This window comes from Hibiscus syriacus, unplaced genomic scaffold, assembly GCF_006381635.1.
Source record: "Hibiscus syriacus cultivar Baekdansim isolate YM2019G1 unplaced genomic scaffold, ASM638163v2 tig00009023_pilon, whole genome shotgun sequence".
In the NCBI taxonomy this organism is placed as follows: Eukaryota; Viridiplantae; Streptophyta; class Magnoliopsida; order Malvales; family Malvaceae; genus Hibiscus; species Hibiscus syriacus.
Genome location: NW_024062184.1, coordinates 422,021 through 494,109, shown reverse-complemented (window position 1 = coordinate 494,109; position 72,089 = coordinate 422,021). Strand labels below are relative to the sequence as shown.

Below are 72,089 nucleotides of genomic sequence, written 5' to 3'. Positions count from 1 at the left end.
AGCCAAGATGTCAGCAGCTTTATTTTCTTGTCGTCTAATGAAGGAGAGGTTGAGGTTGACATTCCATCGCCTTCGGAGAAGCATGCGCACTCTACTGATTAAAGAAGCCTCGTGCATATAGGGAACGACCTTCAGGATATCCACGACCTCCTTATTATCGAGTTCCACCTATAAATCTTAGATGCCTCTATTCCAGGAAATCGTTAAGCCATCATATAAGGCACATATCTCAGCTTGAAATGCAGAACACCGACCAATATTACGGTGAAAGCCGGTTATCCAATGCCCATTGCAATTTCTAAGAATACCGCCTCCTTTAGCCTCCATTGTGCGTGGATCAGCAGCTCCATCAGTGTTGAGTTTAGTTACTCCATCTTTGGGAGGACACCACCGCTTCCTCATGTTCTGAACAGCACCATTAGTGCGATTAGCTCCTCGGTTGAATTTGATAGTTTGAGCCCAAGTCTTCGCAGATCGACCAATCTCCATTGACAATCACACCTAACCATCAAAAACAAAGTCAATACGTTGTTTCCATAGACGCCAAATAATTATCCTAAACAAATGTCTCCAAATATACGTCTCTTGATCAAGTCCTGTAGAATTGTAAAGATTAGTATGGATCCAGTCAAATAAAGGTAATGAAAAAAAGCTATGTAAAACGTTGTTTGGAATAAATAGCTTCCAAACCATTCTCACCGTTGGGCACTCGCGAAGAACATGGGATATGAACTCCCCATTTCAGTACACAGGGCAAGGTGGATCCGTCGAAATGACTCGTCTCACTCTCTTGGTGTTGTTCATTAACCGATTACGAAGAACAAGCCAAAGAAAATATTTCCCTCGTTGCGGCCCATCGAAATCCAATGCATAACTCCAAATCTTATCATTTAAATTCCAATCGCCGCTCTTCAATTCATGAAAAGCCGAACTAACAGTTCAAACACCCTTATGGGTCCACCTCCACATAGGGTGATCCTCCCCTATATCATCTTTAGGGGTTGGGATAGAAGTGACCTGCCTCACTGTATCATCATCAAGATACTTGAACATCAAATTAATGTTCCATTCACCTATACCATCAACAAAATCACGAACAGCAGCGTTGGATCAATAGAGGCAGTGTGGCTTTTGACTTGGGTAAGTTGTTCAATACCCGGAACCCAAATATCAAGCCAAAATTTCATTCTTTTTCCGTCACCAATGGACCAACACACATTTACCCGGATAAACTCCCACATCTGAGTGAGAGAACTCCAAATGAAAGAGTAATTTTTAGAGTCGATATTAATGGGAAGCGGCACACTTATCTTCTATTTGGACCGGATTACTTTAACCCACAAAACTTTCAGCCTCAAAAGTAAGTTATATCCCAATTTCTCAATGAAAGCCTCATTTTGTGAATGAGCGGTCTAATCCCGAGGCCACCATGAGCAATAGGTTGGTAACAAATTTTCCAATTAACGAGAGACATTTTAGGTTTGTCCTTGGTCCCATAGACGAAGCGGCAAACAATCTGCTCAATTTGATCAGAGATGCCTTAAGGGATAACCACCGTTTGCATGAAATAATTTGGAACGACCAGAAGAGTAGCTTTAACAAGGGTAACCCTCCCAGCTAAAGAAAAATTGGAAGCCACCCAGTTATTCAACTTATTTTGGACTTTATCGATGATAAACTAAAATGTACTTTTGGTCACCCTTTTATGAAAAAGAGGCATACCCAAATAATGCCTAGATCCGAAGAACGTTGACACCCGAACAAAGAGCACACTTTGTTTGCCAGGTCATTGTAACACCCCCAACCAGTATCTGATCCGAATACAAATTTGAGGTATCACATTGGCTTTTCAAATCATTGACTTCTAAAAGCAGTTGAAAAATTAAACATTTAGTTGTATGAAAATGGTGGAACCCTTAAATGAAAGTAAATATTGAACATTTAAACTCAAACTGAAAATAAATATTTAATAATTTAAATAAATACAATAAAATATGTTTACAAAAACTGATCAGAGTATATGCGATTTAAACATTTAATTACATGCCAACAAAATTTAGTATAACAAAATGACATACTACTCAAATCGTTTATGATCTGATCCTCAGTATATATATGTTGCCCTGACCTGACCTAGCTTTGTTCTCTTGGATTCTTTGAATCTACGTGTGAAAACACTCACACGCTAAGTCTTTGACTTAGTGAGGTATAATGTGCATAATAAAACATTATCATGCACTGTTCATTCATGTCATTTCTTTTAATAGCACATGGTATATCACTGAGAACTTAAGGTATACGAGTACATTGAGGTTTTACACTAGGTTGCAGTCGAAACTGCCACATAGAATTGCACCGAAGTGCTGCGTAGAATATGCACCGAAGTGCCGCATAGAAATGTTCCAAAGGACCACGTAGAAATGTCCCGAAGGACCGTGTAGAATTTGTCTCGAATGACCACATAGAATTGTCCCGAAGGACCGCGTAGAACCCTTGACTCTTGGCATGCCAATTATACATCTAGCTCTCATATCACATACTTTTGGGTTTTTATCATTTATACGTTTCCCATAGCTTATATCACATATTCATATAATCATATAGATTAATAACACATAGTATAAAATCCAAACAGTGCATATATGCGTAGTAATAGAATCAAACCATGCTTATATTCATGTAACATGTATTCATAATATTAATAAACATTCAATATCTACACAATAATATGATCAAGATGTATCAAAGTTCATATTACTATTAATCAATCATCAATAATTTAAACTAAAAGAAACACCTAATTCACAATTTCAGGCTGAATAGTATCGATACTCTATGCCTATTACCGATACTTCCTCACTATGGTATCGATACTATCCTTCAGTATCGATACCCAACCTGTATTCTGAAATTTGTCTTCAAAATGGTATCAATACTTGTCCATTAATATCGATACCCTTAGTATCGATGCTACTCATTCGGTATCGATATTGTTTTATTGATTCATATAATTTAACTAATTTTTACTTTGAAGTATCGGTACTGTTTATCCAGTACCGATACCCTTGCCCATAAATTACCCATTTCAACTAAAAAATTGACCGAAACTTACCTAAATCTCCCACTTTTATCTCCTTTTATGCCTTTAAACTCAACTACACTTATCAAAGCCAACTTATATCACTTTAACATTTCTAAACATCTAAAATCCCACTAAAATACTTGAAACTAAAAATCACACCCATTATTCAACATATCCCAAATCCTTTTCCAACACCTTAAACTTCTTATTCTAGCTTATGACAAGTCAAATATAACTTCAAAATCCATTTACTAACCATTTCTTATCAATTCTCTCAAAAACCCTCTTTACTTAATTACCAATAACTTATCAATTTTTAAATTTCTACCTCTTTTTAAGCTTTCTCAAGCTTCCCTAATACCCCAAGAATCAAAACCAATAAAAAAATTACAAGAAATAACTATCTTAAAGATTCTTTACCTTAGTTATGAAGCTCACGGTGAAAAAGAGGAAGAGAGAATTCTAGACTTTATTTTTCTTCTTTCTTTTCTCCACATACTTTATTTCCTTTAAAATGAATATTAAATTCCTTTCTTTTAAAAAAACTATAATGCCCTTTCAAATCTTCAATCTTTGATTTAAGTCCTATACACAAAATTCTAGAACCAGTCATTGAACTATTCAATTTATCAAAATAAATAACAAAATTTAAAATCTTACACTTTAGTCACTAGTCCAATGTTTGGGGTGTTACAAATCTCCCCCTTAAGAAAATTTGTCCTCGAATTTTCACTACACAAAGAGGTGGGGAAATTCTCTACTCCTATCATCCTCACGCTCCCATGTTGCTTATTCTACTTTGTGATTCCACCACAAAACTTTGACTAATGAAATTTTCTTGTTCCTAAGTTCCTTAACTCCATGACCTAAAATTTTCACCGGTTCTCCTTCATAAGTCAAATCTAGTTGAATTTCAATCTCTTCCGGCGTGATGATATGAGAAGGATTATATCGATATCTTCTAAGCATTGAAACATGAAAAACATTATGAATCTTCTCCATTTTCGGTGGCAAAGCTAACTGATATGCCATTGGTCCCACTCTCTTAAAATCTTATATGGGACAATGAATCTAGGGCTAAGTTTTCCTTTCCGACAAAACGTAACACTTTATTCCAATGAGAGGCTTTAAAAAATAGTTTATCCCTAACTTCAAACTCAATCTCTTTTCTTTTTAAATCAACATATGATTTTTCTCTATCGGCTGCCACTTTGAGATTATGTTGAATCACTTGAATTTTCTCTTTTACCTAATTGATCAAGTAAGGACCAAGAACGTCCCGATCCTTAAGTTCGTACCAATTCAATGGTGTACGACACTTTCTCCCATATAAAGCTTAATAGGGAGTTATCTTAATGCTTGACTAGTAGCTGTTGTTATAAGAAAATTTGCAAGAGGCAAATACTTCTCCCAGGATCCTTTGAATTCGATAACACATGCCCTTAACATAACTTCTAGAATCTGGATAGTCCGCTTAGATAGTCCATCCTTCTGAGGGTAAAAAACTATACTAAAGTTCAATAGAGTCCCTAAAGCTCCATGAAATGCTTTCCAAAATCTTGAAGTGATCATGGATCTTGGTCAGAAACTATCAAAGCAGACACACCATGAATTCAAACAATCTCTTTGATGTACAATTCAACATACTTATCCATAGAGAAATCAACTCGTACGGGAATGAAATGTGCTGACTTGGTAATCGGTCAATTATCACCCAAATTGAGTCTCTTTTGTTCGGAGTCAAGGGTAACCCCGTTATGAAATCTATCATAATCTTCTCCCATTTCCACTGAGGAATAGAAATTGGTTGCAGCAATCCTGAAGGAACCTGATGTTTAACTTTTACTTGCTGACACATCAAACACTTGGACATAAATTCGTGATCATTCTTTTCATTCATGGCCATCAATAACGACTTTTAAGATCCACTTACATCTTGCTTCCGTCTGGGTGCATAGACAATAGACTATAATGAGCTTCTGAAAACAAGTCATTCTTTAACTCCTCATCATCTGGAATAACAAGCCTCCCATGATAATACAGATTTCCATCGAGCTTAACTTCAAAATCCCTACTCTCTACATTTTTCACTTTCTCTATTCTTTTCAAACACTTATCATCTTTACCTTGTAAATTTTTAATTTGATCCAGTAACGTCGATTTAAGCTTTAACTCTGAAAGTAATATACCATCTCCACTTAATGGCAATTTCACATCTAAGGGTTGCAAAGCTGAGAACATCTTTCGACTCAAAGCATCAGCTACCACATTTGGTTTTTCAGGGTGAAAATGAATTACTACATCATAATGTTTGAGAAGATTAATCAATCTTCACTGTCTTAAGTTTATATCTTTTTGAGTCATCAGAAATTTCAAACTCTTATGATATGTGTAGATGTAGCAACACTCACCATATAAGTAGTGACACCATATCTTCAGAGCGAACACTACTAAAACCAACTCCAAATCATGCGTCAGATAGTTCTTCTCGTGCGATTTCAATTGGCTCGATGCATATGCCACCACTTTACCTTCTTGCATCAATACACATCCCAAGCCACTATGGAATGTGTCACTGTAAACCATATGATCTTTGTCGGATTCTAGTTGGACCAATATCGAGCTTCCGTCAAAATTTGCTTCAACACTTCAAAACTCTTTTGACATTTAGGGGTCCAAGAAAAAGAAATATATTTCCTTAGCAACTTGGTCAAGGGCAAATCTATCAACGAAAAGTTCTTAATGAACCTTCGTTAATAACCTACAAGACCTAGGAAACTCTGATATTTTGACACATTCTTTGGAATTTCCGAATCTAAAATAGCTTTTATCTTCTGAAGATCTACTCGAATTCCCTCTGTAGATACCACATGTCCAAGGAATCTCACTTACCACTCACACTTAGATAATTTAGCATAAAGTTTCTTATCTCGAAGAGTTTGAAGAACTACTCTAAGGTGTGCATCATGCTCTTCATTGGACTTTGAATACACCAGGATATCATCAATGAAGATGACCACGAACTGATCGAGACAGGGTTGAAACACTATATTCATGATGTCCATAAACACGACAGAAGCATTAGATAACCCAAATGATATAACGATGAATTCATAATGACCATACCGAGTCCTAAAAGTCGTATTTGGAGTGTCTCTTTCTTGAATCTTCAATTGATGATAACCAGAATGTAAATCAATCTTGGAGAATACCGAAGCTCCTTTAAGTTGATCAAATAAGTCATCACTTCTTGGGAGAGGATACTTGTTCTTTATTGTCACCTTGTTGAGTTGTCGATAATCAATACAAAGATGCATCAAACCATCTTTTTTCTTTACAAATAATATTGGAGCACCCCAAGGTGACACGCTAGGTTTGATGAATCCTTTATGCAATAACTATTGTAACTGAATATTTAACTCACTCAATTCCTTCGGGGCCATTCGGTAAGGAGCCATATAAATTGGTGTTGTTCAGGCATTACTTCAATTTGAAACTTGACCTCTATATCTTAAGGTAATCCCGGTAACTCAGCAGGAAAAACAATTCGGAAATTCTCAGTCTGTCAGAATGCCTCTAGTCCTCTCTCCTTAATGCGAGTGTCGATCACATTAGCAATGAAAACTTGGCATCTTTGTAACAATAACTTCTAGCTGAAATCACTGATATTACATTATCTAATAAATTAAATCTTTCACTGATCACCATCACTTCTAATCCATCATGACTTATCAAAGTTACTCTCTTCAATTTACAGTCTACATGGGCATGATAATGATACAACCAATCCATTCCCAGATTAGTAGGGAATTCAATTCTCTGAATCTTTATGGGACACCCTCGACACAACTGATTCACCCGAGCACTATGCCCTAAAGGGTTAGTCACTATCACTACTTATAGTTTCTAATTGAATTATTGTTGAACCATATTTTGATATAACAATTAAGGCAAAAATGTTTTTTGACTTGAATTGAATTTATTCAAAGTTTTTAAAAATAATTCATAGTCCTTTTAACTTGGAATTGAGCACAAAATAATTTTTTGGACAAGCAGTACCGATACTGTTCTTACAGTATCGATACCTCATCAATATTACTGATATTGTTCATATGATACCGATACCAAGGTAAGGGAAGTATCGATACTCACCAGGTAGTATCGATACTACCAGCATTATTCAATTTCCAGAATACAAAAATGGTACCGATACCCAAAGGAGTACCGATACTACTTTACATAGTAGTATCGATACCATAGGCATAGTATTAATACCATCAGGCCCCAAAGGCTAGTAACGACTAGTTGATTTAAAAATAACAAAGGTAGTACCGATACTCCCTTTAGGAGTACCGATACCCATGTACTGGGCAATTTTATTTTGCAGAGATTTCATCCTCAAATGGCTAGAAATCATCCCCAACGGCTAGAAACAACCACAACTTCATTCTAACATATAAATACAAGTTCAAGACACTTGAAGAAGGGTTAGAACACTTATTCAAGCAAACAAACACAAGAGAAGAGTTTTTCACTCTTTATTTCTATTCTCTTGTAAATATTTTGTTCTTGTGAGCTAAATTATTTGTAAACACCTACCTTAGAGAGGTTTTCTTGTTTACATTTCTTTTCTTTGTGAAAAGGGGATTGGTTCTAGTTTAGCCAAGTGAAAAACTAGGAAGTGTAAAGGGTATCTCTTGATCCTGTAAAAGAAAGAATAAATTAGCGAATTTGTTAGAAAATCCTAAGTGAAGAGCTTAGGTAGTGGATGTAGACTTATTTGAGAAGTCGAACCACTATAAATCCTTGTGCCAAATTTTTATGTTTTTCTAATCTCCTTACTCCCTAAACATAAAAACAAATTAAACCCCTCTTGAAAAACTCTTTTGGTTATCAATTCGAGCTTCTATAAATTCCAACAATTTTTAATTCTCTCACCAATTTTCTACTAATATAAGAATAGGTTGATCCCTGATAAATCAAAACAAAAAAAATTATCAAATAATGAAAAAGTACCTGCAATGATCTCCGGATCATTGCGATCTATATTAGTCTTAATATTATAGACCCGAGCTGTTGAACATACTTTAGGTTGAGTGGTCGACTCAGACGGATTCTTCCTCTACCTTTTCCTCTACCTCTGTGAGGTACCGCAACATATCACTTTGTTTGTGCAGTCTCTCCTATCATCAATGAACAGTCCCGGATAAAATGTCCAATGTCCCTACATCTGAAACATGCTCCAGAGACCACTCGACATACTCCAGTATGATTCTTACCACAATGTTGACACTGTATTAGTTGAGCTTGATTTGATCTTCCAGCTCTAGACCCTACTAATTGAATCTATCTTGTTCTCATTGGATTTGATCCTCTGCCCGTGGATGTAACTAACTTGGATCTAGTCTAATGTCAAAAACTTGAACCTCTGTCTCTCTTTGATGGTTCTAAGCTCGATGAAGCACCAGCTCTCTTGGTCATATGAGCTTTTTGTTATCCAATCCTCTCATTTGAGCTCTCTCTAGAGCTTTAGCACGATTGACCACTTCTTGAAATGAGGATAAATTCAAAACTATTAAAAACTCTTTTAGTCTGGGCGTAAGCCCTCTACAAACCAATCACATGAATCTTTTTCAGTAGGAATTAGTTCGGTAGAAAATCTACACAGCTTATTAAACTCGCTGTCATACTCATGCACGACGCGATTCCCTTGCTTCATAGTCATGAATTCTTACTTCATTTGCCTAATAAACTGATCACCAATGTACTTGTTCTTGAACTCTTCTAGAAACAATGACCACATCACTTGGTCACTTGACATTCTCATGGTGACATTAGTCCACCATACCCGAGCTTGCCCTTGTAACAACGATACTGCTCCATCTAACTTCTCCACTTCCAAACAATAGAGACCCTCCAACATGATCTTTACATCATTAAGCCAAAGGTCCACAGTAACAGGACCTTCATCAGCTTCTCTTTGAACTCGGGTGCTCCTAACCCTTTCAACTCTTTTATTATATTCGTCCTAGGAGTTGAGGGAGCATATGGTTGGAAATGCATCAGAATAGCGTCCAACGTCTTGAAAAACACTCATAATCTTGTATAGGCACTCCATAGGGTGCCTGTTCTTCACCTTGCCTAGTCGGGGCAGGTGAATCGCTACTACCCTCATGTCCTTCATCTCCCGCTTCACTTCGGGAGCCCTCGTAGTTAGACATCTAATAAGATATAACCATGTAACTCTATTAGCAAGGACATCATATTTATTACAGTACCAAATCAGAGATTTTTCACCTTTTCGTTGGCATGTATATTTTAAAAACACAAATGACTTCGATTTAAGCTTAGAATCGACTAAACCGTAGCTCTTATACCAACAAATGTAACACCCCAACCCATATCCTATTTGGATACAAATTTGAGGTGTCACATTGACTTTTCAAATAATTGACTTCTAAAAGTAGTTGAAAAATTAAACATTTAATTATATTAAAATGGTGGAACCCTTAAATGAAAGTAAATATTAAAAAATTAAACTCACACTGGAAATAAATATTTAATAATTTAAATAGATACAATAAAATATGTTTACAAAAACTGATCAAAGCATATGCGATTATAACATTTAATTACATGCCAACATAATTCAGTATAAAAAAATTACATACTGTTCAAATCATTTCTGATCTATCCTCAATAGACATATGTTGTTCTAACCTAACCTAGTTTTGCTTTTCTGGCTTCTTTGAACCTACGTGTAAAACACTCACACGCTAAGTTTTTGACTTAGCGAGGCATAATGTGCATAATAAAACATTAAAACATTTAATTTTATTTATAACCTTTTTCTAAAAAAATCATAGGATAAAGAAATCATAGTACATCTCATAAACAAAAACATACATTATCATGCACTGTTCATTCATGTTATTTCTCTTAATAGCCCATGGTATATCACTGAGAACTTAAGGTATACGAGTATATTGAGGTTGTACACTGGGTTAAAGTTGAAACTGGCACATAGAATTACCCCGAAGTGCCGCGTAGAATATGCACCGAAGTGACATATAGAAATGTCCCGAAAGACAATGTAGAAATTCCCGAAGGACCGTGTAGAATTTATCCCGAAGGATCGTATAGAATTGTCCTGAAGAACCGCATAGAACCCTCGACTATTGGCATGCCAATTATACCTATAACTCTAATATCACATACTTTTGGGCTTTACCATTTAAACATTTCCCATAGCTTATATCACATATTCATATAATCACATAGATTAATAACACATATTATAAAATCCAAACAGTGCATGTACGTATAGTAATAGAATTAAACCATTATTATATTCATGTAAACATGAATTCATAATATTAATGAACTTTCAAAATATTGTTTTAAGCAAAACATTGGAAATAGAATCATTGCAAGTCTTCTTTCCATATAACAATATATTATAGTAGTATGTACTCACCTTTGCCTCACTCAGTCCAAGCAAAATCCTTATCAGTCTTGGTCAATATGTTATAATGTCGAATCATCTGAAACTTTCCTTTATTCAATATCTACACAATAATAAGATCGAGATGAATATCAAAGTTTGTATTACTATTAATCAATCATCAAAAACTTAAACTAAAAGAAACATCTAATTCACAATTTCAGGTTGAATAGTATCGATACTCTTTGCCCAGTACCGATACTTTCTCACTATGGTATCGATATTATCCTTCAATATCGATACCCAACCTGCATTCTTGAATTTATCTTTAAAATGATACTGATACTTTTCCATTAGTATCGATACCCTCATTATCGATACTGCTCCTTCGGTATCGATATTGTTTACTTATTCGTATAATTTAACCAATTTTTACATTGAAGTATCGGTATCCATTACCGATACCCTTGCCCAGAAATTACCTATTTCAACTCGAAAATTTACAAAATTTACCTAAATCTCCCACTTTTATATCCTTCTATACCTATAAACTCAACTGCCAACTTATATCTCTTTAACATTTCTAAACATCCAAAATCCCACTAAAAAACTTAAAATTAAAAATCACACCCATTATTCAACATATCCAATCTTTTTCCAACACCTTAAACTTCTTAATCTAGCTTATGAAAAGTCAAATATAACTTCAAAATCCATTTACTAACCATTTCTCATTAATTCTCTCATAAACCCTCTTTACTCAATTACCAATAACTTATCAATTTTTAAGTTTCTACTTCTCTTTAAGCTTTCTCAAGCTTCCCTAATACTCGAAAAATCAAAACTAATAAAAAATTTACAAGAAATAATAACTTAAAGATTCTTTAACTTAGCTATGAAGCTTATAGTGGAAAGGAGGAAGAAAAGATGAAGAGAGAATTCTAGACTTTCTTTTTCTTCTTTCTTTTCTTAACATGCTTTATTTCTTTTAAAAGGAATATTAAATTACTTTCTTTTAAAAAGACTATAATGCCCTTTCAATTCTTCAATATTTGATTTAAGTCATATACACAAAATTCTAGAATTAGTCCTTGAACTATTCAATTTATCAAAATAAATCACAAAATTTTAAATCTTACACTTTAGTCACTAGCCTAGTGTTTGGGGTGTCACAATCATCTTTAGCATTAGAAGAAAAGAATACTTTAGTCTTGTTTTAGTTCACCTTATGCCAGAGAACCTTCTAAATTAATCAAGAATAGCCCCGAAAGATTAGCTTAGGCTTCCGACACTTTGTACGGCAAAATCAAATCATCCGCGAAGAATAAATGGGACAGAGGAGGTCCCCCTTGAGATAAAATCATAGGATCCCAGAGGCTGATGTCTAAAGCATCATGAATACTTTGTCCCAATCTATCCATGAAAAGAACGAAATGATATGGGGAGAGAGGGCATTCTTGTCTAATGCCTCTAGTCAGTTTGAACTCGTCTGAAAAAGAACCATTCCAAAGAATTTGAAAAGAAGAAGATGTGATCGACTCCATAATGATGCGATGAATATTTTCTGGGCATCCCATGTCTCTAATGGAATCAGAGAGAAATGACCAACTCACACGATCATAAGCCTTCTCGAGATAAACTTTCATCGTCATCCACTTAGTCATCCCGTTCTTCTTTCTCATAGAATGAATATCCTCTTGAGCAATGAGGATATTGTTCATTATGCTCCGCCCAGAAATGAAATTAGTTTGGTTAAGAGCAATAATTTTGGGAAATATCATCTTGAATTTATTGACAATAATTTTCATTAGATGCTTATAGAGTACAATGCACAAATTGATTGGTCGAAAACCAGAAAATGATTCAGGACTAACCACTTTTGGAATAAGTACCAGGATGGTTTTATTGTCCTCCAAAGAATTCCCAAGAAAAATGCCCTTGATCTAGTTACAGACTTAGGTACCAACTGTATACCTTTGGTTTTAAAAGAAAATAGCATACAAACTATCAATCCCGGGAGACTTCAGGGGGTTCATGTCATAGAGGGCGCTTGATTTTCTCGTCCGAAACATCACTATTAAAAAATTAAGAGTTCGAAGGTGAAAGGCCGAGAAAAACATTCTTGATCGAAAACTTATCTGAACAATTGTCTTCCTCACGATAAAGACCTTCAAAAAAACTTAGTAGCTTTCTATTTGAGAAAGTCATTATCATAACACCATTCCCCATTGCTAATCCAAAAAACTTGGATCCGATTTCTTTTCTTACGGTTGATAGCACGGCTATGGAAATATTTTGTATTTCGACGCCCTCCGAAATCCAAGTACTTCTAGACATTTGCTTCCAGAGAAGTTCTTCAATTTCAAGGAAAACCTCTAGCTTAGCTCGAATATCAATCTCCATCGAATCCAAGCAATCATTATTGTGATAGTCCATAGTCGCTTGAACCTTAGAGAGTTGATTCTTAAGACGTTTCTTCTCTTGAGTAACATGCCCAAAGATTTATTATTCTAAGAACTAAGGGCCTCAGTAAAATTTGTTAAGGTATGATAAATATTCCATTCCGAAAGCCAATTACACCATACATAAGAGTGGAAGAGGGGGTGATTTATCCGTCCTGCAAAAAAATGAAAAAGACGCTTACCAACATTTCTCGGCTTAGTGATTGAACGGAGAAGAAAGGGCCTGTGGTCTGACTTAAGGCGTGGGAAATGGTACACGATTGCCTCAGAAACATTCAGATTCCAATTCTCATTAGCTAGCATTCTTTCGAGTCTTTCAAGAGTTCTGAACCGCTTCCAAGTAAGCAGTGGACTATTGAAACCCAAATCTAAGAGATTAAAGCTTTGCATGAAGTCGTAGAAAAACTTACATCCAGTGCCTCTTGTTAAACCACCCCTTTTATCAGTAACATCAAGGATGGCATTAAAGCCACCTTCTAAAATCACTTGCCACATGAATATCCTTTAGGTATCTTGATACATGAATCACAAGGCTCACATCAAAGGAAGAAATAATATCTCTTCTAAATGATCTACACGTCCAAGCCTTGGAAAAGAAGACCAGAACAACAAAAGAATTACGACGGCTTTTAGAATAGGATCCTGATCTTATTTGGTCAACATTTCTTCTGAAGATACGACTGAATGTCTCTTATCTTTCCAAATGTTCTTGAATTGAATCAATATGATATCGGGAACTCAAGATATGCCTATTTTAGTGAAGACAGTGCATGTAGAAAATCCTATACGGGATTAATACAAGATTTTGTAAATATTACAAATTTTCAAAATTTTATTGATTATTTGTAATATAATTTAACATAGGATGATGAATTATATTTTAGTATTATATTTATTATTTTATTAGGAATTAAGGTTGAATTAAAACATTATTTTTAGTTATTGTTATTTTATTAGGAATTTGAGTTAAGACATGTTTAGTTTGTTATTATTTTATTAATTAGTTATTTAGGACCTTTAGAACTTATCCCCTATATAAAGGAGGCTTTATTCAACTTTTTAAAACAAATTTCTTTGATTAATAATACAACAAGAGTTCATTTTTGCAAGTACTGATTGTCTTGTGCATTCGAAGCTTTTTATCCTAGAGTTCTTTCAAGTTCTTGTGAGGGAGATTAATCTTTACACTCCAATTTGCCTTTTCATCGTGACTAGGAGGGTTGGTTAGAGTCATATTATCGATTTTGCCTTTTCATTGCGACTAAGAGGGTTCGATATGACATTTATCCATCTATTTTACACAAATCCATCCTCACCATCATCATCCTTACCGTTCACCTTCATAAGGGAGATCTTTTTATTTATTGGTTATCATACTTTATTATCAATTTCTTTATATTTATTAATCTTGTTATAATCTTGTTTCTTACCTTATTTATAGCACTTAAAAGAAACCTTCCCCTATTCATCCCATTTGTTATTCATCGAGTCTAGAGCTTTCTAGGTTAAATTTTTCAATAAAAGCAACATTCATTAATCCGCCACCTCTTCCCTGTCAATTGGTATCAGATTTGGTTCGATTCAAAGAAAGAATCAAGTAATCTTGCTTGTTCTTGCACAGAAAACCGCCAAGGTACCTCAACGGTGCTAGTTCGCAAAAGATTCATTGTTTCAGGTTCTTTTTTGTTTAATTTTAATTTAGATTCAAAATTTTCTTGTTAGTTTGCTATTTTTCATAAAAAAACAAAAACAAAACAAAATAAAAAACAAAAAAATCAAAAAAAAAATCAAAAATTGTAAATGATAGATTTTAGGGCTTATTTTCTCCATATCTCATATTCATCCTAAGAGTAATCTCCAATCCAAAATTCACCTCAATCGGAGTTCATTAGAGCCTTCAAGTACATCGTTCAAGTTTCATCGACAGATTCAGTTTAGAATCTTGTCGAATTTCTTGAAAATTATAAAAGAGGAATTTCATGGTGAAAATTTCCAGATTGAAACTAAATATATTGAAGATCATTAAACAATCATAATTTTTGGAGATCAATAACACCTTTGAATAAAGTGATCACGAAAAATAGACTGTTTGAGGACTCACTGTTCAACAGAGTCTACTGGATACTACTGAAGGTATTTGGTTATGAAATTTTGCATATGGCTTCTACTCACATTAAACAACATTCAAGAATTTTTAAAAAAAAATTGAAACCAATAACCCCATAAAAACATTGCTCAAGTTGACCCAACGTTTTCTAGGTTTCTGATTTGGTTCTTTTTTTTACTCTTAGTGCTTTAGGTTCTTTTGTTTTCATTTTTATTGTTCTTTTACATTATCTAACACATTATCTTCCTTGTGTTAGTAGGAATAATTAGTTTTCATAATTCTTCCTTCTTTTCTTTTTATTTCTCTTGGAGTCTAACCCTTGTTTAGCCTCTTAGAGCTTTTAAGTTTTTCTTATCGCCTTTGCTAGTAATCAAACTCCGATACGAACTGTGGAAGACTATTGAGTAAAGTTATTTTTAAAGAGTACAATATCGTCTTACTTGCCTCTCACTGTGTTCCTTTCTTGGAGTGACGTGAGGTTTCTTGCTTTGTTGATTTTTTTTTACTTTAAAATTTTATTTCGAATGTTATGATTTCAGGATTGGATACAATAACAACAAGATATTTACTGCTATTTTAGCCGCACTTGCACGACTCAAGACTCAATTTGAAGAACTTAACAATACCGTGAGAGAACGAAAAAATCACAACTGGATCTACTAAACCAGAATCCAAGACCAAACAATGCTGAACTTTTGGTACCCACCAGGCGAGCACTACCACGTTTCCAAGCACCAGAACTCTTTACAAAACTAAAGTTCACGATCCATTTTTTCAAAGGAGACAACGATCTAGACAAGTACATCGATTGGGAAGGAAAAATTGATCTCATGTTCGCATACCATGACTGTCCCCAAGTTGAACAAGTTCCCCTCATCACCATGGAATTTGAAGGATATGCTCACACTTGGTGGATGCAAACAAGGAAAAAGATCGAGAACTTCCAAATTCAAGCAATCATTTCTTAGACAGACCTCAAACAAACCATGAGGAAGCGATTCCTACCAAAACAATATACACGAGAAGTTAAACTACGACTACACCGACTTCGAAAAGGTAGAAGTTCAGTTAAAGACTACTACAAGGAGATGCGGTCCTTACTCAATAGGGCTAACATAATCGAAGAAGAAGAGGACACCGTGTCAAGATTCATCATTGGCTTGAACTCAAAAATCACTGATATTCTTAACCTCCATGGGTACGAAAACCTTATAGATACACTCAAGAAGGAAATGACAATCGAAGTACAAATCCAAAGGTGATTCTGATTCAAAGAACATTACCAAGGTACTTCATCCTCTTACCAAGGTAATCCTTCAAATCCTTCCTCATCTTCCACTCCATATTCTCTAAAAAAACCGAGAGAAGACAACCCCCAAAGAGACTCTCATAGATCAACAACAAATTTGCAAGGAGATTGAGAACTTGAAACAAAAGGCAAAAGAGTTCACAACTGATAAAAGCCAAACAAATGACCCACGGGTGGTGAGTGAACCTAATTGTGAGAAAAAAATAGTGACTTAAAATCTATGTGTGGGAAAAAAAGAATTGAGAGAGAACCTTCTTTACAACAACCTTGCATCCTTGTTTTCTTTAGGGAATCAATTGTTTCGATTTCTAACATTAACAAGGACTTTCCTAGTATGTTTTCCTCTCTTTACAGGATTTTCGAGAAGTGTTAGGTGATCCACCTGATGGATTACCACCGGAAAGAGGAAAACAACACCAAACCAATCTAATTCAAGGTTCCATCATACCTCGTCAAACATACAATCTCGAAGAAACCAAAGAGTTAGATTTGTTACAAAAAGGCTACATCTAGGAAAGCCTTAGTTGTGACTCCATTTTAATGATGAAATATGATTTGAACAACTCCACATGCTTTATAGTTCATGCACAGGGAATCTATGTAAATGATGAAAAAGTAAAAGCAACACGGGACTGGCCCACACAATCTTTCATTACCAAGAGTTTTCAAATGGTAATAGGTGACCCTCTTGACGGGTTACCACCTGAAAGCCCTAATCACTATAACATATCAACGAAGAGCCACGCTTTATGAGAGTCCAAAGGTAAGTATTTTATTACTCATTTTTAATGATATTGTAATGTAATTCTTCTCCTTTTTACAAGGTAGACTCTTGAAGTTGTCATCAATGTTAAACACAACTCTTTTAAGTGCATAAAAGACTGAGGTAAGTAAAACACAGTAGATGATGCACTACCACGAAGGTTTTGCAGTCCAAAAATATCCTCCCTAGAATTATTAATTCATGAACCACACTTAGGAGACTTAAGGGATTACTTTCACAAATCAGTTTACATAGTTTTTCAACACTCATTCTCGCCACACACGAGTTAAACCATGGAGAGAATATTTGAAGCAATCATAAAGAAAGCCAACAGTAGCCGACGCCATGTTCAATTTCAACCTAAACATCATATTACAAGACTTGTATGCAAACTAGGATTTCAAGACTACAATAAATCAATTCCTACAAAGAAAAAACCTTGACTAAAACGCATAAAGACACATCACATTGATCCTGGTAAATGTTTCACAAGTTTTCCTTTCAACACATATAATTCTCTTTCTCTTGGATTTCATATTCGAGACGAATCCTTTTGAGGAGTGGGGGAATAATACATGTACCAGAGTCTATAATGATAATACATGCTTCTTTGGACTAATGTTTCTACTCGAACCTATTAGAAGAACAAAGTCTTGAAGATTCAAAGCATATCTATTCGGTAAGCATAATGTAAATGAATCATTAAACGATTCTAATGTTGATCCCTTTAATTTTTCAGATTTGAGGTCGAATCTTTTAGAAGAAAGGGAGGATAATACATGCATCACAAGGCTCACATCGAAGGAAGAATAATAACTCTTCCAAATGATCCACTTGTCAAACCTTGGAAAAGAAGACCAGAACAACATCAGACATGCAACGACTTTTTGAATGGGATCCTGATCTTATTTGGTCAACATGTCTTCTGGATATACAATCGGATGTCTCTTATCTTTCCAAAGTTTCTTGAATTGCATCAATATGATATCGGGAACTCAAGATATGATCATTTTAGTGAAGACAGTGCATGCAGAAAATCCTACACGGGATTAATACGAGATTTTGGAAATATTACGATTTTTCAATATTTTTATTGATTATTTGTAATATAATTTAACATTGGATGATTCATTATCTTTTAGTATTATATTTATTATTTATTAGGAATTAAGGTTGAGTTAAAACATTATTTTTATTTATTTTTATTTTATTAGGAATTAGAGTTAAGACATGTTTAGTTTGTTATTATTTTATTCATTAATTATTTAGGGCCTTTAGAACTCATCTCCTATATAAAGGAGACTTCATTCAACTTTGCAAAATAGATTTCTTTGATTAATAATATAACGAGAGTTCATTTTTGCAAGTGCTAATTGCCTTGTGCCTTCGAAATTTCTTCTCTTAGAGTTCTTTCAAGTTCTTATGAGGGAGATTAATCTTCAGACTCTGATTTGCCTTTTCATAGCAACTAGGAGGGTTGGTTAGAGCCATATCGAGTTTTCCTTTTCATTGCGACTAGGAGGGTTCGATAGGACACTTATCAATCTATTTTCCACAAATCCATCCTCACCATCATCATCTTTACCGTTCACCTTCATAAAGTAGATCTTTTGATTTCTTGGTTATTATACTTTATTCTCAATTTCTTTATCTTTGTTTATCTTGTTCTAATCTTGTTTCCAACAGTTAAAAGAAACTCTAAAAGACCCTAGCTATTGCCACCACCTTCCCCTATTCATCCCCTTTGTTCTTCGAGTCTAGAGCTTTCTAAGTTTGATTCTTCAACAAGAGCAATGTTCATTAATCCACCACCGCTTCCCTATCATCTCTCCATAAAGCCTTACGTTTAGACTTGTCATGGCTACCATAAACCGATGTTATCAATATTAGTAAAGGAAAATTTCTACCAGTGATTCTTGTATGAATGAATTACGGATGGGCTACGATTACCTCAACCATAAGATAATTGTTCCATAACAGCCAAATGACACCCGAGAACCCGATGGCCTCCACTCTGTAAGAGCAATCGAAACCAAGTTTCGCAATTACACTATCTTCTTTGAAACCACTAATTCTCGGTTCAAGAAGAGCCACCAAGTCCAGCTTGTGTTCACGCATATACTCCTTAAAAATTCTCGGGAATTTACTCCCCCCACAACCTTGACAATTACTCGAAAAGAAAGTAAAATCCATAATAAAACAAAAAGGAACAAGAATACCCTTACTGCTAGTACCATTAGGTTGGTCTGTCCCATTGAGTTGGGGAATAACATGCTCCTGGATGTTGGTGATAACATCCGTCATGGCTTCCTAGATAGTTGGTCGAGCCAATGGACCTCCTTTGAGTCTCAAACCCTTATTTCGAATGACATAAGGGGTTGTCCTGCCATTAGTCAAGGAATTTCGGTGGGTATTGGGAGAAGAAATACCAGTCGAAGAGTCCTCAGGATTTTTGAACGTGACCGCCTTATGAAACTTAGGATCAAGAGTTGTTGGGAGCATTTGTCCACCTGCAGCTAAAGAACTATTGAAATTGGGGTTAGAATTACAAATAAAGTTAGCCCCATTCAAACTTACCACCTTCGTTGCCTTAGAATTATTCATAAGATTGTCAAGCTCCATGCACGTAGGCTCTTGATTTATAACATGTTGAGAAGAATTAAAAGTTTCCTTCTCAGGCACGTGGATTCCATTAACATGGGAGGAGCTAGCATGAGACAAATCCAAAGGGTTAGATCCTGGCACGTAGGTAATATTGGACCCCACCTTTGACATTTGGGAAACCACCAGTTTGCTTTGGGAACATGGATGAGTTGGTTGAGAGGACTGGTTATGACCCTGATTATTGCCTTTGGCCAATACGATGTTACCGCTTTATGGTGTTTATGACCGAATCTATCATAATCCCTTTAGATTTAGAATTGATTATGGGAATGGAAACTTCATTGCTCTCCCTCGAAACTTCGCCGGAAAATTGCCTAGATTTGCCTTCATTTATGGGATTCTCAATCAAAGATAGAAACGGGATCCAAACTAAGTAGTTTCCTTAATTTGTTCTGTCTTCCTTGTCGATCCAATCTCTGGCCGCCCGCCTTCTTTCCACCAACATCCACGAACCGTAAGAATCCTCTACCACAAGGGCAGGGTTATTAGTTTCCTGACTAGTGATATCACCTCTCTTGTGATTATCAGGGATGACATCCCGATGAGAGTCTTGAATGTTGATAGGGATATTACTGCTATCTAGTTCCTTGGAAACATGGCTACAAGCCTCCTTCAAATGGAAAATCTGCGGCAAGAGTAACAGACAAGTGGAAGATTTTCATATTCCACAATCTGAACCTTATTTCCAATAACCACTTGAGAGATCAAAGGCTTCTTGAGATCGACGTAAACCGCCACTCGAGTGAACCTTCTCCTATTGCTCGTATTTTTGTGGAAATCAAGCTTCACCACCTTCCCAACCAATTTACCAATATCGATCAGAACAGATTTTTTTGTACATATATTCTGGGAGTCCAGGGAACCGGATCCAGGTGATCACTGTAGTGGGGTATGGCTGAGTGGTACTAAAATCCCTTGTCCATAGTTGAACTGTTAAATATTGCCCATAAACAAACCAAGTTGCTTCAGAAAGGACTCTTCCACAATCTTCCTCCGATTGAAACCTAGCTAAAAAATATCCGTTCTCGAGATCCATAAGCGTAAAAGGCTTTGCAGGCTTCCAAAGAGAAAACTTTTTGTTGGTGAGGGTGTTCAGACCGATATTTCTTCCTAAAAGCTTCAACACGACTGTTCGAGTCATGTGCTTCCATGAGCTGATAAGCTCGATCCGAAAACTGGATAGATGGTAATCCGAATTTGGTGCCCATCGTGATATCTTCATATGCTATTTCGATATCCTCCTCTTCTTCTATAGGACTCACATCCTTACCTATTCCACCACTAGCGTTTCCAACAACAATCGATGCAAAAGATTGAGAGCGCATCTCTTGATTATCTATGGCATATTTGAATTTCGGTTTACTACATCTCCAGTCTCCTTAAGCCGGTGGCGTCGGTGATCTCCGGTGGAATCCGGGACTCCGTTTGTGTTTCAAGCCCTGTCTCATTCGTACTCTCCATAACAATTGTGATTAGTAACCTTTTATTAAGATGCAATAAAAATGAAAAACCCTAAAGCACACCTACTATATATATATTTTTGGTTCGGACACATCTAATTTTGATTTTTTATTATTTTAAATATTTATAATATATATATATATATATATATATATATATATATAAAGAAAGTATAAATTTAAAATGTATATAAAATGAAAACTTTAATATATATTAAAAATATTTATTCGAGAACATATATTTGTTTCAATATAAATATAGAGTAAATAATTATTTATTATATCCCTTAAAATCTGCATATAAAACAACATGATCCCTTATTATAAGGATACTGCAGACAAAATATGATCTTATAATCTCAAATGACTATCATATCTCAGTCAGCATGTTAACGTCTAGTTCAATACGACTGTTAATTTTCCAATAGAAAATGGCAAGTTTAGAACATAATGAATAGTCGAATGACCATTTTGTAACTTTTAGTAGTCGAGGAATTCAACAAAATAACTTCATATAGTTGGGGGACTATTTATAACGTTTAATAATTGAGGGACTCAATAAAATAATATCCTATAATCATGGGATCATTTGTGTACTTTACCCAATATTTGTTGGCACATAAAATTAGTGACCCTATTCCCATATGTAATGGGATGAGGGGGAGGTAAGGTAGTAGGGTGCCCCCAACGCCAGATTGAGAGCAGCTTCTGTGGAAGACCTCCAACAGTCAGAATTATGAATTGCCCACTGTGGGACTCGATATAATTCCTTAAATTATGAAAAAGGATATAGTTCTTTTAAAAATGTATCACTCTATATTGTATGGCGTCAATATTTCATAAAACTAATTTTAAATGTCATATAAAAAATCCAAAATATTTATCAAAGTAGTGAAAATTTTTCAAGTTTTAATTTTGGCGTAGACAAAATTTTAGGGATCAATTTTAAAAATATTATCCAATTTAGGGGCTAAATATTGTTTTATTCCTAATATCTAACAACGTACAACTTATAATTAAGGCAAAAAGGTCACTTATATCCATGTAGTAGACTAAATTTATCATTTTCGCCCGTATCGTATTTTCGCATCAATTTAGCCCTTGAAGTTACTCAATTGTGTCATTCTATATCCTACCCCTTACTTAAAACCCTAAATTGAGGATTTTAAGTTAGAGATTAAGGTTTAGGGCTTATGGTTTAGAGATTATAGAGTAATACTTTAGGGTTTAAGGTTATCAATTTAGGGTTTAAGTTAGGGGTAGATTATAGAATGATGCAATTAAAAAACTTTGAGGGCTAAGATTATACAAAAATATGATAAGAACGAAGATGATAAATTGAGTCTACTATAGAGACAAAAGTGACATTTAAACCTATAATTAAAAGATTTGAAAATAACAAAGTTTTTATTTGCCACGTCAATTCGGCTGTTATGTTTCTCTATTCACACTCTTTTACAATTTGTTTAGATTAAGAAAGTTTCATTTAAATGCTTCAAAACAAAGTCGTTTAAAATCAAACCGCCGTAACAAAAACATCGAATACAAGAAGGAAATCCCCATAAAATTATTCAGGGAAAGCTTTTATTTTCATTCAATTCCTTAGTATTTTCATTCCAATTTAGAGCCGAACAAAGCTTCTGAGCGAAGCAAAAGCTTTTCCTTTTTTACTGTGAAATTACTATATTCTAAAGTTGGTATCTGCACTGGTCTCTCTCTTTGTTTGCTTGTTTTTGCCTTAAAGGCAACTCAAATACGAATATTGTCAACCACTGTAACATTAGAATATATGTTCTTATCAATGTGTGCAGTGAAAATTCGAGGATGAATTTTCTTAAAGGAGGGGAGATTTGTAACATCCCAAAATTAGGGTCAGTGACTAAAATGTAAGTCTTGAAACTTTAGGGTTTGCTTTTAAAGAATTGAATAATTAAGGGATTTAATTGGAAATTTTATGATGAGAATTCATTAGCAAAGATGGAAAGATAGAAGGGTAAAATGGTTATTTGACAAGAAAGATTTTTTATTTTCCTTTATAAGAGAATGAACCACGTGGAAAACGGGAGGAAGGGAAAGAAAACTCTGGAGACTTGTCATCTTCTTCCTCATGTGGCTTCAATGGTAAGGTGAGTTGGATTCAACTTGATTGTTTCTTTAATTTTAAGTTTTTTTTTTATTCTTAGAGTGATAAGAAATCTTAAGGGAAGTTTTAAATGGTTTAAAACTCAAAGATGAACAAGTTAGGAGAGATTAAAGAGAATTAGTTTTTAAATAAAATCTTGGAAAAGAGTTTATAAGTAGAATTGGAAGCTAAATTTAACTTGTCAATAGTTGAATTAAGAGATATGAAGTGATAGAATTAGAATTAGAACATGTTGAAAATTTGGTATGATTCATGATTTTTATTTGAAGGATGAGATTTTGAAGATAAAGAGGTATTAAATGCATTATAATTGGTTTGGGTATGCATATTTGAGTTAAGAATATTAAAGGGGTTAAGACATGAAGGATTTGAGTTAGAATGAGTGAATTTTTGGGTTCCAAAATGGAAATATGGGCTTTGGGTATCGGTACTGCTTCAACAGGTACCGATACTTCAAGTCTGAAATTAACAAAGGCATTCAAAGGGTATCGATACCTGGGAAGGTAGTATCGATACCATAGGTATCTATACTATAAGGAACGTATCGATACCAATAAATGTCGAATGCAATTTGGGTATCGATACCCAGGCTTGGTATCGATACCATAGCTAGGGAAGTATCGGTACCATGCTTGCGGGTACTGATACTACTCAAAGAGGAAATTGTATTTAGCATTTCGATTAGCTTGAATTATTAAGGATCGAATTATGATAATTGGAATGTTTCTATGTATATTATATGTATGATTGTGTAGATATCAATCGAGAGCAAAGTCCATACTAGTTGACAAGTATTAAGCATCCAGAAAAAGATAAGAGAACGATATTGACTAGTGAGGCCAGGTGAGTGCATATTAGATAGTATATGATGATGAATGGAAATAAGACTTGAGATGAGTCTATTTCCTATAGTAGTATGCATGAATTCATGAAAATGAGCATGTGTTTGATATGAATATATGTGTTATAGGTTATTGTATATGTTACATGATATATGTGAGTATGTGTGTCAGTGTATATGTGAATGAGCATAGATCATACATGTGATGATATATGAATAAGATATGAATTATATGATATGAGTTATATGGAAAATATATATGAACAGGATATGATATATATGTTTATGTGAAACCATGCGAAGTGATATGAGTTATGTGACATATGAGTATGAAATTATATGAAAAGTGACATGAACTACGCGAAATTAAACTACGTGATCACATGTATATGTGAATATGCCTATGTGAAATGAATAAGTGAATATGTGATAAGAATAAAAATAATGCCCATGTTATGTGTCATAAGAACTAGAGGTATAGTTGACATGCCAAGAGTTGAGGGTTCTACGTGGTCCTTCGGGATATATATGTAATCCATTGGAACATATATGTGGTACTTCGGTACACTTATTTAATCCATTGGAATATGTATATGGTTCTTAAGGAGTGGTCCTTTGGAACATATGTGGTCCTTCGGGATATTTCTACGCGGTCATTCGGGACAAATTCTACACGCCCCTACTGGAAATTATATAAGTTGTGATGACATCATATGTGCACAACCTCTATGTACTAATATATCTTTAGTTCTCACATATGTACATAGGCTAACAAAGAGATAATAATAAACATAATACATATGACGTATATGTTTTTGTGATATGAATTTTATTACATGATTTATATGATGAGGTGTGTATTGATTGGTCAAATGTATGATAGGACATGATGTGTATGAGTATTAGGGACAAGACCACATGATTAAAGGAATGAATGTAAATAATATTGATAACAATAAAGATGTGAATAATGATAATGATAATATATATTTATATGTATGTAATTGTTATATGAATTATTATGTGATTCTGTATAATATGATATTATAGAGTGTTCATGCATTGTTAGGGGTTAGAGTTTCCATTATTCTTTTATATGCCTCACTAAGTCTTCAACTTAGCGTGTGAGTGTTTTACACGTAGGTTCCGGAAAGCAAGAAGAGAAGCGAAGAGGAGCAAGACATGTCAGATTCTCATTTCCACAGATCAGATCAAAAATATAGTTGAGTATATGTATTATGTTATATAGAGTATAGTTGGCATGTAGTCTAAAGATTTAAATTGTATAAGCTCTGATATGTTTTGTAAAACTAATTGATTTTAAATATATGAAAAGTAATCATTTTCTTAAATTGTGAATTTAACTTTTAGTCATTTTGTAAAGAAAAATGTTTGAAAAGTCAATGTGACACATCGAACTCGGTTTCGGGTCGGATACGGGTTGGGGTGTTACATTTAATGGTATCAGAGCTAAGGTTTACCCGATTCTAGGCTTAAACTGAAGTTAAATGAGTTTTAAAATGTGTACATACCAACATAAAGTGAAAATTTTCTTATTTGATAGGGTAAGCAGTATGTTGTCTTGCTAATATAATAAGATTTGTATGATATGGTAGAAATATGATTATGAGAATTTTCGAAGAAAAACGAGAGGTGGAACTTATGGTGGAAGCAATTCACCTGCCCTGGCCAGGTAGGATGAAGAGCAGAATCCTTAGGAAGTGCCTCGTAAAAACAAAGGTTGATTTTAGAAAGTTGAAATCATGTTAGAATAGCGTTAGAAGGTTTCTACTATTTTGAATCGTAAAAGTAATAGGGAGTAGTCTCATTATTTCGTGGATAAGATAGAATATGGTGAACAAATGTCACCATAAGAACGTTAAAAGATCAAATGATTTGGTTAGAATTTGTAGAAGAGTTCAAGAATAAGTGCATCAGTGATAAGTTTATAAGATAAGTGAAATAAGAGTTATGAATTTGAAACAAAGGAATAGTATTGTGTATAAGCAAGAGTGTGGATATGATAAGGGTTTGGATTCTAAATGGAAAGAGTTAGCGTTGGCTAACAAGATTATGTGATGGAAAGTGTATTGGAGTTATAAGATTTTAAGATATTCTCAGGTTAAGATAACCAAATATGAAGTGGATATGGATATAGTTGTATATTTTGATCATGTAAATGTGATATAGTAAAAGAGGTGAGGATTCGTATGTTTGAGTGAAGCTAAGGATTGATAAGAAGAGTTTAATATGATAAAAGGGTTATATGTATTATGATTCGAACGAGGATTGTACAAAGAATAAGGTTTATGTAAGTAGTGTTGAATATCAGAATAATGAAAATGCGATAAAGATTGGTAATTAGGGATAAGTATAAGTGATATAAAAGGAGTATTAAAGCATTAAGGAAAAGATATGACCTATGTTATAAGGAGATCTTGATTTATGGAAAATAATGAGATACGGAAATGAAAAGGATGGAGTTTAAAGGATCAGATATGATAAATGTTATGTTGAAGTATAGATTATAAGGTTGACTAGAAGTAAGAAAGGTACGTCGGGTGATATGAAAGATTGTTTGATTCTGTAAAATATATGTCTTATTCATCTATGATGAAGATTTGAGGTTTTGTTTCCTGGTCAAGTAGACGTAGCCAGAAAGATAAGAATGATTTATATATATTAAGGAAGTTTTGAGGCAGTTAAATGATGATAGAATAAAAGTTCGGTTATTATTGCAAGGTAATTCGAGATTGATGAGGAAATTGATTGATTTATTATTTTGAGTGATAAGAACTAATTTTATTGTCTACACGATAAGTGATAGTAGAGGGAGGTGTAAAAGAGAAAGGTAGTTGAAGAACTAAAGAAAGGAAAGGTAAGTTTCTGACGGTGACAAAAATGATTAAGTAAAGAAAGCATCATGAGAACATTAAAATATATGTTCTTATCAATGTGTGCATGAAAATTCGAGGACGAATTTTCTTAAAGGAGGGGAGATTTGTAACACCCCAAAATCAGGGCTAGTGACTAAAATGTAAGTTTTAAAACTTTGGGGTCTGATTTCAAAGAATTGAATAGTTCAGGGATTTAATTGGAAATTTTGTGAGGAGGATTGATTAGTAAAGATGAAAATATAGAAGGGTAAAATGGTCATTTGATAAGAAATATTTTATTTTCCCTTTATAAGAGAATTAACCACGTGGAAAATGAGAGGAAGAGAAAGAAAACTCTATAGACTTGTTATCTTCTTCCTCTCGTGGCTTCAATGGTAAGGTGAGTTGGATTCAACTTGATTTTTTCTTTAATTTTAAGGTTTGTTTTTATTCTTAGAGTGATAAGAAACCTTAAGGAAAGTTTTAAATGGTTTAAAACTCAAAGACGAACAAGTTAGGAGAGATTAAAGAGAATGAGTTTTTAAATAAAATCTTGGAAAAGAGTTGATAAGTATAATTGGAAGCTAAATTTGACTTGTCAATAGTTGAGTTAAGAGATATGAAGTGATAGAATTGGAATTATAACATGTTGAAAATTTGGTATGATTCTTGATTTTCATTTGGATGATGAGATTTTGAAGATAAAGAGGTATTAAATGCATAGGATTTGGTTTGGTATGTATATTTGAGTTAAGAATATTAAAGGGGTTAAGATATGAAGTATTTGAGTTAGAATGAGTGAATTTTCTAGTTCTAAAAGTGAAATCTGGGCTTTGGGTATCGGTACTGCTTCAACAGGTACCGAAACTTCAAGTCTGGAATTAACAAAGGCATTCAAAGGGTATCGATACCTGGGAAGGTAGTATCGATACCATGGGTACCTCTATCATAAGGAAGATATCGATACCAATAAATATCGAATACAATTTAGGTATCGATACCCAGGATTGGTATCGTTACCATAGCTAGGGAAGTATCAGTACCATGCTTGGGGGTACCGATACTACTCAAAGAGGAAATTGTATTTATCATTTCGATTAGCTTGAATTATTAAGGATCGAATTATGATAATTAGAATGCTGATATGTATATTATATGTATGATTGTGTAAATATCAATCGAGAGCAAAGTCCAGACTAGTTGACAAGTATTAGGCATACAGAAAAAGATAAGAGAACGGTATTTACTAGTGGACCAGATGAGTGCCTATTTGATAGTATATGATGATGAATAGAAATAAGACTTGTGATGAGTCTATTTCCTATAGTAGTATGAATGAATTCATGAACATGAGCATGTATTTGATATGAATATGTGTGCTAGGTTATTGTATATGTTACATGATATATGTGAGTATGTGTGTCAGTGTATATGTGAATGAGCATAGATGAAACATATGATGATAAAAGAATAAGATATGAATTATATGATATGAGTTATATAGAAAATATATGTCAACAAGATATGACATATATGTTTATGTGAAACCATGCGAAGTGATATGAGCTATGTGGCATATGAGTATCAAATTATATGAAAAGTGACATGAACTACGTGAAATTAAACTACGTGATTACATGTATATGTGAATATGCCTATGTGACATGAATAAGTGAATATGTGATAAGAATAAAAATAATTCCCATGTTATGTGTCATGAGAACTAGAGGTACAGTTGGCATGCCAAGAGTTGAGGGTTCTACGTGGTCATTCGGGACATATATGTAATCTTTTGGAACATATATGCAGTACTTCGGTACACTTATTTAATCCATTGGAATATGTACATGGCTCTTAAGGAGTGTTCCTTTGTGACATATGTGATATGTGGTCCTTCAGAACATTTTTACGCGGTCATTCGAGACAAATTCTACACGCCCCTAGTGGGAATTATATGAGCTGTGATGACATCATATGTGCACAACCTCTATGTACTCACATATCCTTAGTTTTCACATATGTACATGGGCTAAAAAAATAGATAATAATAAACATAATACATATGACATATATGTTTTTTATGATATGAATTGTATTACATGATTTATATGATGAGGTGTGAATTGATTGGTCAAATGCATGATAGGACATGATGTGTATGAGTATTAGGGACAAGACCGTATGATTAAAGGAATGAATGTAAATAATATTGATAACAATAAAGATGTGAATAATGATAATGATAATATATTTATATGTATGCAATTGTTATATGAATTATTATGTGATTCTGTATGATATGATATTATAGAGTGTTCATGCATTGTTAGGGGTTAGAGTTTCCATTATTCTTTTATATGCCTCACTAAGTCTTCAACTTAGCGTGTGAGTGTTTTACACGTAGGTTCCGAAAAGTAATAAGAGAAGCGAAGAGGAGCAAGACAGGTCAGATTCTCATTTCCACAGATCCGATCAAAAATGTAGTTGAGTATATGTATTGTGTTATATAAAGTGTAGTTGGCATGTAGTCTAAAGGATTGAAATTATATAAGTTATGATATATTTTGTAAAACTAATTGATTTTAAATAAATGAAAAGTAATCATTTTCTTGAACTGTGAATTTAACTTTTAGTCATTTTGTAAAGAAAAATGTTTGAAAAGTCAATGTGACATTTCGGACTCGGATCCGAGTTGGGGTGTTACATAACCCTAACCCCAAGATAGCCGCCTAATCCCCTCAACCAGTGGCCACCATTCTCTACCCCAATACCAAGAGAATTACCCACACACGCTGGCTTTCCCAACACTCCACACAACCCCACCTGTGGAGATAACAAGCAAGACAACAAAACACAATGATTTTCATTTCCTTGTAAACGGGTATAAAACCTGAACACAATCACTGTAAACTATCTCGATTTTTTTTTCGTTTTTGAGAAGCAATAAACTAAAAGTTCACGGTTATATTTCTATATTTGTTTTAAATTTTGAATATTAATATATTTCTTTTGTTAAGTTTCGAACATCATCAGAAAAAGAAATATTTTTAGTTTTCAAAAAATACCAAAGAGAACCCTTTTTTAGTTTTCAAAATGTAATAAACAACAAAAGATTGGGTTTTAATTTTGGAATAACCGGAAAGGAAAAAAAAAGAATTTTTTTTTAGTTTCAATAAACAATCATTCCAGCCATTTTCATAGTAACAAAACTAAAAAATAAAAAGGGTAATAGATATGAGTTTTACCTGAGTCGGAGAGGCGTCGTCGGAGGTCGCTGGAGTTCGAGGAAACCGAGGTGTTTAGGTTGGTTTAGGGTAGTTTAGGAGTGTTTTTGGTAGTTTTAAGCCCTAGGCGAGGTCATATGCTAGTATATCTACATTTTTTGGGTGTTCCAACCGCCGCGTGTGCCGGCTGAAACGACGATTGGAGAGAGTTCGAGTTTTTTTTTTGTTTAGGCTTAAAATGAAAAAAAAAGAAAAAGTAATATTTATAGAAATAATTTAGGGTAAAATTACACTTAGGTCCCCTAGGTTTAGCGTGTTTTTACATTTTGGTCACCTGTAGGGACCAAAATTGCTATTTTCCCTTTTTCTTGAGTGTTTTGTAATTTTTGGGTTGTTCGTGTTTTAGTCCCTCTAATTTTAGCGTGTTTTTGCATTCTGGTTACCTGTATGGTTTAAAATTTTAATTTCCCTTCTCTTGCATGCTTTTTATTTTTTGGGTTGTCCTCTGTTTGTTCCCTTTAAGTAGTACTTTTTAAGTTTTGTTTTAATTCGTGTGGACAGATTTTGTATTTTCCATTTTTAGTTTAATAGGTTATTTTATGCTTAAATAAAATGGATAATTATCTTTTAATCCCTATAACTTCTACGTGTTTTTGTATTTTAGTCCCTAAACTATTTTTTATTTTGTTTAAATTTAGCCATTAAATTTTAATTTTTTTTAATTTGGCCCCTATTATATTTCTAATTAATATTTTAGCTTGGTAATTTGATATTCATGCGATTTGGTCCTTGTATTTATGCATATCTTATTTTTTTATTTTTATGTGGTGTTTTCTATTTTTTTGTCTTATTTTAATTAGGTTTATTAAATGATTCGATATTTCAGAGTTTAGGTCTTTAGACTTCGTTCTTAGATTAGGTTAATAAATCAAATTGAACCTAGAAATTAGGATGGCACCTTAGTTATTAATTAGGGAGCAATTCGAGTCGAGTTTTCGCATAAGATGCCTGATTACTCGAATCGATTGCTCGACTTTTTAAAATTTGTTAATCATCAATATTTTCCAAAAAGACACTTTAGGCTTAATTCCTTTTTAATATGTTAATTTCGATAATACTTAGGATTTTTGTTTATTAATTAGTTCGCAAACTTTAGGAATTATTGATTTAGTTCCTTAAATTTCTAGTCTCTTAGAACTCGGTATTTTAGATCTTTGTCATTTTAGTCCCCGAACATCAATTAGACCTTTAAGATTGACATAATCAAATAGGTTAAATAGAGCCTCCACTTTTAGCTATATTTCAATATAGTCCTCTTAATATAGAAAATAATTCGAGTTGGCCCTCGCTTAAATGCTCAAGGGACCTTCTCGGTTATTCGATTCAATAATTGGTAAAAATCAAATAGGGTTAATATTAGAACCTACATTTTAGGCTTGAGCTTCTAGGTTCTTCAATTTTCATAATTTGACACTTTAAGATAGAAAATGCCTTAATTGACCCTTAGCTTAATTAGGATGAATAAAAAAAATTTATTGCATTTTTTTTAAACCTAAGACAATGTTACTCATTAGGGAATTAATGGTATATCTCTCGTAAGTATACTCAGGGAGTGACTACTGGTGATTCCCGAAATAGGTCGACATCCTTTTCAAGACCGCATCATGATTTCTAAAATTAAGGCAATGTCCGATTATTAGGAACAATAGCTGATCTCCCGCATTATGCTAGGGGCGAATGCTATTGGCCTAAATAAACGAATACCCTTTTCAACTTTGCATCTGTAATGATTTTTAAATTAAATAAAACTAAAACTCAAAATTTCCAATTCTAAATATAAGGTAATCAACTATGTACCAATTTTTGGGCCCTTGTGGGGTGCTAATCCTTCCCCACGCGTAACCAACTCCCGAACCTGATTTCTGGATTTTCGCAGACCTTAAAACTTGATATTTTGATAAAAATAAAATATTTTATTAAAATCATCCGTTTTTATGGTGTTCCAATCGTACCTTAAAATGATTGGTGGTGACTCCTCACATTTTAAAATTCTTTTCAAAGAAAAACCCCCAAGTCAGTACTGGTCTTTCTCCGCCCGGGCGAAAAACGGTTTGGACACCACACAATACGTAAAGTCAAAACAACCTTGGATCCACCAACTGGCTGTAGTATGCCATCTCTTAGTGCTCCGGAAATTAAGCTTGATACTATTAGGAATCAGTTGTCCAACTTTAAGTCAGTACTCTCTTCAAGGTGACATGCTCTTAAAAGGATTCGTGTTGCACCTCTTTTACCTGCAAATCGTTCTTTCACAGCCAAAAGTTCAGCATATATGCATGCTGGAACTCAGTATGTAAAACAAGTATCTAGACTGCTGAAAACTGGCATAACAAGTTTACGTAACGGTTCATTGTCATATGAAATTGTCCAAGGTATCATCTTTGTCTTTTGAAACCCCTTCTTTTCTCATTAGAGGTTACACAAAGTAGGATCCTGTTTGAATGGATTTATTCATATTATCTACTTAGATTTAAGAAGTACCCATCCTGTCTATGCTAAAGCCAATCGATGCCCACATCATATATGGAAATTATGGAACATGCTAGCTCCTTAGTTCTGCTACACCTGGTATTTTCTTGAAAGATGTGGTTTTACAATTGAATTGTAGATTGCTTTAAGGGCATATGCATTTAATTGTTTGTATCTAAAACATTTTGATTGTACTTATCTGTAGTATTGCTTGGATATTTGTTTCTTCCAATTTATCTTCCTTTTTAGTTATGGATTACCCAACTTGTTATTTTTTCTTTAATTTTCCAACATCCTTTTCTCTGTCCATACATGTCATTAGAAACATATGCTTGCACGCTGGGGCTGAAAAGTTCAACTGACGAAAACAAAATAAGAATGCAGCCTGGATCTGGTGAAACACATCTCTTGTATGCAACTGTTCCTTAACTCTCTTGCTTTCTCTAAATTTCTCTAAGACTGTTACAAGATAAGAACCGATACCTCTTGCAGCTTCCCAGATTGTATGGGAGATGAACTAATTGTTGAAGTTCAAGACTCCAAGGGGAAGCATTTGGGTCGTATCCTTGTACAAGTGGCTGCTGATGCTAAAGATTTGGTATTGTTCCAAAATACCGACAATTAGTTATACTTAATTTGTAATTTTATTTTATTTAATAATGCTCATATGAAATTTGAATGTAGACCGACAAGTTGCGCTGGTGGTCTGTTTACCGTGAGCCAGAACATGAACCTGTAGGCAATTTACACCAGACAGAATAACGATTATCGTGCAGGCTAGTTCTAACAGATGATTCACAAGAGAAAATTCGCCCAAAAAACAGAGAAAATTCACCCAAAAACTAGAGAAAAAAGTCTCTAGGGTTTAATAAAATATTATAAAATCAAAAAACCATCCAAAATCAGTCCACAAGCCGTACTATTATAGCCAAAAATCTTGCTTATCGGAATTTTACCAAAAATAGTAAAATCCCGAAAATCACTCTAAATTGAAATTCAAAATAAAATAAGCAATTTACCAAAAATTTGGTTGAAATCGGATTTAAAATGACTTCCTAATTGACAATCGAAATATTACCATAAATAGTAAAAAATATCTAAATCTAGTGATTTGGAGGGGAAAATGACAGAATTTGAAGTCGAAAAAAGGCCACATGGAGAATAGCTCATGTGGACAGCGTTCGCGTCGAAAAGAGCTTTCTGGATTGGGGTCTTATGTGCGATTCTGACACCCGTAGCCAAAGTTATGGCCAAAAGACTGAAGCATACTCAAAACGGCCCCAATGAAGAACATATCACAATCAATTCCCGCCTTTGCGCTGATCTGCCAACTCATGGTATCTCAGCGCCATCAAGGTGCAATCTGACAACTCAGCATCATCTGTCTCGGATCCCCCTGCATCAACAATCTTCAGCTGTATATATACTACTCAACTTCAGATGATAATAGTCATCTCAAGGTGAATTAGTCTTGATTAGCTTAAACTTTTAAATCATAGTTCCTTAATTAATTGTATTGATGTCTGTAGCTCATAGTTTGAAGAAAGAAGGTTTGGTGCATTTGTTTGCTTTCAATTTGGTACTATTGTCTGACATTTAGTTGTTTAATCTAAAAAATGAATTAATTCTGCAATGGTTTTGTGATATTAATTGCATTCTTTTTTAGTGTGGTTCTGTTGCAGAAACAATTGATTATGACCTTGTCTTGGAAGTTGCAATGAAGGTTCAACGATTCCAACAAAGAAATTTATAATTATATGGATCATGGAAATGGTTGTTAACAGAGTTTGCCTTGCGTTATGGAGTTTCTGTTGTCTACACCAAGCTAAGGTAATTGAATTTTGTCTTTTCTTTTATTTTTTTGTCTTGTTGGCATTCATATTTTAGAAGGTTACTGTTTTGGTCAATGTTTTTAGGTCTGGCATCTGTACATTTTTTATAGGTATCTTTCTTATGTAATGGATGTGGCCACGCTTACTTCTGACTGCCTGAGATTGGTGCATGAATTGTTAGTGCCAGTTGTTATGAAGGGCCATACTAAAGGAGCATTGACTCATCAAGAGGTACTACTCGTTCCATCTTTTGTTTGTACGCTATAATATTGTTCTCCTTAAAAACACAGATATGCTTTTTGCGGCATCCCCAGAATCGAATTTTGGGAGAAACCAAAGATCAGATTGAGCAGATCCTTTCTCTGGTTTTTTTTAGAACTACAAATCACTTGATGAATCATCATTCTCAGGCATTATGGATGTGTTCAAGCCTGCAACAGGACTTGCAGAACCCTCACTGGAACCTGCAGTTAAGCTATATACTCTTCTACATGACATATTGTCTCCAGAAGCACAGACAAATCTGTGTCATTATTTCCAGGTTCAGAATTTAATTTCCTTAATGATGTGCCTATCTTTCTACATGCCTCACCTCCACATTCTAAATATTCATATATACACAGGCTGCTGCAAGAAACAGATCAAGAAGGCACTTGGCTGAGACTGATGAATTTGTTACCACCAACGATGAACCCAATTTTTTGGACCCTTTTTCCGTGTCAACTGCTTACCAGAATATGGCATGTAGGAACATTAAGAATGAGATATTAACTGCTACTGAGATTCACAATCAACATATATTTCCCAGGTATGTTGTTCCCTTTTTTGTTTTTGTATCTGTTTTAAGCTTACTCAAAAAAGTAAAATCCCATTCATGTGATGGATCATGCCAAAATATTTAGCAGTAATTGAGATATATATTTGATTGTAAGATAAGCATGATGCTGGCATTAATTACTTACTACTGTTGACGTAATCTGTGATATGATGGTCATGAGTGTGCTATCTTTTAATATGCTTAAACAATGTGTTTATGTTTACCCTTTTGTACCGAAATTGTTGATAAAATATGCCCTTTCACTTTTCAGAAGACCATACCAGGTCATACAATCATGCATGTGTGAACTTTTCATTAGGCACATCTATATGAAGTCACAACATTAAATCGAGTTCCTTCTTTGTGCAGTTTTATTGACCTACCAAACCTATCAGCATCTATATACAGCACTGAGCTTTGCAGCAGATTACGTGCTTTCCTTCTTGCATGCCCACCATCTGGCCCTTCACCACCTGTGGTAGAACTTATTATTGAAACTGCCGATTTCCAAAGAGATCTTTCCAGCTGGAACATAAGGTAACTTTTTAGTAATCTTTCGTTTTACTATTACGAACTCATTTACTTTTCTTGCAGTCATGTGAAAGGTGGAGTTGATGCAAAGGAGTTGTTCCACTTGTACATCATGATATGGATTCAAGATAATCAGCAATCTCTACTTGAATCATGCAAACTAGATAAGGTACATTCTTTAAGCAACAATCTTATTGTCGAACCAGATTTCCTTCTTGTAACTTCATTAATATTACCGTGGCCTACCTGATTTGTGTCAAGAAGAACCTATCATTGTCATCTTCTCTAAGCATGTGATGATTTCTCTATTCTTTTACATGATTACAATTGAAATACACAAATAAAGATAATCTTATAGTATTCTATTCTAGAAGCATCTTGCAGATATTATCAAACTGGTCTTTGTAGATTGTTTTTGGTGTGAAAGTTATCTGAATTTTATATACTTGCAGGTAAAGTGGTCAGGAGTTGGAACACAACATTCTACAACTCCTTTTATTGATGAAATGTATGAATGACTCAAGGAGACTTTGAGTGACTATGAAGTCATCATCTGCCGGTGGCCTGAATATATTTTGTGCTGGAAAATGTATGTCATCTACTACTTATATTTCACCTCAGAGTTTGTGCTAGTGAACGTCCTTTCAGTATGCATCGTGAATTGTTTAACCAGGTATTTCATGAACAAGTAATAAACTACTGGCTATGTTTCTATACCAGGCTATTTCGATGTTGAGAAAGAAATAGTGGAAGCTCTTGATAAGCAGTATGCAGATGCAGTGTCTCCTTTGAAGGAAAATCTGGTACCAAAGAAATTCAGCGTTAAGTACATACAGAAACTTACTAAACGATCCGTATGATCCTACACCGTTCCTGATGAGGTAAGCTATAGAATAACTTCATTGAACAAGAATCTCCATTGGATTCACACTCCTTGGATTCGTTTGATTAATAGCTTGATTGCTACATTCAGCTGGGTATCCTGTTGAATTCTATGAAAAGGGTGCTTGATGTCCTACGTCCCAAGATAGACACCCAGTTCAAGTCATGGGGTTCGTGCATTCCTGATGGTGGAAAAACGGCTCCTGGAGAGCGTTTTAGTGAGGTGACGGTGATGTTGAGAACCAAGTTTAGAGGGTACCTGCAGGCTGTTGTTGAAAAACTTGCTGAAAATGTGAGTCATTTTCATATAGTGGCCATGAATTAATTTCGAGTTTATCTGAATGCTGAAAAGAACTTTTAGAGAAGCAGAAATCTTAGACTATAACAAGAATTAACTTGTTAGTTAATTGTTTTGTGGGTGTCTGTATTATCAGACTCTAGGGTTGTCTAGAAAATTAAGCTTGATTTTCATGCTGCTTCATGCATCAACAACATCAATAGCTGCTTTTATTTTCCGAAGTAGCAATCACTGTTCTTTTGGGAATTCAATATCCCCTGAAGAGAAACTATGATGATCTTTCATTCTGTATGAAGGCTATATGCGTCGATATATATAATCTCAAAATTTCAAATTCAATCCAAAAATGTTGGTCGATCATTTTATTAGCAGCATATTGTATCTTTCGGTTTTCGTCATTCCAGAGGCGTATCAGTCAATTGAATATGCTTGAAGTTTCTCATTCAATCATTTTAATTTGTTTGAGTAATATTTTGGTTATTCTGTTGAATTGATTTTCGATTTTTAATTCCTTTTTCCTCCAGATCAAATTACAGAACTCAACAAAATTGAAAAAAAAAATTCTCCAAGATTCTAAAGAAACCATGGGAGAGTCTGATATTCGGCGCAGAATGCATTCATTAATAGAACAGCCGATAAGTTTCCAGACCAAATTACAATAGTTCCGCCTTATAAATAAGCCAACAAATTGATTCCCAAGATTTCAACTTAGTTGGTCAACACCCTCCTCAAGTTGGTTCAAAGATGTCACACATGCTCAACTTGAAGACCAAATTATGTTTAGTTCTATTATCGAGTCCTTTGGTGAAGACATCTGTTAGTTGTCTCTTTGGTGTCATATGGATTAAGTTCAAAGCACCTGTGTGTATATTCTCTTTAATGAAGTGTTGATCGATCTCAATATGTTCATCCAGTCATGTTGAACCAGATTTTGAACAATACTAATAGCAGCATTGTTATCCAGTCCTTTTGATAACCTTAATTCTGCCAGTAATTTCCGTAACCATGGGAGCTCACGAACTCATTGTGCCGTTGCCCTGTATTCTGCCTCAGCACTCGATCAAGCAACTACATTTTGTTTATTGCTTCTCCAAGTAATCAGATTTCCTCCCACAAAAGTGCAACACTCGGTTGTAAACTTTAGATTATCCAAAGGCCTAGCTTAGTCTAAATTTGTAAAGGCTTCTATCCGGAGATGACCATATTTGGAAAATAAAAGTCCCTTTCATGGAGCAGACTTCATATAACATAGAATGCAAGAAACAACTTGCATATGAGACCCTCGAGGATCATGCTTAAATCGGCTTACCAAGCCAACTGCATATGTTATATTAGGTCTCGTACGCGAGAAATAAATTTTTCATTCAATTAACCTTTGGTATCTCCCCTTATCAACAGTTTCCCCAATTCCTGTTTGCAGCTTGTGGTTGCTTTTTATGGGTGGTTCCAGAACATCCAAAATATACTTCCACTGCGAAATGAAGATTCTTCTTCTGGACCTAGCCACTTCAATTCCTATAAAGTATTGCAATTTTCTCAAGTCCTTGATTCAAATTCCCGAGCTAATTTCTATCTCAACCGGGCCATCTCATCTCTTGTTACCACAATGTCATCAGTGTTGCTCTATAGATAGTCAAATGAGATCATGGCTTTGCTAAATTTATCAAACCATGTCCTAATAGATTGTTTTAACCCATATAAATCCTTCTTCAACCTACACATATTTTCTTGTGTTTTTGAATCATCAAAGCTTGAAGGAATCTCCATATAAACTTCTTCATTTAGGTCACCCTGAAATAAAGCATTCTTCACATCAAATTATTGCAAATCTCAGTTAAAATTGGTTGCACATTATAGTAAAATTATGTTGGTGTTCATCTTTGCAACAAGAGAAAAAGTTTCATGATAGTCCATTCTATATGTTTGAGTGAAGCTTTTGGCTATCAATCTAGCTTTATATTTTTCAATCGAACCATCTCTCTTCTGATTCACAATGACGATCCACTTGCAACCAACCTTTTTTGTTCTAGCTTTTCAGTTTTCATTCTTTGCTAGAGCCTCCATCTCTTAATCATGACTCCCTTTCATCTCGAATTATTGACATGCTCCCTCTAATATTGTGGAATAGACACAGAGGATAAGGACAAGACTCAAATTATATAGGAAGCAGTTAGTGAGTCATAAAAACCAAAGTTCGAAATAGGATGTTTGATACATGACCTGACAACTTAGAACAAATAAGTAAATCTAAATAAACATGGATTAAGGAACTCACCAGCAGAAGATTCTTGACACTATGTAAGCTGCATGGTGAATTGTTCTTCTCTATTTCCTTTTGAGTTTCTTCTTAAATCGGGTTTATCTAGTAGAAGAGGAATTCTCTATGGTCCATCCATACATTCTACCATCTCCCTTCGAAACCATTCTCTCTTGGAATAAAATTTTCCAAAACCATAGGATTAGGCATCATTTTTTCCTGCTCGATCTCATCCTGAAGAGATGATGAAGTTGTACGATTATATGATTCATCTTCTCAGACAATGTCATTCTTACTAACAGAATACTTCGGGGAAGGAAGATGATAGCACTTATAGCCAAATGTGTTTGTGAATATCCAAGAAACACACTTAAGAGATCGAGGATCCAGTTTTCTGTCATTCATCGTATGAACAAAGAAAACACAACCAAATACTTTTGGAGGAACTTTGTACTCTCTACTTTCAAGCAAAGCCTTTAAAGGAATTCTTTCTTTAGAGGCTTTCTATTAATAAGCAACTAAGACTACATCTATTAAGGCTTAGGAAGGTTCATTGTGAACTTGAGAGACTAAGCAACCTCCAAAGATGCATGTTCTTCCTCTCTGTTACTCCATTTTGTTCACTAGTTCTTGGACAAATGGTTTGATGGATTACCTGTGTGACTCCAAATATTCCCTAAAATTGTATTTTGTTCCATTCAGTTATCAAAATTTTTACTTTTGCATCAAATTGTGTACTAATCTTTATCTGAAAAGACTGAAAATAAGAAAACACTATGACGCCAGACAGAATAGTGATTATCCTGCAAGCGCTCCAACAGATGATTCACAAGAGAAAATTCGCTCAAAAAAATCCAGAGGAAAAGAAAAGTCTCTAGGGTTTAATAAAATATTATCAAATCAAACAATCTAAAATCAGTCCACAAGCCGGACTTTTATAGCCAAAAATCGTCTTTATTCGAATTTTGCCAAAAATAGCAAAATCCCGAAAATCACTATAAATTGAAATTCGAAATAAAATAAGAAATCTCCAAAAAATACGGCCTAAATCGGATTTAAATTGTCTTCCTAATTGACAATCGAAATATTACTATAAATAGTAAAAAATATCTAAATCTAGTGATTCGGAGGGGAAAACGGCAGAATTTGAGGTTGAAAAAAAGGCCACATGGAGCGTAGCTCATGCGGAGAGCGTGCGCGTCAAAAAGATCTTTCCGGATTGGGGTCTTATGCGCGATTCTGACACCTGTAGCCAAAGTTATGGCCAAAAGACTGAAACATATTCAAAACGACCCCAATGAGGAATATGTCACAATCAATTCCCGTCTTTGCGCTGATCTGCCAATTCATGGTATCTCAACGCCATCAAGGTGCAATCTGACAGCTCAGCATCATCTGTCTCGGATCCCCCTGCATCACACTACCTCTTAGATTTTAGCAAATACACTCATATCATTCTAGTGTAGCAATAAAAAAGTCACAAACCATCGTTTACTGATTAAAGAGGTAATTTGGTTCGGTCCCCAAACATCTGAATGAATCATTGAAAAAGGAACAAGCATCACAGACTAATGAAATTGAGTTTTTGATAACAAACTAAGAAATAACTTCTCTCAAACATAAATAATGGATGTCTTAACCGTCTTGATACTTGATTAGTTCCTTGTTGGCATCTTTATTTGTTAAAGCCGAACATGGTGTTAAGTCCTAATCTTCCTCCGGCATGTAAAAGCCATTATACAATTTACCATTACCAATCATTTTTCCTGTTTGAAGATCCTGCAAGACAATGATCAGTGTAAAATTTTAACTTTGTTGTTAGAGCTTTAGTAATGATGATATTGGCAGACAAGAGATTGTGGGGAAATTTGGGAACATGAAGTACAAAAGACAAATGTAATTTTAGTGGTACAGTTAACAGAACTTGATCAAACATCAGTTATTTGAACACTATTTTCGAGTGTTGTAGGAGAATAATTAAGATTATAGAGGATCCTGTCATGTGTCTATTCACACCAGAATCCATACTCCAAGATTTAGAATCAACATGTGCTTTAAAGACATTACCTGACTGTACAAAATCGGATGTTACTTTTGATGGGGAGGTGAGATGAACCAAAAGTAGCTCACATTCCTTCCTTCCCTCTGGTGGGGCTGCCATGTAACTTCCAACAAGTCTCCTTGATATGCCTAGGCCTCCTACAATATTCACACTACAACAAATGATCTTCTTCAGAATTTTTTGCCTTAGTTTGTTCTTGCAACCCACTAGCAACCAAACCGGCACTGTCAACCGGTGTCATATAAAGCATTGCATTCTTACAACTCTCTTCTTGTTGAACATTGGCAAAAGTCTGGGTTTTTGTGGCTCTGATGCCATGTTAAATTGAGAGGAACAATATGTTCAAGAAGATTCTTCCTCAATTGTGTATTTAAACTTAGTGTATAAACAATCAAATTACTAAGAAAATGCAGATGGGTTGAAATCTTAGTATCCTAGTGAAAAAGACTGAAGGCTAAGATAAGAAGCGCTATCATTCTCTTCAAACTTCTGAAGGCTAACGTATTTTAACTCAAATTATTAGGATATTAAAATGTAATCTGTAATGTTGTGAATTTGCAGATCCTGGATGATACTTTTGCATCACAGATGCAACAGCTTGTTGGCAATGCACTCCCGGAAAAGGACTTTGAGCCACCAAGGTCTATCTTGGAGGTGCGGTCGATGCTCGGTAAGGATGGCTTATAATGCACTACCCCACATTTATTTTGTGTAGATAAAAAATGAGCAAATAACGCCCACACATACACATTAGAACAAAAACCTTACCGAGGTTGGAGAAGAAAAAATGTTGCCACCAACATAATGGAAGATATATATTTTTACTCTTGAATCTTTCCTTTCCTTGCCCTTCTATTTTTTTTCTTTTTCGTCCTACCTCAACATGTGTACATTCCTTTGTGTATACAAATGTTGTATATAGGTTTCATCCTTAAACCCTAATCATGATAGTGATGATCCATCATGTTTTGCAATCCAGTCACACCTACAACTTTGTTAGGTGTAATAATAAGATGTTGTTATCCGTAAAAAGAAATATTGAACTTAACACTAGAAAATTTTAAACTCATTAAGTGACTTTAGTGGTAAAAAAGAATGTTGTTATCCGTAGAGGTCATGGGTTCAAGCAGCTACGTTGCGTTGTGAAATGGTTAAAGTAGATATTTAAAAAAAATAAAGAAAACACCTTACAAATGGTTTTGCTATAACCTTAGTTCAATAATTTTTTTAAATGTTATTTTACCATTACAATTTGCACTTGGAAGATTATATATAATTGTGATATGATTAACGGTTCTTAACATATCAACCTCAAGAGGATCTAATTTGTGATGAGAAAGATTATATGTATTTTCCCTTACATATATTTGATTTAAGTTAAAAAATAAATTATAAAAATATTTTTGTTAAGAAGTAGTTTTGGAAAGTTTGTTAGTTGTTAACAATTAGTTAGCAATTAGTTAGTAAATCAGTTTCTATTATTGACTTGTAGAAATATAATATTGTACTAAGTATTTCAGAGTAATAAAATGAGGTATTTTTTTACACAAGTGTACTTTAACATGGTATCAGAGGAAAGGTCTCGGTTTGTTGCTCGACCTTTCTGATTTTTTTCTATTTTTCCTTATAGTTTTCTTTACCTTTCTCCTCTTTCTTCATGGATTCGGTTGATTTCACCCATCCTATTTATCTTTACCCATCTGATATGCCTGGAATTGTGTTGGTTTTGCATCAATTGACTGGGATTCAAAATTTTAATCTATGGAGTCGTTCGATTCAGATTATGTTGTTGGAGAAGAAGAAATTAAGGTTCATCGATAGTGATTGCGATCGCGATGATTTCGGGGAGCTTCTTCAATCACAGTGGGATCACTGTAATGAGATTGTTCTTTCGTCGCCGCTGAATACTGTGAGTGCTAAAATTTCTGTTGGGTTAGTGTTTGCATCTACTGATGCGTTTGTGTGGGAGGATTTGAATATTTTTCTTGTATCGTGAGATTGCTCTCTTTACTTAGGAGATTATTCTATTTCTACTTATTATTCGCGTCTCAAGCTTCTTTGGGATGAATACAGTGCGTTAGTACCTGTTTCTTCTTGTAATTGTGCTGACTCTCAGCATGTCTTAAATCATGTTCTTCAATAACGCTTGTTTCAGTTCTTAATGGGTTTGAATGAGACATATTCTGCAGTTCGGATCCAGATCCTTCTTATGGATCCACTTCCATCGGTTAATCGTGCTTATTTCATGGTGGTATAGAAGGAATCACAGCGGTGCTATTTATCAGGTGCTTTACCTTTTTATGACTCGGATGCAATGTACTCAAACTCATCTAATGTTCGTCGTGCACGATACAACGGTGTTTGTATTTTTGCAAGGTTCGTGGTCATAAACGTGAACTATGCTATAGGCTTAATGGTTTTCCTCCTGATTTCTAGTTCACAAAGGGCAATAAGAATTCCTCTGCCATAATTGTTAGTTCTGAGCAGCCCGAACTAATTCTAACTCCACTTCCTTAGCTACTCCTTTGGCTTCGGTGTTTACCACATATCAGTATAATCACCTTTTGGGCTTCTCAACAAAGATACTTCTGATTCTAGTGATGTTGATGCTGCCAATTTTGCAGGTATGGTTCATGATGGTTTACCTGCTTCTAAATCTCCTTAGCTACTCCATATGTTGTCTGATTTTAAATGCTTGAGTAATCATGTTGCATGTTCTTCACGTTCTGTCCATCTTCCAAATGGTAAAACTCTCCAATAACTCACATTGGTTATTATTCCTTTGATTCTCTTCATTTTTTACATAATGTCCTATATGTGCCTTCATTCACTCACAATTTGCTATCTGTTTCCAAATTAACTCTTGATTTGAATTGTGTTGTTCAATTTTATCCTGATTTTTGTATATTGCAGGATCTCTCTACTGACAAGATGCTAGGGATTGGTAGGAAACAAAGAGGCTTGTATGTTCTTAAGTCATCTGGTGTTTTTCCTAGTCCTGCTTCTAAAGTTTCCAGTATGTCTTTCAATAGTACATCTCATTGTATGTCTTTTGTTGATAATAAAACTTCTATTTGGTATACTCGATTGAGTCATGCTTCTTTCTTGAAATTGCATCATATGCCATTGCTTGATTGTAAATTGGATTCTTCTGTCATTCATTCTTGTTCTGTTTGTCCCTTAGCCAAACAGATTCAGTTACCTTTCCCAAATAGTTAGTCTAGGTCTAGTGTTCCCTTTCAGCTGATTCATATGGACTAATGGGGTCCATATAGGATTTCTACTCATAGTGGTCATAGGTTCTTTCTTACAATTATTGATGACTACATGAGAATGACATGAGTGTGTTTATTGAAACTTAAGTCTGATGCTCTTGTCTCTTTAAGAAAGTTTTTTTCCTTAGTTCTTAATCATTTTCAGGACTCTATTAAAACAATTCGTAGTGACAATGGGTTTGAGTTTTTTAGCACATAATGTTATTCTTTGTTCTCTTGTTAGGGGTGGTTCATCAGTCTTCTTGTGTTAACACTCCTCAGTAAAATGGAGTAGCTGAAAGGAAGCATATACATCTATTGGAAGTGGCTCGCGCACTTCATTTTTAGTCTCAAGTACCTATTAAGTTTTGGGGAGAGCGTGTCTTAGCTACTTGTTACATAATTAATTGCCTTCCTTCTGCTATTCTTGATTGGAAATCTCCTTATGAATTGTTTCATCATCAACCACCTTCTTTGTCTCATTTAATAGTTTTTGGTTGCTTGGGTTATGCTACTAATACTAAGCCTAGTGATAAGTTTTTTCCTAGAGTTGTTCCTTCGATTTTTCATGGGATACTCTATTACTCAAAAGGGTTTTTTTGATGTTTAGTCTTGTTTCTAAGTCATTTTTTGTTAGTAGGGATGTTCGTTTTCATGAATTTTTTTCCTTTTTATTCTCCTGAACTGTCATCCAGGTTATTTTCTTCTAAACCATTTCTTCCTGATTCTGAATTTTGTGTTCCTGAGTTGTCTTCAACATACATTTCTTCTGGTCATCATAGTCATCATAATTTGTCTTCTCAGCAGTCTCATTATGTTAATTCTTCTAATTGTTCTCGTCCGGTGTCTCCTGCATCAATTTCTTGTTCTTCTTCTAATGTTGTTGCTTCAGTTGATCAAGTTGTTAGGAGATCTTCTAGGGTGTCAAAGCCTCCTCTTTGGTTAAATGAGTATGTTTCCTATTAATCATTCACTTCTAGCTCTTATACTACTAGTTATAATGAGGTAATTTAAGATCCTTTATGGATTAAGGCCGTGCAAGAGGAGATTCAAGCATTAGAGTCAAACAATACTTGGTGTGTGGTTCCTTTACCACCAGGGACGTTCCCATTGGATGCAAATAGGTGTATAAGGTCAAGTATCTATCCAATGGTGAGGTTGAGCGCTACAAGTCACGTTTGGTTGTGAAAGGTTACAATCAGCGAGAGGGTGTAGATTATGTTGACACTTTCTCACCCGTTGCCAAACTTGTTAGATGCGAACTGTCTTAGCCCTGGCTTCTATGAATCTTTGGTCCTTGTTTCAAATGGATGTGTACAATGCCTTTTTTCAGGGCAATTTGATTAAGGAAGTTTACATGAAGTTACCTCAGAGATTCTGTATCCAGGGGAGAACATGGTTCGTAGACTGCAGAAGTCTATTTATGGCCTCAAATAAGCTTCTAGGCAGTGGAACATGAGGTTGACTGAAGCTTTGGTTACTGCTAGATAGATTCAAAGTAAGTTTGATTTCTCACTATTTACAAAAAGAGAAGGAACAAACATAATGATCATGTTTATATATGTTGATGACTTGTTGATTACTGGTAATGATCCTGCAATGGTAGATGAATTTAAAGGAATTCTGCATGCTAATTTCAGAATGAAGGATTTAGAGGAACTTAAGTATTTTCTTGGTTTTGAGATACTTAGATCAAGTGAAGGGATTTTGTTAAACCAAAGGAAGTATGTAGTAGAGCTCATTAAAGAAATAGTATTAAGAGGGGCCAAACATGTTTGCACTTCTATGTAACAGAATGTTAAATTTACTTCTGCTGATTATGACTCTAAATTGATAGAAAGTGGTAAGAAGAAGATGGATGATGAAATGTTACAGAATGAAAAGAAAGTCTTCTAGAGGTTAATAGGAAGATTAATCTATCTTACTCATACAATACTAGATATTACTTATGTGGTACATCATCTAAGTCAATTCATACAGTAGCCCAAAAGATCACATTTAGAAGCAGTACTTCGAGTGGTTAAGTATATAAAAAGAATCTTGGTCAGGGAATTTTTTATATTCTGCAGACAATATCAACTAACAACTTTTTGTGATGCTGATTGGGAGTTTGTTTGATGACAAGGAAATCAATTACTGGTTTTTTGTGTTAAAATTAGAAATTCTTTGGTTTCCTGGAAGACAAAAAACAAAATACCATAGCAAGATCATCAGCAGGTAGAGTACAGAAGTACGGCAATGGTAGCAACTGAAATTGTATGGTTAAGAGGTCTGTTGATGGAATTGGGTGTCAAGGACTTGCAACTAGTTAGACTCTATTATGATAGTAAGGCAATTCAGATTGCAGTAAATCCAGTATTTCATGAAAGAACAAAACATATTGAAATAGATTGCCATTTTATTCGGGAGAAAATACAAGAAGGGATGATCTACACAGATTATATTTCATCAGCAAATCAATTGGCTGACGTTTTGAACAAGGCTTTGGAAGCACAACATCATGAATATTTAATTTCCAAGTTGGGAGTCAAGGATATCTTTAGACTACCAACTTGAAAATTAAATATTCATGTTGTTGTGCTCCCAAAGCCTTGGTCAAAATGTCAGCCAATTGATTTGCTAATGAAATATAATTTGTGTAGATTATCCCTTCTTGTATTTTCTCCATAATAAAATGACAATTTATTTCAATATGTTTTGTTCTTTCATGAAATATTGGATTTGTTGTAATCTGTAATGTTATCTTACTATCACAATAGAGTCTAGTTGGTTGCAAATTAACTCTTGATTTGAATTGTGTTGTTCAATTTTATCCTAATTTTTGTATCTGTCAGAATCTCTCCACTGGAAAGATGGGGATTGGTAGGAAACAAGGAGGCTTGTATGTTCTTAAGTTATCTGGTATTTTTCCTAGTTCTGCTTCTATCAAATATTTTGAATTGTCAAAAAGTTCAGATTTTTGAATATTTTTTTACATTTCAAGATATTTATTGATGTGTTTTAAATATTTAACTAATGATATAATATTTTTATTGCATATAACAATCTAATTAATTATTGAAAAATCATTTCATTACATTTTGAAATTATTGTAAAAATTGACTGAAATATGTTACCTCTGCTAAAAAAATTACCAACTTCATATGAGAACCATTACATAGAGTTTCCTTTGTGCATACAAATATTATTAGAATAATACTCAAAATCAATTGCCCATATTCTTACAAGAAAATCGTATTGGATGTAAGATTTAACCTTGAACCCTAATTAAGGTGATAATTATCCATCATGATTTACAAACTCGACACAAAATAAAATTTAATAAATATTGATTGTTGTGATAAATCACATTATATTTATTAAGAAAGATTTAAAATTGAGATTTAAAAATAATATTATTGAAAAAATTAAAGATTTTATTTATTCTCCAATAGATAAATGATATGAATCTATCGAGTGGTTGAAATGGTTTAGGGTTTCTTTCATAATTATTAAGATAACGAACGAATGTATGACTTTATGTTAGGGCGCAAACTTCAAAAATTGTAGGAGAAATTTTTTTATTAAATTTTAAAATGAAATAAACATATTTATAATTAAAATACGTTAAAAATTTAAAACATATGATAATATTAAATTTTAGAGGAGACTCTTGAAGACATTTTTTATATCAGTGTAATACTTAAAAGAAATAATTTGAAATGAAAGGCCTTGAGAAGATAATATTTTATCTTGGGTTACATATTAAAAATCTTTAGAATGAAATCTTTATGCATCAAACAACGTGCATAGAAAAATGTGTCAAGGCGATTTTATAGGTATAATATACATTTATTGAGCACCTCAATGATTATCAGGTCACTTAATGTAAATAAGGAATCTTTTCGGTCTCAAGAAAAGGATAAAGATCTTTTTGATCCGAAAGTATCATACTTAAGTGTTATTGATGCACCGACGTACCTTGTTTGTCATATACTATCAATTAATCATATATTTCATTATGTTTAAGGTACGTACGAAAGATATGAGATTATTATTCTCTAATTTATCTAAAATATAATTGGTTAGTTTTACAATTGCAATGTATTTATCTAATCTTCATAATGCTCAATTACAAATTTGTTATATTTTCATGTATGATGGTATTGCAATCTCTTGGCACTCGATGAAACAAACAATCATTTTCACTTCTATTCATGTTGAAATTTTGACTATCAATGAGGCTAGTCGTTAATGTTTGTGGTTAAGATTTTATCAAATACGAGGAGGTTATGGTTTATGCTTCAAAAAAGAACATTTGACAATCTTATATGAAGATAGTATAGTTTGCATTGCACAACTTAAAGAATGATATATAAAGAGTGGTAGAACAAAACACATCTCACCAAAATTCTTCTTCAATCATGATTTATAGAAGAGTGGAGATAAATATTCAACATATACGTTCAAGTGCGAATTAGACAGATCTACTTGTTGAATTTTTTTCCCATTACATTTGAGAAGTTACTCTTTTTTTATTATCCACAGTTTTCTCACTGAATTTTCATAGAAATATTTTTAATGAGGCAACATGACAAAATGTTATTAAATAATAATAATAAAGACATATTAATTAATTGATTTTAAACTAATTAATAAATATATCTTTAAATAAATGTCAATCTTTTTCTTTCTAATTACCTTCTATGATCGTATTTTTCTGTTTTTATACACTTTTAATGGTATTTTTTTTTATAATTTTGAGATGAATAAGTAGAACCACATGACTCGTTTGATGGTTAAAATGAAAACAATAATAAATAAATATGGATTTAATAGTTAAATGTGCTAATTAATGATAGATAATAGGGTAAACTATGTATTTAATCACTCAATTATTCTTACAGTTTCGTTTTGGTCACCTAGTTATTATTTTTTCCAAAATCATACTAAAGTTATGTTTTAGTTACATTTTGAGTCATTCGTTGTTGAAAATTAACGGTGATACTAACATATCATCATACAATATGTTATGTTATTATTGATTTTTTTTAAAATACCATGTCAATAGTTCTGTTTATTTTTTAATGGTGGGTGACCAAAATAGATTCAAAGCATAACTTTATATATGATTTTGAAAAAACAAAATTGGTGACCAAAATGGAACTATTAGAATAATTGAGTGACTAGATATATAGTTTAGCCTAGATAATATATAAACTGTGGCCATATTCTCGCCTTATCATCCCTAATAACTTCTCTACTAAGCCTTGTATCTCTCGTATTACACTAATAAATACAATGAACTCCTTTCCAGGGTTTTGAAGACTCAAACTTTGCCCTTGACCATTCTGTTTGTTGGGATATTGTTTCCATGAGTATTTGAATAAGTCAAGTTGAGTGGAAAACAATTGAGTTAGTTGAATTTACAAGTACCATTTTATCATTCAAATTTCATTTGAATTTTTTTTCAAATGAAGGCAAATTTTTTAAATTTGAATCAAGTCAAATTGAATATATTTATTCAAATTTCTATTTAAATTTAGATGTAATTTTATTACACATCCTTTAGATTTCCCCACGAGTCACATCTCCATTTTTACTCCCTGCCAATCGAAACATATGAAAGAACTCCTTTAATTAATGACTCTGGAGGTTCATATCCTCCGATCAACAACAACATTTGATACGATATCTTATAGACTCATATGGTCTATGAAAATTAAATCTATTATCAGACGATCATGTCCATTCAACTTGTCAACTTACAAGTAATCATAATGACCTTAGGTCTGACACCAACACTAAGAGTTACTATAAAACCCTTCAGCCAAGATTCAGAGAGTGGACTTATTCTTTAAATTGTCTCTTTTTAGCTCCAAACTTTCTTTATCACCATAAGCTAGTGGCGACCACGACACATTTCTCCTTCTAAAATCATTGATTGCAGCTCTCCACCCAAATAAAAATCACCTATAGTCTCAATAAACCAAATGTTACTTATAATAATTAAAGCGGTGAGCATGGAACACCTCTTGATGGGAAGGAATAAGTCGAGATGAATCCCCAAGAGCAAAATAACCAACATCAATCCATCATCTTCCTAAAATTTCCCTTATGTACTTGGTTTTTTCTGGCCAATGGCTGAGATCAAGCTACATAACTTGCATGTGTGGCCAGGGTTTTAAATAGCGTTCGCGGACGATTTCGGTCGTGTCGCATCGCGTTTATCACAGTTGCGGACGTAATGGATGTCATTGTGGTCATTGCGGGTATTGTGGTCGTGAATTTTTTTAAATGTCACACAAGTTACCCTAAAATGACTAAAATCATCGATTGCAGTTCTCCACCCAAATAAAAAATTCGCTATAGTCTCCATAAACCAAATGTTACTTATAATAATTAAAGCGGTGAGCGAGGGAAACCTCCTGATGGGAAGGAATAAGTCGAGATGAATCCCCAAGAACAAAATAACCAACATCAATCCATCATCTTCCTAAAATTTCCCTGATGTACTTGGTTTTTTCTGGGCAATGACTGAGATCAAGTTGCAGAACTTGCATGTGTGGCTAGGGTTTTAAATAGCGTTCGCAGTCACATTTTCGGTCGCGTCGCGATTATCACAGTTGCGGACATAACGAATGTCATTGCAGTTATTGCGGGTATCGTGGTTGTGAATTTTTTTAAATGTCACACAAGTTACCCTAAAATGACTAAATTAAATATAATTAAAATAAAATTGCAAAAATTTAGATTATTGTAAATTCTAAAAGTGAGAGGGATATCAAATTAATATATCCTTTAAAATTATATTTTAAAAATTATTAAAAAAAGAAATAAAGCAATCCCCTCCCCCTTCCCCGACCTTTCATTTTTTAAAACAAAGAAAAAATTGCAATTGGAAATTGGAATCACGGTTGGAATAACGCTTATAGCGTCCCGTGATCGGAACAATCCACCGTTACCCATTAAATTACAAGTGTGACATACCACTATTGGTGTGAATCTGTTACCCACCACAAAAATCATGAAAACTGATTTCGGACAACGGCGCTACCGTAATATCACGGTCGCTATCGCGTTTTCGGTCTGCAATTTTGTTTTAAAACCATGTGTGTGGCCTCAAGCTTATTAGGCAACCTAATCGTAGTTGCAATGGTAGGATCAATTAACCCTCCAATTCCATTGTAGCATACGACAGGGAGATGAAAAAGCAAGGATAATATAGACAACATGACATGTTCTTCTCACTCGAATGGCTTTTCCTATGAGTGTTGGCAATGGGTAGGCGACATCGTTCAAGGTCTTGATTTTACAAAGCACACCCTATCAACCTGTCCTAGTTCGGACCATGCACAACTCTAATCAATTTGGCAATCCAAACATTTGAACAAAAAGTACAGCTCAAGTCGTCATCAAGCACTACCACCGTCGCATACAAGAAAAAGGCTGATGAATCTACTGGGCCTATCAACTAAGAAGCAGTGGATGTTGCTAACATGGATGTTCATCACTACGATGACACCATAGGTATCATCAAGAAAGGGCTAAGCACACAAGTAACACTAGTAATTATCGTGTAGCCAATAGTTACGAGAGTAACTCTCCTAACATTCCTCTAGGCTCGAGACTTATCTCAGTCAAACTTATTACGTAGTCCTCCATCTTTCCTTTATATTAGATAGAATGAGACCATCTATACTATATATGAGATAAGCATGTCTACGCTTTAGATGAGGGAAGACTCAGAATACAAATTAGTTGTTTCCACATAAAAGATAGGGAAAACTTCCTTTTAGCGTAATGTGTAGTGCTGATAAAATTTTAATACATGCAGTTACCAGAGTTCTTTTTCCTTCATTTAAAACACTTAAATTCTCCTAGAATATATTCCTTGTTAACTCTCCAAGAATGTTTATGTAATCTGCAATGTCGTCATTGCATTGAGATACTTCTACCATGTTATTATGACATGGATATGTCTTCTATCTAGTTAAAAGCATCGAGATGCCTCCACTACATTCTAAATGAAATAATATCTTCATCGTTTCTTTATTATCCAACCATACGAGTTAAGACGTCTCCATTATGGACAAATAACATTGAGATACCATCGCCATTTTCTGTAGAAGAATCGAGATATCTTTAGAGACCTACAAACTCTTTAAGGCGTAGAGTTACCTTCACCCCAAGCTTACGACGTATAGAATTTACCCGAGGGGTCGAGTTATCTCCGCTCTAGCAATAGAAATTTCTCCATCGTACCTTAACGAGCATCTAGATGCCTTTTCCCTAGCGAGAGAGATAGCAATGAAGAGTGTGAAAGATCTCATCGCTATTCGACCAAGTAGAGGAAGTTGTTAGAAATAAAACACTCACACAAACAATTTTTATTGAAATTCAAACAAATATTACAAGAGCATTTCTCACTCAAAACAAGAACTACAACTCGCACTTATAAGACTTTGCTTCTTCACTCACTTAGAAGCTCTTAATTTTTCTTGATGTTTAAAACTAAAATGGGGAGGGGTATTTATACTACCCAAGAACAATCTTACACCACACAAATAAACTAATTTAAACCATTACAAATTCAACAAATACCTAACTCTCACCTAACTAAATTGATGTAAGCAATGACATCATTACTTAAATGATGTAAACAATGACATATTTACTTAAATGATGTAAGTAATGACATATTCACTTAAATGATGTAAGCAATGACATTAATTTAGTTTGGGTTTGGGTTTAGGCTCCCATAATGGATCAAGTTTATGATCCAACACCCCCCTTAAACTTGATCTTGTGACCCCTAGTAAGTTCCTTAATCTTATGAAGTCTTCACTCTTCAGTGGCTTGGTAAAAATATCGGCAACTTGATCTTGTGACTTCACGTATTCAACTTCCACATCGTTTCTTGCAACACACTCCCTTATATAGTGGTAGCGAATGTCGATGTGCTTGCTTCGATCATGGAATACTGGATTCTTTGCTAAGGCAATGGCTGACTTGTTATCCACACAAACCTTGGTAGGCTCTTCTTGTATCAAACCTATCTCATTAAATATATTTCTAAGCCAAATTGCATGACAAACGCATGAGGTAGTAGCAACATATTCCGCTTCACAAGTGGACAATGTGACAATCGGTTGTTTCTTTGACATCAATGTGAAAGCAGTATCTCCCATGAAAAATACGAATCTAGTAGTGCTCCTTCGATTATCTATATCTCTATCCCAATCACTATCGCTATATCCAACAAGTTTTTTAATCATTAGAAACTGAATAGAACAAGACAAAGTCAATTGTACCTTTCAGATAGCGAAGAATTCTCTTTGCGGCTTTAAAATGGGTGGTTGTTGGAGATTCCATGTAGCGACTAACCAATCCAACTGTGTGAAGAATATCGGGTCTCGTGCAAGTTAGATAGTGTAGACTTCCTATCAAACTTTTAAAGAATGTTGGATATACACTTTCTCCTTCTTCATGTTTGGTCATCTTGATCCCGTATTCTGCTGGTGTGCTTATTGGCTTACAGTTCTCCATCTTGAACTTCTTCAGTATCTCCTTTGCATAGTTTTCCTATGAAATGAAAATTCCATCATTTTGTTGCTTAACTTCAATGCCAAGGTAGTACGCCATGAGCCTCATGTCTGTCATCTCGAATTCTTTCATCATCACATCCTTGAATTCATTAAACATGCTTGGGTTGCTTCCGGTGAAGATCAAATCGTCCACATAGAGGCACACGATCAAAATATCTTCATCTTTGATCTTGATATATAGAGCATGCTCGTAGGGACATTTGTTGAAGCCATTCTCTTGGAAGTACTTGTCGATTCGGCTATTCCATGCCCTTGGTGCTTGTTTTAGCCCGTAAAGAGCCTTCTTCAACTTCAACACCTTGTCTTCGTTCCCTTTGACTTCATAGCCTGATGGTTGCTAAATGTAAACTTCCTCTTCAAGAAATCCATTTAGGAAGGCAGACTTTACATCCATCTGTTGTATCTTCCACTTGTTTTGAGCTGCCAAAGAAATGATTAGTCTGATAATCTCTGTCGCAACCGTTTTTCGGTTGGGCCCCGGAATTAGGTTTCGACTTGAAAAATGTGGATTGGGAGTCGCCACCGATCATTTATTTAAAACAAATAGGTTGATCGGATACCCTATTTCTTACCTGATCTGCGTCTTTCCAAAGATGTGTCGGGTTCGGGAGTCGGTTACGGTCAAGGAAGGATTAGCACCCTTGAACCGCCCTTTCGGTGCTACATAATTTCCAGTTGTCTTTGATTAAGAAAATTGCAAGTTAAATTAAAAGGTAAAATTTGATCCGAATTACTTACCCTTAATGAGTTTACGGAAATACCCTTAAAAATTAAAATAAGATGTTAAAAGAAAATAATAATAATAAAAGAAAGTAACAAAACTAAAGAGTAAACCAAGGAAATAAATGAAACCAATAATAATAAACATAAAATAATTGGATGAAACAAATATAAAAAAATGAAATTGAATAAAATAAAATAAAATAAATGAAGAAAAAAATATATATACAAAAAAGAATAAAAAGGTAAAGTGTTTTAAAAAAAAAGAAAAATAATAATAAGAGCAAAGAAACTAAAAACATAATGAAAATAAATAAATAGTATAAATAAAATAAAAAATTAAAAAAAATATATAAAAATATATATATAATAATAAAATACTAAATAGTAACAATAATAATAAATAAATGAAAAATAAATATACATATATTATTAACTAAAAATAGTAATCATAGAAATATAAAATAAAATGAAGTAAGAAATATATATAACGTTAGGAAATATAGTAAAAAAATAGTAAATAAGTAAACATAGATAAAAAAATATATATATATATATATATATAATAATAGGAAAATAATATAATATAACGCAAAGAAAAATGAAAAAAAAAAAAATAATATAATAAATAATATATAATATATATATATATATATATATATATATATACATATAAATAATAAGGGTTAAATTAAAATAAAAAATGAATTAGGGGTCAAAATTAAAACCCAATCTAAGAAAAAAATGACAAAACACGCGGATCCACACGACCCGTTTATAAAAATCCGAATAGTTTTTTAAAAACACAAGCCTCGGGGACTAGATCTACAAAATAGATCTCGAAAACGCCCCGTTCATCGGCCAAAAACACTTCTCTCAGTTTCTTTCGAATCAAAACACAGCAAGGGTAAGGAAAAATAACATGCGAAGGTATGAACTTTACCTTTCAAAATATAATGCTTCGAAAAATGGCTACGAGTTGCTTGTAATTTTTTGCTTGGTATTTCGTATATCCTCTTCCAAATGTGTTACAATAGTGAGTTACAATGACTATTTATAATGCTTGTGGATCCTATCTTTAGGAGTTTAAATAATAGTAGAACTCTATCCTATTTTTAGGAGTTTGAGTCCTATTAAAATTATATCCTATTTTTAGGAGTTTGAATCCTAGTAGGATGAAAAGGTGTGTTGACAGATGCCCCTCTTTGCCCATAGTCGTATAACAGGGATAGGCAAAGATTAAAAGACACACTTTTCTTTAAGTGGAGCTAAAAATTGACTCTAATGTTTCAATAACTCCCTGTCGAATTGAGTTACGGATGACTCCTCCATCGTGAAGTCGAGTTCATCTTGAAATGATATGAAATTGAAGCCGTAGTTCGGAATTTGAATCAGCACGTGGCTTCCCGTTGCCCTTCGGTCTTCTTCTCGGTTTAAAGACCTTGGATCAGAATCGAACTCAGAAATATTCATTGGCAGATAGCTTTTTCTTAACTTAAGCTATGCTGCTTGAAAATGGTTGCTTGTCACTAAGGCACGGCTAATCCAGGTCCTCTTCTCGACTTGAAAACCTTAACTGCAACCGAAAAGTAGTGCGATTGATGTGTCATCGAGCTGAATGGAATCGAACTCGACAATTTTGATGGCAGATAACCCTTCTAGCCTTGAGTTATGCTGTAAATGATGTGCCTTGGAGTTGAGCGTAGTCGAACTCGAAGGTCTTTGTTGACATATAATCCTTCTTTGAGTTGGATATCCCTCGTCGTGAAGTTGAAATCCAATATAAAGATAGATGATGCTTGTGTGCACGATTCCCTTCGTCGTGAAGTTGAAACCGCGGGTGACCCCTTCGTCGTGAAGTTGAGCCTGGAATTGGATATCCTTCGTCGTGAAGTTGAAATCCAAGTAAGTAGCATTGTTCCGAGTCCAATATCCTCCGTCGTGAAGTTGAAATTGGATCTGGAATCAGGAAATTGTTTGTTGACAACCAGCCGTCCCTTCATTGTGAAGTTGAACTTGTGTTGCCTCGAGTCCAATATCCTTTGTTGTGAAGTTGAAATTAGCTCCGAAATTGGGAAATTGTTTGTTGACAACCAGCGGTCCCTTCGTCGTGAAGTTGAACTTGCGTTGTCTCGAGTCCAATATCCTTCGCTGTGAAGTTTAAATTGGCTCTGAAATTGGGAAGTTGTTTGTTGACAACCAGCGGTCCCTTCGTCGTGAAGTTGAACTTGCGTTGTCTGGAGTCCAATATCCTTCGTTGTGAAGTTGAAATTGGCTCTGAAATTGAGAAGTTGTTTGTTGACAACCAGCGGTCCCTTCGTCGTGAAGTTGAACTTGCGTTGTCTGGAGTCCAATATCCTTCGCTGTAAAGTTGTAATTGGCTCTGAAATTGGGAAGTTGTTTATTGACAACCAGCGGTCCCTTCGTCATGAAGTTGAACTTGCGTTGTCTTGAGTCCAATATCATTCGCTGTGAAATTGAAATTGGCTCTGAAATTGGGAAATTGTTTATTGACAACCAGCGGTCCCTTCGTCATGAAGTTGAACTTGCGTTGTCTTGAGTCCAATATCCTTCGTTGTGAAGTTGAAATTGGCTCTGAAATTGAGAAATTGTTTATTGACAACCAGCGGTCCCTTCGTCGTGAAGTTGAACTTGCGTTGTCTGGAGTCCAATATCCTTCGTCGTGAAGTTGAAATTGGCTCTGAAATTTATTGTTTGTTGACAACCAGCGGTCCCTTCGTCGTGAAGTTGAACTTGCGTTGTCTGGAGTCCAATATTCTTCGCTGTGAAGTTGAAATTGGCTCTGAAATTGGGAAGTTGTTTGTTGACAACCAGCCGTCCCTTCGTTGTGAAGTTGAACTTGTGTTGTCTCGAGTGGTACGATATCCTCCGTCATGGATTTGAAATCATGGATGGCCACTTCGTTGTGAAGTTGAGCCTTGACTTGAATATCCTTCATCGTGAAGTTGAAATCCAAGTATTGTATGTTGCGGGTGGACACAATTCCCTTCGCCGTGAAGTTGAAACCGTAGAGACCCCTTTATTATGAAGTTTGACTTCGAGCTAGATATCATTCGTCGTGAAGTTGAAATCCACTCTCGAACAAATTGTGTTGTTTTGAGAAAAACTTTCAATCTATCGAGTTGGTCGAAGTGTAGCTTCTTGCTGCTGAGTTAAGCAACCAACATGAATCTTTAAAGGTGCTTTTGAATCGAGTATCCTTCGTCTTGAAGTTGAAACTTGACTCTAAAAGCTGCAAAAAATTATGTATGTGGAAAATGATAAATATTATGCTCTAAAATGTATGCATAAGATGCATGTAACATGAATTGGTTATATTTTATCTCCTGAAAAAGGTCTGATAATTTGCATGAGGATGTTGAATCCAAAAATGCCCCAATATTTGATGTTAAATCTTCAAAGATGCCCCAAATGTTCCTCATTTCTTGCTTCAGTATTGATTCTGAGCATGAGTTTTGTGTCTAAAAGTCACATGTCATTTACCAAGATCCACTCTAGAGAGACTGTCTTGCTTGAAAAAAATGTTTTTTTTCTCTTTTATTTTCAAAGTTATGAAAATATCAATTAAAAGAGTTTTGAAAAATGTTTGATCCAAAGTTTTGAAAATATTGTCACTTTCACGGTTTTACAATTGAGACGAATCATAAACTAGAGTTCATCGTATATCAAAGAATTAATTATATTGTTAATCCTTCAATGAATTATAGCTATTTGACAAGTGCCAATATCAAAGCTATTTTTGGGAAGTGGTTAAGTAAGGAAAGGATAAAAAAATCCCAGGTTATTATGTTTGGTCAAAGGTTTGGCATTTGTTGCTCAAAGGTTTGGCATTTGATGCTCATAGGTTTGGCATTTGATGCTCAACGGTTTTATGGGGTAGCTTGCATGCTCCTCTACTGGAAGTGTTCTCTGACTCCCAACCTTCGTGGTCATACTCGGGTTGTGTGATGTCGTATCAAGGAATTTGTGTGATCGCCTCAGTTGCACAATTTTTATATTCGAGCCGTCTTTTCAGGTTTTCAACTCGAACCCTCCTTTGGTTTCAAGACGTTATTCAGGATTTACGTCTTGAACCCCCCTTTGTTATTTTTCACTACCATGCATTAATTACATTGTTTTTTGCAAACAAATATTAATCCTGATGGGCGGGATGAAATCTGAAGATAATCTCTTATGTTTAGAAATCCATGTATGATTAGAAGGGACTTTTAAGGCATGTAATGTAGGTCAGGGTTCATGGTTATAAAAGAAAAGGATAAATAGGCCCAAACAAGTATTTTAGGGTGTTGAGCCAAGGATCAATTCATTCTGATGCATTCAATCATGTCCTGCTCAAAATGTCTCTCTCTTGATGCTCTATGATCTTCGAGTGAAGTGATTCAGTGATTCGGGAATGATTGTGGTTGATCAATCTCATAGTTTGAAGCTTGATGTGCCATTTCAAACAAGTGTTTCAGGGTGTTGAACCAATGGTCAATTTATTATGATGTCTTCAATCCTGCTCAAAATGTTTCTCTCTTTTGATGCTCTATGATCTTCGAGTGAAGTGATTCAGTGATTCGGGAATGATTGTGCTTGATCAATCTCATAGTTTGAAGCTTGATGTGCCATTTTTTTAGGGAATCTTTGCATGTGTTTTTTGTCCCTTTTTCTTTTTGATTTTTGTTCTTGTTTCTCTTTTTTCTTTGTTTTTTTTTGCTTTTTTGCTTCTTTTCTTTTTTTGTTCTTGATTGGATTTTCGCACTTGCCATTTGGTCCACCTTTTGGTATCTCATTTGAATCAATGTATTCGCTCATGTGAGCATATTACTTCCACCTTGCCCCCCAGTGTGGAGGGTGATCCTTGGTTAGGGTTGAATTAGAAGAAAAATACTACAGGCTCAAAAGGGGACACAATGGATATATTTTTTTCTCCTGTTGTGAAGGATAAACAAAGAAAGTCGTTCATCATTTCATACATGTAAATCTTCATAGAAGAGGTATCCATAGGGGGATAGATTTTCAAGATTAATTCTATTCACGTGAAAACAGTGTAATTAATGCATGATAGAATTATTTCGAATGAAGTTTTCTTCTTTTTTTTCCAGATGTCTCAATGTCAGGCTCCCCACGAGATACCCCAAGTTGGTTCTTTAGAAGAATGCTCATGTTAAAATGAACAACTCAATGCCTTGGGTTTTAATGGTAAGAAAGGTTATTTTTGAGTCTAAAAAAGACAGTGGTGGGATCTTATTGACTCAAAGAAAGGTGTGGGTGTATCAAAAAGATAAAGGTAATGTTCAAGAATTTCAAAGGGAGGTAATGTCAAAATTTGGTCTTTTTGGTAATGACCATTAGTTATTTTGGGTAAAGAATCAAGGTATTTTGTTTTGGGGTTTGAGACAGGATAAGAAAAGTCTAACCTTTCATATGTCAAAAATCTATAATTCTTGAAGAATTAAAAGAATCCTTAATTCATTTAATATTCGAAGAACTAAAGATTAGAATTTGTTCATTTGCTCCACCTTAGAAAGTAGCATAAATTCAATCCTTTAAAAGATTAAGAAAACGATGAAAGATTAGAGACGTGTTTAAACAAAACAATCCTCTAAGTGCAAATGGTATATGTCATGCCCTATTCTTCGGCCGTTTATGCCCCCGAATCCATCAGGTTTTGGATCTTGCGCTTCAGCGCCTTATAGTTCTCATAGGAATGTTTGGGGCTTCTTATGTGGTAACACTTAACAGCTTCAACATCGTAGTCCTTAGGATATGGGGATTCTTTTCTTAGATCATCCTAGCTGGCTTTGTCCTACCATCAGCTGATCAGGATCTTTAATGTTACAATCTTGTTTCCATGTGGTTAAATCTACTTCATCGAGTCCTTCATGACTTAATTTCATGTTTGTGAAAATGCTTGAAAATGTGGATAAAGATGCAAAAAGGCAAAAATGAAAAATGCAAGAATGCATGAAATGTTCGAGGCATTGATCTAGAAAAGTGTCCATTATTATAAATAATATTTACTTAGACAAAAATGTTTTATCTTGTAAGAGACATAAAAACGATCAAAGGTACATTCGGACTAAATCCTCTAGACCCCGAACAGCTTCTAGTAGATTGACAAGTCTTCTGTCTTCATCTGTCACTGGTTGTATGCCTTGTCGAACCATTCCAGTTTCCCTTGCCAGGCCGTGTAGATGACGAGCTATCTTCTGTACTTGATCCAGGAAGTCTCAGATGACTGCGTCTCTGGCCTTCACCCTTTGTTGTGCTTGCTCCCAATGGAAACGCCACTGTAAACCTCCGTCGAAGAGTACTATCTGAAGCTCGCTCACTTTCTTCTTGAACCCATCTACAATAGCTTCTAACTCAGCTATTGTTTTGTCATCTCTCTCATGTTGTTTCTCCAGATTAGCCATCTGGATTCTCAAGCATTGGTTTTGATGCTGACTGTCTGCTAAGCGCCTCTGGGCAGTCTTCATCTGTTCCTTTCAAGCTCTCTCATCAGGCCCTTCGAACTTTCTTTTCAGGCTATGAGCTTCGTCTTTCCAGTATTCAGAAGCCACTTTCAACTTGGAGTTATCCTTTACTTTATCTTGATACCCATTTCTCAAGTCTTTGACCTCAAAACAGACTTTTTTCTGTTATTTTTCAAGTTTATCTGCTCGATCTTTCTGAGAGTCGACATCTAGCTTCCACTGATAGCGCTCAGCTTCAAGTTCTTTTACCTTCTACTTCAGCTCGTTATTCACAGCTTCAAACTCTATTTTGGCTATCTCAAGTTTAGAAAAGACGGGCCTGAGATGTTTTTCCAGGGTTCAGGTGTCCTCACAGTCTGGCACCGGGATATTGTCAATTTTTCTCAATCTTCGCCACTCCACATAGTCCGGAGCAAGCATGTTTCTGGTAGTTACCACATCCATCCGGAATACTTTCTTCCATGAATCGACTGCTTCATTGATCATCTTCTTATAGTTGTCACTGTGATACTCAAACTCTGATTTAGCTAGTCCGCATGTTGCTGGGACAAACTGACGTGCCCCATAATGTCTAAGTGCTAACAATGGAGCATACCCAACTACATCCCAAAGTTCAGGTAAGGTCATAGTGTCAGAGTCCCCACTTTGGAAAAGAACGTCACTAAGGAACAACCAGGGGGCTCTCCAAGTAATATCTCGGTCTTGATAGATGAGTGAAGACTTTCATCCACTTCTCTTTTGAAGTTTCTTCATGCCATTTCATGGTGATGAACTCTCTCAAAGGTGAATACGTAGTGCTAAATCGGCGGTAGGCAACCCAATTAGTCTTCTAGAAGTGGTTGTGAATCCAGACTTGAAGGAGCTGAACACATCCAATGAATCTACCTTCGTCAGCTCTTCGGTAATGGTTGAGAGACCGAAAGGTCTCGACTAAGATGGTTGGTGCTGGGTTGACTCGTTTCGGAAGTTGCTCAAACAGTTCCACCATGATCGTGTCAATGCATCCCAAAATATTCGGAAAGATGATCAAGCCATACAGACCTAGTGCAAAAAAGGTCTATAGTCTTCCATTCATCAGGGTGGTCATTCATTAGTTTTCTTATGTGGATCCACTGAATTTCTTGCCCGTTACCTTTGTTTCGGAGTTGGTCAGTCACCCACTTTTCATCAACTCCTGCTATCTTATCCATTCTGTTCTTGAAAGGCTGACTCTTGATGTGTTTTATGTAGGCTTGCTCCAGTTTAATGCTTTCACAGTATAATAGTGTAGTATACTTCTCGATGGTAGGTACCATGTCCTCTTGGTTAAAAGTGAAGCAACTGTATCCCGGGTTCCAAAATTGAACCAAGGCTCTGATTAAGGGCTCACTGGTCTTAACATGAAGCAAAAGTGCAATGTCACCATACCGCTGACTGAACTTCTATTTTCGATCATTCTTCCAACTGTCCCAGATGTCTCGAAGTTCTTGCACATTTTCTGTTTTAGGCTGATAGAGGCATATCTAACAAGCTCTGACACATATATTTCTTGAAGACTGTCTCCCTTTTCTTTTTGAGTCATCTCGGACCATAGTCGTACCTCGGGGTTTTTAATCTCTTGTATTACAACACCTTTGTCCATTAATGCAGATTATTTATGGTTAACGAACACATTTTTTGGTGGATCAACACCTCTTTTGAATGATGCAGATGATGGAAATAAAATAAAAGAGAGGAAAAAATGAAAAAAATTAGTAAGGTAAAGATAATAATCAAAGCAATCATGAAAATAAAAGTCCTACCCCACATGATATCTACCCCACATGCTTATTATTCCTACCCGGACATGATCTCTATCCCGCAAGTTGATTTTGAACAAGTCCTAACCGTATAAATTTCTAGTTCACATGTTTTAAACAGAAAGTAAAGCAGAAAATAATTTCGGCATCCTAGGGTTTAAAATCAGGTTTTGGGGTGGGCCCTAACTCCTTGTAGTCTCCGGGTTTAGGTTCTAAAAAAAAGGTACTCGAGTTATCCTTGCCGGTGCCCCCTTGGGCTTACCAGACCCTTAGTCCTAAACCCATCACAGGCTTGTGTGGACTAAGTTAAACTCGAGAGGAAACATTCCCTTATGCCCATACGGAGAATAAATTCACACGAAGGCATAAGGTATATGAATCCCGAAGGTTACTTGCTAGGCCCATACGATGAATAAATTCACACGAAGGCGTCGCTTTCACCCTCACTTAAGACGGGTTCGGAGCTCGGGTATAGAGCCTTTGGATGAAAAATCTTTAAGGGCTGAAATCATTAAAAAACGGTCAGTACAACTATTTACTCAAAAATATAATCAAAAGTAAGTAATAAGGATCGAAATGTTACCTTAAAATTTAAACTTACCCTTTTCATTAAAAAGATAACTGGAAATTACCTTAGCCTGACTCACTTACATGTGTCCCCAGTGGAGTCGCCAAGCTGTCGCAACCGTATTTCGGTTGGGCCTCGGAATTGGGTTTCGACTTGAAAATGTGGATTGGGAGTCGCCACCGATCATTTATTTAAAACAAATGGGTTGATCGGATACCCTATTTCTTACCTGATCTGCGTCTTTCCAAAGATGTGTCGGGTTCGGGAGTCGGTTACGGTCAAGGAAGGATTAGCACCCTTGAACCTCCCTTTCGGTGCTACGTAATTTCCAGTTGTCTTTGATTAAGAAAATTGCAAGTTAAATTAAAAGGTAAAATTTGATCCGAATTACTTACCTTTAATGAGTTTACGGAAATACCCTTAAAAAATTAAAATAAGATGTTAAAAAAAATAATAATAAAAGAAAGTAACAAAACTAAAGAGTAAACCAAGGAAATAAATGAAACCAATAATAATAAAAATAAAATAATTGGATGAAACAAATATAAAAAAAATGAAATTGAATAAAATAAAATAAATGAAGAAAAAAATATATATACAAAAAAGAATAAAAAGGTAAAGTGTTTTTTAAAAAAAGAAAAATAATAATAAGAGCAAAGAAACTAAAAACATAATGAAAATAAATAAATAGTATAAATAAAATAAATAAATAAAAAAATATATGTATAATATAATAAAATACTAAATAGTAACAATAATAATAAATAAATGAAAAATAAATATACATATATTATTAACTAAAAATAGTAATCATAGAAATATAAAATAAAATGAAGTAAGAATATATATATAACGTTAGGAAAATATAGTAAAAAAATAGTAAATAAGTAAACATAGATAAAAAATAATAATATAATATATATATATATATATATAATAATAATAATAGGAAAATAATATAATATAACGCAAAGAAAAATGAAAAAAATTATAATAAATAATAAATAAATATATATATACATATATAATAAGGGTTAAATTAAAATAAAAAATGAATTAGGGGTCAAAATTAAAAGCCAATCTAAGAAAAAAACGACAAAACACGCGGATCCACACGACCCATTTATAAAAATCCGAATAGTTTTTCAAAAACACAAGCCTCGGGGACTAGATCTACAAAAATAGATCTCGAAAACTCCCCGTTCATCGGCTAAAAACATTTCTCTCAGTTTTCTTTCGAATCAAAACACAGCAAGGGTAAGGAAAAATAACATGCGAAGGTATGAACTTTACCTTTCAAAATATAAATGCTTCGAAAAATGGCTACGAGTTGCTTGTAATTTTTTGCTTGGTATTTCGTATATCCTCTTCCGAATGTGTTACAATAGTGAGTTACAATGACTATTTATAATGCTTGTGGATCCTATCTTTAGGAGTTTAAATAATAGTAGAACTCTATCTATTTTTAGGAGTTTGAATCCTAGCAAAATTATATCTTATTTTTAGGAGTTTGAATCCTAGTAGGATGAAAAGGTGTGTTGACAGTCTCCAATCGAGCAACAGGAGCAAATACCTCATCATAGTCAATTTCAGCCTTTTGACTATAGCCTTTAGCAACTAGCCTCGCCTTGTGCCTTTCAATCTCTCCTTTGGCATTTTGCTTTGTTTTGTACACCCATTTGACACCTATCGCCTTATGTCCCTTGGGAAGTGAGGTAAGTTCCCATGTGCCATTCTTCTCGATGGCCTTGATTTCTTCATCCATCGCATCTCTCCATTTCTTTTCTTGTACCGCTTCTTGAAAACTCAATGGTTCACAATCGACAAACAGACAAAATAATGTAAGATTATCTTGTCGTTCAGTTACCTCATAGAGATCTCTAAGGCTTCTTGTACGTTGCACAACTCTTTCACTTTGACTCCCACTTGATGATGACGAAGGTGATGAGTCTCCTTGAGTGGTTGATGTTGGTGAAGTGGGTGGAGTTGCAAGCTCTTGTTGAGATTCATCTAGTTGTTCCCTCATTGTCTGCTCATCTTCTTCAAACTGGGAAAGAAATTGAAGTCATCTGTATGAGAGTTAAAATCCCATTCTCCTTCTTCGTTGAAGACCACATCTCGACTAATCACAAACTTCTTATTGTCTGGATTGTATAACTTGTAGCCCTTCGAATTAGCATCATAACCGATGAAGATAAAACTCTCACTTTTATCATCAAGCTTCGTTCTTCTCTCGTCTGGTACGTGAACATGGGCTATACTTCCAAAGGTTCTCAAGTGGGAAATGCCAGGCTTTCTTCCACTCCATGCTTCTTGCGGTGTCTTTCCCATACACTTCTTGTTGGAGATCGGTTTGTCAAGTAGACTGCACACGATACTGCTTCCGCCCAAAATTCCTTGGGTAGTTTCTTGCTTTTGAGCATGCTTCGTGCCATGTCGAGGATTATTCTATTCTTTCTTTCTGCCACACCATTTTGCTGGGGGGGATCTAGGAACTGTCATTGGTCGAGAATTCCATTTGCTTCACAGAACTCTTGAAACTCCTTGGAAGTAAATTCTCCACCTCGGTCGAATCTCATGGCTTTGATCTTTCTACCGCTTTCTCTTTCCACTGCTGCTTTGAACTTCTTGAAGACTTCGAACACTTCTGACTTGTGTTTCAAGAAATATACCCAGGTTTTTCTTGAAAAATCATCAATGAAGAGAAGAAAATAGTTACTGTTACCGAGAGAGCTCGGCTTGATCGGTCCACACATCGGTATGGATGAGCTCGAGTGGCTTCTTGTCTCTTGTTTCTAACTCCTTTGGAAAGCTTTTCCTGAATTGTTTCCCGACTAGACACCCTTCACAAAGCTGGTCAAGATGGTTGATATGAGGTAGTCCCTTCACCATCTCCTTCTTAGATAGCAGCTCTAGACCTCCAAAATTTAGATGCCCAAATCGAAAATGCCAAAGCCATGATGCATCTTTGTAGCAAGCTTTCAGGCACTTTGCAACATCATTTTGTATGTTGATCAAGAACATTCTATTATTTGACATTGACACTTTAGCAATGAAGTTATTCTTATCATCTTTTATAGAAAGATTATAATTATTCATATGAATATCATAACCTTTCTCTACTAGTTGCCTTAAACTTAAGATGTTACTTTTCATATTGGGCACATAGTAGACATTTGAAATAAATTGATGTCTCCCATCTTTCAAACGGATAAGAATGTTACCTCTCCCTTTCACTGCTATTGTGGAATCATCTCCAAACGAAACATTTCCGCTTACTGACTCGTCTAGCTCCACGAACATGGCTTTCCTTCCACACATGCGATTGCTTGCACCACTGTCAAGATACCAGGAATTTGCTTGGCCACCATCAGTTTCCTTTCGTGCTAGAAGAAGAGTTTCTTTGCCATCTATCTTTTCCTCCACGTAATTGGCCTTCTCCTCAATTTTGTTGTTGGGAGCTCTACATTCTGAAGCATAATGCACAAACTTTTGACAATTATAACATCAAACTTGAGATTTGTCATGCCTTGAGTTTGATTGATTCTTCCACGGCCTCGTGTTGAGCTTTCTCCTTTCTCATATTTGTTGTTGGAATTGTTGTTGTTGTATTTCCAGCCTCATCCACGACCTCGGCTTCCACCTCGTCCATGACCTCTACCTCTGCCTTGACCACGTTGGTTTCTATCATTGCGTTGGCTTTCATGCATATCCTTGAGTTTCTTCTCTTCGTATGCTTGCAATGATCCTTGGAGTTGCTCGATCGTCATTTCTTCCAAGTCTTTAGTTTTTTCAATCGTCACGACAATGTGCTCAAATTTGGGATCCAACGAACGGAGCATCTTTCTATTATCCTCACATCTTTAACTTTTCACCATTTCTTTTTAATTGATTAGAAACAACTACTACTCTTGAGAAATAATCTGAAATAGACTCAGATGCTTTCATGTGTAAGGATTCGAATTCACCTCTTAATGTTTGGAGATGAACCTTCTTCACTTATTTGGATCCTTTGTAAGAGGTTTACAGCTTCTCCCATGCTTCCTTGCTAGAGCTTGCACTTGAAATCTTTCAAAACCATCATCATCTAATGCTTGATAGATGAGGTAGAGAGCCTTCTTGTCTCTCTTTCTTGAATCCTTCAAAGTTGTCTTTTGATTTGGTGTAAAAGTAGCAAAAACAACATCATCTACAATCTCGTTATAGCTTTTCTCTATGATATCCCACACATCTTGTGATCCAAGAAGTGCCTTCATTTTGATACTCCAATTGTCGTAGTTGTTGTTGTTGAGTGTCGGAACTTGGAATGGTGACATACCATTTGCCACATCTCTCAATATAATGAGATTTTGTAAAATCTGATTGCACGGATGAATCTGGAACGCCGAAAAACCTTGGGAGGGACTTGGAAACTCGGTCAAGAGGCTCCAACTCAGCTGACTTGGCTCAACTTGGTGAGTCAACTCAATTTTCTGGCAGCAATCTTCCGGCGGTGCGTGGCGGTACGTCTGAACTCAGATTGAGAAAATTCTGGCGGCGTCAGATTCCTCTCGTCGAGACCTCTATCTTTCCAACTCGCTCTGATACCACTTTGTTGGAAATAAAACACTCACACAAACAATTTTTATTGAAATTCAAACAAATATTACAAGAGCACTCTCACTCAAAACAAGAACTACACTCGCTCTTATAAGATTTTGCTTCTTCACTCACTTAGAAACTCTTAATTTTTCTTGATGCTTAAAACTAAAATGGGGAGGGTATTTATACTACTCAAGAACAATCCTACACCACACAAATAAACTAATTTAAACCATTACAAATTCAACAAATACCTAACTCTCACCTAACTAAATTGATGTAAGCAATGACATCATTACTTAAATGATGTAAGCAATGACATCTTTACTTAAATGATGTAAGCAATGACATCAATTTAGTTTGGGTTTAGGCTCCCATAATGGATCAAGTTTATGATCCAACAGAAGCAACTTAGTGTGTGGTAGTGTACTATGGTGAGTGAAGAGGCATCTAAATGTGTACCATATATTACATGTAAAACTGAGGCGTCTTTTCCATTGCGTTACTAAGAAAAGACATCTCAATGCCAAAGCGGAAATATCTTGACCCCTCATGTTGTTTTGTGATCATAAGCCGAGATAAAGATAACTCAACACCCTACAAAGGCAACTCACGATCAGTAGGTATGAAGGTAACTCAACGTTTCTATAGTTAATGGGTGAAGGCTTCTCTCGCGTTCAAAGGCATCTCATCTCTTACAATGAGTAAATGTATCTCAACACTCGGAGTAGAGATAAAGCGATACTCTTTTAACAGTGGAGGCAACTCAATGTCATGATAGTGTAATGAAGAATAATAGGAACATTTCAAGTGATTCAATATCTAATCAGAGATGCCAAAAAAAAAACTCATGTGCATTAATAATGCTAAAATTACATGCTATCTAGGAGGAGGTTTTTTTTGTTACATGATTAAGGTGTACATTGGTTGTCCCTTATAGTTTTGCAGAAGGTGTTTCTGCCAGAAATATGTTAGTTTATAATTGTGTTACCTGTTTGCAAGATGAGACTTATCGATACTCGTGAGACGTTATGGAGGGTTAATGGTTACACATGCTATTTCATGCTTTCCTTTGATGTTGCGCCATCTACGGTGGGATTCCTTGCATAATGCTTCCTCCAACACATGTTCAAGCCCCTTGAGCACAATAATGTTGGATGGAAGGGTTGGCCAACTTTTCCACCCATATATTTGGGTTGCTACTTTAGCTATTGCTGCATTAGGCCCAAATTAGGGAGGCTCATGGGATGTGTTTAGGAAAAACTAAGCCTAGAGCGACATCGCTTACGCATCCCCCAACACTCGTAAGGAGGCGATCCTAGCTAGGAGGACAAATAATATTTCTTGTGTTGTCCCCATTTTTTACCTATGTTCTTTTCACCATATGCACCTTTGGCATGCTTCAATGGACTGGCTAGAGATGAGGTTGGATGTTTTGGTTTTTAGAGAGGGTGAGGACAGATGTTTTAGCTTTGTGGGGAGACAATGATAGTTATTTTCTTGGGTAAGATTTGAACTAATTTTTCTAATATAATATGTTCCACGTTCATCGCACCAATCGTTGATGAGAAAAGTTAATTTTATTGACCGTGAGTGATTCACCCCTTCTGGTTTGGGCAGAGAGTCACGCCAACGAAAGGACTATCGTAGACCGATATTTAGATGAATTAAAGGTTCGATCATGGAGATAAGAAAGAGGGATGTTCATTGTAGAAGGTGCCAGCTTCCCTCTTAGTCTTGGTTAGAATATTTATAATGATCTTTAATACGTGTTTCAATCGAAAGATGATAAGTCTATTTATAGATTAATAGCTAGATGGATTCCTTAATTAATCTTTAAATTTTGTTATGGTACGTCACGTGTGTTTGTCAGATGTTTTATCTAGAGGTATCATCCATAAAGAGAAGTTGGCTCACAGGCCTTTATTCACAGAAGCAAAGTTGTCTGGAGACTCTGGTAATAAAAAAGGCTTGTACAGGGTTCTCAACTATAGAGATATGTTAGTATCAGGAGGTCATTCTCCGGAGGTATAATAGTAATACATAATTAAAATATTAACATTAAATAATAAATAATCCATTTATATAATAAATAAATAAATATAAAAATATTAAATTGTGAAGTTTGGTGGGGTACCTGTAATGTAAAGAGGCTGTAAGAAAATAAAAGGCTTAGCATATTCGTCGTGAACCCATAGATATTTTGGAATATTATTACATAACCGCACCAGAAACCTATAATTTCTACCCTTGAATCACTCTTTCTTAGCCCCCCGTCAAATTAAAACCCAATACTGATTCCCCCCAAAACCAAAGCCACCACTAATGTTTGCTTGAATAAATATCAATCGGTGTATTTTAGCCATGCATCGTAAAATAATATTTTTGCACGAACTCTGGGTATAAAAAGGGTAAAACGATGGAGGTTCTGTGTATGAAGGAATTGTTATTACTTTAGTCCAGAACGCCGCCCGATTTTGCACCCGCTAAGTTTACCTCTCTTCGTCTCCTTATCTTTCTCGCCTACTGTTTCTTTCTTGTTTTCCCTTTCAAGTTTCATCTGGTAGTCTCAAGATTTTTTTCCTATTTTGTTTTTCGTACTACAACTGATTGGATTCTTGTTGCTGATCTTTAAGCCCTTTTTTCTTTGTGTTTTTTAAAATCAAGAGTTTCCATCGATGGAAACCAAATGCCAAAACAACAAGCGTAAAGTTTGGCAAAATGACATTAATTTGCATTCTGGTACACGTTTGATGGTCAAGGTTCCTCGTTACAGGGTTTTTAAGCTCCTTGGTCAGTTCTTGATGGTTTTTGCTTTAACCATTATGTTACTTAAATTCATCCTGAACAACGAAACTGGTCTGAACCCTGAAATTGTATCCGATGATGCTGTTACCTCCGTTGATCCGATTAATCTGGAGTTTCTGCCAGTTTTGTTCAATGATTTGAACAATGAAGGTATTCTGAAACCGGGGAAAAAAGGAGTATTGTTGAGGGATGAATATGATGAAGAAAAAGAAACCATTCAGGGTTCTTTGTTGTCGACGAAAATCGATATGGAATTCAGTGCTGTAAATGATTTCGAAGAAAAAAGCTTTATCCCCAATGAGTCCTTTGATTTCATCTTCACCAAAAGCTTTCAATCCGCACACAAATTCATCGACCGCATCCTCAAAGTCGGTGGCATCGTTGTTGTTCAAGATCTGGGTGAATGGTCTTCACATTCATTCAATAATTCGTCTGATTATAAGATTGTTTACTACAGGAAATTCCAGTTGATAAATGTTTTTGTAATGAAAAAGCTCAAAAATGTTCGAACAACCTCAGCCACCACCAAAAGGCGGCTCTTTGGGTATAACACATCGGAAGCAAAGAAAGCGGCATTGAAGAAACTAGAAGATGTTCTTCTCGAACCACCGAGAGCATTCTCGGGGACATCGAAAACCTACCGCAAACGAACCAAATATTTACCGGACTTATTGGGGGACACGCTTGAAAGCTACCCTCGTCGGGTTTTCATCGACGTAGGCTCGCCG

The 72,089-nt window shown here is 34.9% G+C and overlaps 1 protein-coding gene and 1 pseudogene across 1 annotated transcript in view; both read left to right on the top strand.

The window, feature by feature from the left end:
• Nucleotides 1-23,334: 23,334 nt before the first annotated feature.
• On the top strand, nt 23,335-46,296 carry LOC120203049 (annotated as a pseudogene).
• Nucleotides 46,297-71,231: 24,935 nt separating this feature from the next.
• Nucleotides 71,232-72,089, top strand: part of LOC120203048 — a 1,240-nt gene continuing 382 nt past the window's right edge. Inside the window, exon 1 of the mRNA XM_039203416.1 lies at nt 71,232-72,089. This exon is cut by the window's right edge and continues 382 nt beyond it. Coding sequence (XP_039059347.1) covers nt 71,232-72,089 — 858 coding nt within the window.